The sequence below is a fragment of the Pelmatolapia mariae genome, linkage group LG14, assembly GCF_036321145.2.
Source record: "Pelmatolapia mariae isolate MD_Pm_ZW linkage group LG14, Pm_UMD_F_2, whole genome shotgun sequence".
NCBI lineage: Eukaryota > Metazoa > Chordata > Actinopteri > Cichliformes > Cichlidae > Pelmatolapia > Pelmatolapia mariae.
This window is the reverse complement of record NC_086239.1, coordinates 35,273,528-35,341,354: the sequence shown is the minus strand read 5'-3', so window position 1 is coordinate 35,341,354 and position 67,827 is coordinate 35,273,528. Positions and strand designations below refer to the sequence as shown.

At 41.9% G+C, this 67,827-nt stretch overlaps 3 protein-coding genes across 5 annotated transcripts; 2 read left to right on the top strand and 1 right to left on the bottom strand.

Annotated features, from left to right (window-relative positions):
• The first annotated feature begins 12,392 nt into the window (after positions 1–12,392).
• LOC134641716 (uncharacterized) lies at positions 12,393–24,285 on the top strand. Its single transcript, XM_063494233.1, has 4 exons — positions 12,393–12,732; positions 13,911–14,304; positions 18,535–18,740; positions 21,666–24,285. Exons 1-4 carry the CDS (start codon positions 12,661–12,663, stop codon positions 21,759–21,761), a joined length of 768 nt encoding a protein of 255 aa, XP_063350303.1. The 5' UTR covers positions 12,393–12,660; the 3' UTR covers positions 21,762–24,285.
• Positions 24,286–30,136: 5,851 nt separating this feature from the next.
• On the bottom strand, positions 30,137–52,059 carry sae1 (SUMO1 activating enzyme subunit 1). The gene is made up of 9 exons (XM_063493189.1): positions 51,853–52,059; positions 51,197–51,308; positions 49,986–50,159; positions 41,851–41,996; positions 41,601–41,700; positions 40,842–40,947; positions 34,338–34,482; positions 32,926–32,995; positions 30,137–30,437 (listed from the first exon to the last, which is right to left on the bottom strand). The coding sequence occupies exons 1-9, from the start codon at positions 51,942–51,944 to the stop codon at positions 30,345–30,347; spliced, it is 1,038 nt and encodes a 345-aa protein (XP_063349259.1). The 5' UTR covers positions 51,945–52,059; the 3' UTR covers positions 30,137–30,344.
• A 798-nt stretch (positions 52,060–52,857) lies between these two features.
• On the top strand, positions 52,858–67,523 carry zc3h4 (zinc finger CCCH-type containing 4). 3 transcript variants are annotated; one of them, XM_063492674.1, is made up of 14 exons: positions 52,858–53,177; positions 57,754–58,045; positions 58,141–58,245; positions 58,352–58,556; positions 58,920–59,071; positions 59,355–59,448; positions 59,936–60,069; positions 60,177–60,290; positions 60,891–61,002; positions 61,536–61,645; positions 61,832–62,304; positions 62,666–62,985; positions 63,086–63,334; positions 63,566–67,523. In XM_063492674.1, the coding sequence occupies exons 1-14, from the start codon at positions 53,098–53,100 to the stop codon at positions 65,263–65,265; spliced, it is 4,140 nt and encodes a 1,379-aa protein (XP_063348744.1). In that variant the 5' UTR covers positions 52,858–53,097; the 3' UTR covers positions 65,266–67,523. The 3 variants fall into 3 exon arrangements, with proteins under 3 accessions (XP_063348744.1, XP_063348743.1, XP_063348745.1); XM_063492673.1 differs by having other exon boundaries at positions 62,663–62,985; XM_063492675.1 differs by lacking the exon at positions 52,858–53,177 and adding an exon at positions 54,163–54,376 and having other exon boundaries at positions 62,663–62,985.
• The last annotated feature ends 304 nt before the right edge of the window (positions 67,524–67,827 follow it).

The window sequence follows — 67,827 nt, the reverse complement described above, 5'->3', positions numbered from 1 at the left end:
TGCACGCATACAGTAGAACTTAACCACCGTGTCAGATGTGTGGGGTAACGTCAGCACTTTGGATTATTCTGTTAATGATGCTCTAATGTTGTGAAATTGTGCACAGGCATTGCAGAATTCTCATACGTGCATAATAAATGTCTTTTGAAACGCTTTTTAGGGCAAAGTGCTGCATGTAGTTCATCAACCTGTTTTCACCCCAGTGCATGAGTTAGTACCGCTTTGCCAAAGTCGCTGGTGTGGCTAATTTACAAGCAAGGTGTCCATTGGCATGCGTGCCCTGATGCACCAGGTTAGGCTCTAACTGAGGACCCTAACCTGGGTCCTCAGACAGCTTTTTCAGTTTGTGAAAGAGCTGTGCTTCTTTTGGCCATAGTAGTCTTAGGTGTGTAACTCTAATCAGTGGGTGGAAGTGAAAGTAAAAATAAAAAATAAGTGGGGGAAACTATCACTCTAGAGGCGAAACCACAGAACAGGAAAACACACAACCGAGAGAGAGGACTTGACAAAGGACACTAGCAGACACACCTGGTGAAACAGAATCTAACTAATGAGAGAGGGGAACCAAATGCAAACATATGTACGCGAGACAAGATACTATCAAAATAAGACCAACACAGAGACCAGGAATTAGACACATGAAGTTGACACAGACAAAAAGTTAAACAATGGGACATGACTGACTGGGAAAACAAGACTAACTTGACGCAACCAAATAGGAAAACCAGACAACCATGGGGACAGACTGACAAACCAGACACGGAGACACAACCAGGGAAAACAGAAAGAGAAGTAGGACTATAAAGAAACTGAGGATATACAATATAACCTGAAACCAAGAACAAAGTCTGGTAGTCGAAATAAAGGGAAACAAAAATGAAAAAAAATGAATAAGATTCAAAACTATGTCACAATGGGTTTCTTATCATTACATTTAAGATGTGTCTGCTGTGTGTACATTTGTGTGTCTATTTTCCATTTTTAACCTCGCGGTTTTTCCCTAACAGTTGTGCAGCACATTAAATGACATTTGTTGTTTTGCGCTCTATTAATAAGCTCGACTTGACACGACCTGCCATGAGCCAGACAATCAACACCTGCTTCAGTGGACGGGATACAAATGAAGGAAATCTGACCTTCTGTATAAACACATTAACTCAGCGAGTTAATCAACCTACATTTGATTTCTGACCTGAAAACAATGCAGGAGCATTTCTTTGTCATTCATACTGTCCCTGTTTTGTTTTTTTTAATTCTCAGCTTCTAAATGCTCAAATGTTTTGATTATTTCCAGGTTTACGTGAAAATATGACAGATTTTTGATGCCTTTTTTGGACCTTGCTGAATTTAAGTCTGTCATTATTTAAATTATTTCAAATCTCCCCCATCCTCATATTCTGCCTCGTTGCTTCGGGAGAAATAAATCCATGAGTGAACAGACATGATGTGCTGCAGATGCACATTCCTCCACACTGTGTTGGTTCGACTTATCATAACAGGGATTTGGTTGGCTGACACTCGCAGGCTCACACACACTCACACATTTACGTGCTTATGCACACACACCAGGTCCATCTGTCCGACTCTGTTTGAGGTGAAACGGATGATGTAATGCTGTTGCTCTTCAGAAGCTTGACCCCCCCCTCCTGCTCTCTTGTTTCATAAACCTGTCAGATTTCTCAGATTTCTTCCTGATATGCAGCAGCACTTTTTTTTCTCTCTGTATTGTTTTCTTTGTTTCCTTCTGTAATCTCTGTAAACTTACACCATGTTGGCATCAGACCGTGCAGCTCAGCTGAAAGGGGTTGTATTTCTCTCAATCTACAAGGAATCCTCTCCCTTATCAACACATGCAAAGTAAAAATTTCCATGTTTAAAACACCTGTTATACTCTCCAGCTCAGAGCACATTCAGCATTTCAGACACAGTGACACCTACCTGTTAATACAACCAATGACATTAACAGGTAGGTGTCACTACCTGTTAATGCAGAAACCGCTACTGCTAACGACGCGTGTCTTTGTCAAAATTAAACAGTCGTTTGACATGTCAGTGCAGGGGAGCAGTTTTCTTCTTGCCCAGCTATTCAGACGTCAGAAAAAACATATAGACGTGACAAAAGCTGATCTGAGCAGCCGCCTGTCCTTCTCCTGCATCAATTACCTACTTAAACGCAGAAGACTAATTTTTCAAAGAAAAAAACATAGCCCACCATTTAGATCCAAAAGAAAAAAATGGTTCTCTTTTGGAAAAATTCATCAGTTACAAAGAGATTTTACTTGGAAAGGTCAGTCAAGGGCGTAACGATGGTAATAAAATGTGCAGGAAACTTCCTGTTCAGCCTGTATGAATTCTGTGAATTCCTCTAGATAGTTTGCTTTGACCAAAGAAAGTGGCTGACGATGTCCTCGCTGCTGTTACTGCAGACTCTAACAGCTCTTTCCCTTCTCATTACTCTCTCCAAAACATTGGTAGCAAACAATCTAACTTCCATTAGATGAATGTATGAGCAAAGCCTGGTTTAAGCCTGCAGACCCGTCTAAAGTATCTTTGTGAAACCAGCCCCTGGACAAAAACAACCTAAAGCACAACACTGGGTGTCTGTTGTTTCGACACATAAACAGATATTTCTGATTTACTGTGCATGGATGCAATCTGGAAAAGTTCTTAATGGAACTTTTTGTTAATCTGAACAAACAAAACCAAACTGAAGAAGAAGAAAATAATACGTTAAGAGAGGTTACAAATTTCGTTGTGGCCACAGATTTAGTTTGAGGTATTTGATTGTGCACACTCTGAAAAAATAAGGTGCGTTATTCTACCTTTATGGTACCACAGCTTGTCACTGTGGCAGTTCTAACACAGTGCTGTAGGACCTTTAATAGGGATCCTTATTTTCACAGATGTGGTTTAAATCTGTACCTACAGGTGCACCTCGAGAACAAAGGAAGGTTTGAAGTCAGATGCTAACCTGTGCACCACCACGCTAAAGACAGATACAGACTGAAACTTGTCCAAATGTATCAGATGCTGTTTATTTGGCTTTTATAATCAATAAACCTAAAAATGTAAGATTTAAATTTAACAAAATGCATTTTTCTATTTTACAGATATACTCTGTCCCATTATTAATCCTAAAATTCTAGAAGAATGATGTACAGAAATGACAAAATATGTATGAAATATGAAACGTATATGTGTACGCAGGTACCATCAAGTGCAGTACTCACCCCGAGGGAGATATTTGTCTGATCTCTGGTTTCATATTGTGAAGAACCTCAGGTTTACTCTCTGAAATTGGATTTGCAGAGTTTAGCTTGGAAAAAGAAAAGCTTTTCACTTTTAGCTTTTTTTAAATAACCTTGAGAAGGTGATTCATGCTTTTATCGCCTCCAGATTAGATTACTGCAGTTCTTTATACATCAGACTGGGTGAGGCACTTTTATCACTTTTATGCACTCGCTCCAAAATGCTGCTTGTAAACAGACTCCTGACGAGTGGATGGAAACATTTCACCCATGCTGGCATCGTTACACTGGCTACCTGTACAGTTTATGATTTGTTTATTCACTTAGAAGTTCTTACCTTAGTCAACTCAGTTAAGGTATCCGTTGGACAAACAGGTGATGTTTTGCTCCATCATGAGGTAGAGCCATTAAGCAGTCATCATATGGAGTACAACCGGATGCCTATTGACTGCACTAATGGGTCAATTTATGCAGAATGTAGCTGCAGGGACAGAAAAGGACATTTACTCTATCCCTTTCTAAGGTTTTACAGTCATGTGAAATTGAATTAACTTATAGTCCATATATAGGAATTAGGCTGCTGATAATCAAGATTAACTGATGATCAGTAACTGTGAACATCTCTGTAAAAGCAAATGTTTTGACAGTTTGCATTCTGGAGTATTCAGATGTGTGTTAATGTCACGATCTTCTCAGGAGAGACGTTCCAGTAAATTCACCCCAAGGTCGGACTATGCAATGCTCATGCTTGTTTGGAAGGGTTGCCAGGAGACAGCCTGGCAGCAACAGATGAGACCAAAGTGGAGATGTTTGAAGATAATGCACCGTTTGGAAAAAACAAACACAGCACATCAGCACAAAGATCTCATACCAACTGTCAGCACAGTGGTGGAGGGGTGATGATTTGGGTTGTTTTGCAGCCACAGGATCTGGGCACTTTGCAGTCACTGAGTCAATCATGGACTCCTCTGTAAACCAAAGTATTGTTAGATGTCCCTCAGCTAAAGCTCGCCTGAAGTGGGATCATGCAAAAGGAGTTCTACAACCCACTGGATCATTAGTTGTTCACAGGGCAACATAGATTTTAAATGTGAGGTCCGGCAGAGCTTCTTTTCATTTTATCTACAGTTGCTAACACCCGGCACAAAGCATCATTATCATGCCATCCACACTCTGCTAACATTACAACGCACATCTGATAACAGCGAGCTCTGGTCTGCCACAGTGCGTTCAGATAGCTTTACATTTACCTGTTAACAGGCAGCTTTCTGCAGCTCACCTGATGAGGTCCCTGCTTCTCCCGCTGCTGCTGGCTCTTTAGCAGATAGTCACCACAGCAATGGGGGCTAATTTGTTAAATGAAGAAAAGAGATGAAGGGAGCAGAAGATAAAAAAAGGACAGTATAAGGGGGACTGAGATAAGAACCTGGTTTTGAATAACAGAAAACCAAAACCTGCACCTTTTGTAAGTACTGTGAGCAGGAACACAGCATTTTTATCCTTTATTCCACATTCTGAGATCATTTGACTGGTCAAATTTACAAAAGTCAGCAATGGGAGCCTCAAAATAAACATTTGAAAAGGTGATTGCCAGACAGGAGAACATCGGGAATGAGGGTTAACAGTTTTAACAGTGACTGTGGTATTAAAACGGGAGTAAACAAATGTACAATACAGCATTATTTCAAGCATTATTTAAACATGCTGGCACGAGTTGGAATAAGCCTACTTAAGTAATCACTGTGCAGAATCATATATGCATCATTGATCTGTTCATCACTTTAATGTTGGGGCTGGAAATTAATTAAAAGTTAAAATAATGATGCATAACTAAAACTTTCACCCTGAAATTCCAAGTGTATCATATTTGATATGGGAGTTTTTGTGGGTTTTGGAGCCCTCTGCATCATCAGTGTGATTTTTATTTTTTATTTACAGTATTTTTCAGACCATCGGTAACCCTCACGTTAACTTTTATCGAGTGGAAAAAAGTTAGCGTTCATCCTCCAGCTTCACTGTGTTATGCTTTATGTTATGCTAACATAGCTGTGTCGCTAGCGATCACGTAGCACATCATTATATACCAGCTAGCCCAACTTCAGTAACCCTATAAACGTCCCTGCTGTTTAGTTTTCTGTCTTCATTTATGTTGGAAGTGATAGCAGAGCGGTACGTTTTATTTTTTTTTTCAGAAATCTCTCAGTCAGAATATGGTATTTCATGTTTAGATAACTAGCGAAACTAGCGAGCTAACTTCCTGCTAACTTCTAACTCTGTTAAATTGAATAAATTCTGTTTTCATGGATGCCTGGATGTTAAACTTAATTGTTACACCTGGTAAAGCAGCAACGCTGATCATTTTATTAAAGGTGAAAGAATTTAGACAGTTTTTAACTCTCAGTGTGCCCAGTGTTCGTTTGACTTTGGGACCTGAAGCGGACGGAGTTTTGGACCCAGATTACTCCGCGAGGCTCCTGACTACGACAATCGATCAAGCGGTGCGGCTTCGTAGCTTACCAAAGTCGTACTAAAACATTTTGACAAATTTTTGAGCGCCGTGTACCACATAAAATCGGTTCGAGGTCAGTAAGCACAACCGGAATTCATACATAACGCGCACCGGATTATAAGGCATACTGTCAATTTCTGAGAAAATTAAAGGATTTTAAGTGCGCCTTATAGTGCGGAAAATACAGTATGTATTTATTTATTTTGAAAAACTTAAACAAAACATACGTACGTACGATAAATGTTTAAGCAATAAATTGCAAGAAAAAAGCAAGATGTAGCAAAAATGTTTACATATATCCATATTTATAGTTAATTAAATATTTAATCATTATTAATTTAATATTTCATTTTTAAAGTTGTCAGACGGTTCAATAAACACTTCAGCTTAAAAAAACATTCCGGCTATTATTTCATGGTTCAAGCATTACAGGGTTAAAATACAAAGAGGACAAAGTGCAGTATTTGCATCCAAAATACAGTGGAGTAGAAAAGAAGAATAACATAGAAATGTGCTAGTCCTGACATTTGGTCTCAGGGTTTGGAGTTTATTCTCAATTCTTAGTTAAAGTATTTGAGTCACGCTTTATGTTTGATGTTCATGGCTGTTTTTAGTATTTTAAGTTTGAATTTCACAGGGAGGAGGCCAAGGAGAGACCCAGGACATGCTGGAGATCTTCGGGCTGGCCTGGGAACATCTCGGTGTTCCCATAAATAAACTGGAGGATGTGGAGAGGGAGGTCTGGGCGTATGTACTTAGACTGGATAAAGCCAGAAAGTAGATGGATGTAATGATGTTTTGATATTTTTTTATTTTTATTTTTTTGGCTAACCAGGGATTCTAAATTACCCATAGGTGTGAATGTGAGTGTTAACGGGTGTCTGTCTCAAATTAAAAACTCAATACTTTTTTACTCTCCCTGTCTACTTTTCTCCTACATTTGGGTCTCTCCATTCATGCTGTGTTAATAAACACTTGAAGTTCAAGTACATTAGTTTGTTGCCAACTGGTCACCCAAACTCAGAGGTAATGAAAACATAGGAAGGGTTGAAGGATGACTAAGGAAAAGTAAAGTAAATAAGCTGAAAGAAGTGCAGATCAGGAAAGAAAGGATGACCTCAGAGAGTTTAATCCCTGCTTCGTGTGTTGGTATGGCTGGGTATATATGGATGACTAGCCGTGTTTCTGACTCTTTGGATGAATTTCCATCAAATTTTGTGCATTTTTGTGATGAATGTGAATATGAGTATACCCAGACTGGCTTTCCCTGATACTGGCGGTGATTTCCTGACCTTTTCTGTGGATGATGTCAATGACAGTGTGACATTTTTTTTTAGAAACATGCCATAACAATTATTATTGCCAAAACATTTAAGTCAGACTTCCCGCTGCCTACAGGATGAACTTTATTAACAGTAAGCTGTCAGAATAATAAGTGTCAGTCACATGACTTTCTCTGTTAAATCTAAATAGTCCTTTTGCTCATAATTCACAGACTGTGACTTCTAAGATCGCTATTGAGTCTTTTTACATTTTACAAACACGTCTCCTTTCTTTGAACGTTGTGTCTGAGTGCAAACTCAGCCCTGGATGCAGGAAAGAAGAGGAGGAAGAGGAGGAGGCGTGGGATGAAGGGCGGAGGGGGTGAGGGTTAAAACGATGATGTCATTGTAACAACCCAAACAGTGGCTCAGCTTTCAGCTGTGGGGACAAAAGCTGAGGCCTTCTGCTTTGGTTACTGCAGGACAAACAGCAGCTACACACACGCGCGCGCACACACACACACACACACACACACACACACACACACACACACACACACACACGCACAAACACACAGTGGGGATTCCTCTGACCTGTCTGAAGGCTCTCATCACGTCTCCTAACAAACGTACAACCAATGAAAAAGAAGCAGATTTGTTTGTTCAGCTCACTTCAACGAAGCAAAGCGTTTTACATGAAATTTGAAAAGCATCCAGGTGAAAGGTAAACTTTAAAAAAAAAGTTTTTTTAATTAAAATTTAAAACACAAAGCACATTTAAATTTGGCACTTACATAACAAAATAAACACATTTAAGCTAAACTCTTAACTTTCAGGTCGGATCAATCAGCTGCATAACCCTTAGATGAAACCTTACCAAATTCAGCCACCTTTTGAAACAGCAGCTGAGGTTTTCAGTTGGACTGAAGAACGAGATGAGACTCGAGGTGATAGATCTCATTTACATTCTTATCACAGCTACAGAGGTATCGATTACCTGTCAGAGAGAGCGAAGAGAGTGTGTGTGCGTACACCTGATCTGGTGCCGTCATATCGTCTCTCTGTTGCACCACTGCCCTCAGGTTACAGCGAATAACACCTCCAACACAGAGACATGCTTTGCAGGACAGAAAACAAGGTTGGTGATGCAGTTTGGAACCAAAAACCTGGCAGGTGACTTGATCACAGGTGGCATCAGCAGGTGTTTGGGGAGCCCTGCATTGGGTCTGAAACGTGCAGTTTGCACTTGTTCTCCTGCTGCAGGAATCTCAACATTATAACCAGCCGTGTTTTATGAATCAGAAAGGTTATGTATCAGTCAAGGGTCTGGCAATAAAGACTCAGAAGAGCATTATCCTTCAACTTGCCTCCAACTTCCTTTATTCTAACTGCTCTAACATCCTTATGTTTGGAGAAAGTAGGCAGCTTCAAGCAGAAAGGGGTCTAAAAAGCAGCTGTGCACTTTTAGAAACAGGAATGTCGTAAAAGTCTATTTTCCAGCTGGTATAATCTCCACAAACCTTCTGGGACTAATTATTCAGCCTCAGTGTGACTATGTGACCCTTCCAAGGAACATAAAGGTATGTCTTTGTTTCTGAGCTGTTAAAGGAACATGCTTGCACCATTTCTTCTCTAATTTAAGGTTTGATATCAGGAGAAAAAAAGACAGAAAGGTTTTTAACTGCACAGGTTAGCAATATCACCTCACGACAAGTACGAATTTAAGTTTAAACCTGCTGTTTTTCTTCCTGCACATGTGCAGATGGGTTTCAAATATATATATAAATGAATAAAAATAAAATGCTGCGTTAAGGTACAAAATCTACCAGAGGCTCAAGTCTAGTTTATGTAAGACACAAGCCCCCTGTCAAGGACACAACAGCAGTACCTCAGAGGATACTGTGCAGTGAGAGACTGTTATTCCATTAAAACTACAATGGTGCACTATTTTCTGATAGTTGACCTGCTTATACAGAAAGACCAACAACATTTAACAGCGAGAGCCTGATATCATCCTCAAGAGTTGGTAGAGACCACAAAAGAGGAAACATTGGACTTGCATTCATGAACAAACACAAGTGCAAACTTCTGGATGTTTAAATACATTTATTTCGATTAGATTTACTCAGTCTAATCAGCTTATCACACTGCCTTGAGAAGTAACCACACAGGTGTGTTTCTGCTGTGTTCACAGCTTTCAGATGCACTACAGGTGTACAACAAACATAGTGTTTAAATATAAAAATCCTGATTCTTAGACAGGGAACAGCTCAGAGGAGGTTTAAGTATAAAAACAATGAACGGTATAAATTTCTAACCCCCCCCCCCCCCCCCCCCCCCCCCCCCGTCATAACCCTGTTTGTGATCAAGGTATGAGTGTGACAGTAAAACTCCTACAAAATTAGCATGGGTAAAAGCAGAAGTGCATCCGAGCTGCAGGGTGAATGTGCTGCTCCTGAGAAGAAAGGTCGCAGACAACAGAAGAAGATCAAAGAGGGAGACAAAGCTGAAGGAAATTCTCCTTCAGTAATAATCGAGTTATTTCAGACTCTTCTGACAAATATTAGAAAGTTGATTATATTTAAAATAATTCATCGTATTCATAATCAAACCAGTAACAGACGCAGCCTGATGGTCTTGACTCAGATTAGCATTCATTATCTCGCCCCTACAAGCTAACTGTTGACCACATGTCATGCAAAGTCTGCCCGTGTCAAAGCTGGCAGAGGGTGTTCGCCCGGGCATGTACCTGACAGGAGACCCACCCCCTGCACCAAAACAAAGGCATGTGCAGCAATCTGCTGCTGGAAGAGTTGGAGAGCGTTCCTCACTCAAGCTGCCATTTCCAGCCGATTAACCAACATCCAACCCCACTGCTCAGCTGAGCAGCCCCCCGGTCACATGCCCTGCAGCTGAGGGGTGCATCCAGAAAACAATGATCTGAGGGTCAGGGGTCGAGATGACGGAGTTTCTGGTGTCATTTAGGATGCTAATGTTATGCAGAGCTCTCAGACTTGGGGGGACAAAAGCTTGCACAGCTGAGTTGTTGTTGTGACTTTAAACTTTACTGCAGGTTTATGTCAATATGTTAAATATGAGCATTGCTGTGAGGTGAAGGGTTCAGCTCGGGTAACTACGTGGTAGTAAAAGAATAATAACCTTTAACTGCGAACCTTCAGTCGTGTTAATATTCAGAAGAATGTTTAATTCTCCTTCAGCTTTTCATCATTTTTTATAGGAATTGGCCTATTTGTGCCACCAGGATAGGGGACATTGTAAGTTTCCACTTCTAATCTCTGTACGCTGTCAATGTTCTGCAGCGAGCCATGGCTGACAGAGCAGATTTAGAGATATCCTGAAGTACATGCAGGTTTAACACACAAGTAACCGGAGCACACAGGCAGGCCATGGACAAACTTGCTGTTTCCAGGGATTTTTAGACCATGTTTGGAGCCCGTTTACCAAAATACTCCCCCTCTCTCTCCCTCCTACTGATCTCTCTGTGGATGAACAGTTGGTAGCTTTCAGAAGCAGGTGCAGCTTCAGGCAACACATCCCTTCTAAACCAGCCAAGTATGGCATAAAGATTTCGATGAAAAGTGATGTCAGTTATTTTTTGCTGATTTTGTAGAAAACTATAATTAACAACATTAAAACATTTGAGACATCTGTCAAGATAAAGGAAGCACTGTAGGTATGAGAAACACAAGTATACAGGATTATAATTTCTAGTGTTTAGCTGCAGGAAATTCCTGATGAATGCCATTAAAATGACTTTTAATGAAGCTTTCAACACACTCGCTTTGCATTTCAAAGACATATCCAGATCTGGATAAGGTGGAATTTATTGCTGACGGTGTTGAGCTGAGTCAGAACAAAGCCATGGGTACACCAGTGACGTTCCTGGATCTAAACTCGGATTAGTCTGCCAGATAACCCATGCAACAAACTCCCAGGGTTTGTTGCATGGGTTGTGACCTCAGTGCGGGTTGTGAATTCCCAGGGTTGTGACCTCAAGATATGTTCATTCTTTTTTGCATGAATCACATGCAGCCTGTACTCACCACAGTCAGAAGCACTAATGTCTGTGTCACACACACACTGATTATGCAATGAATGCATTGTTAGCAGCACTACTGTATGCTAAAGGCTGACTCAGCTCCACTCCAAACAGGAAGACAGCTGTTTGTTTACAGCTGCTGAGGATGTGTCTGAAAAAGAGAAGGAAATTAGAGGGAAACCAGCTGGGGGGGTTGTGAGGGAAAGGAGGTGTGTGTAGGTGGGGGGTGTTTTGTTGATCGTTGTGTGGGGCTGTGGCATGAAAAAAGTTAAAGATAAGGGGGGGAGGGAGGAAAAACAGAGCACAAGAAGGGCATTAACTGTTAAATATGAAGGAGCGTTTGATGTGTGAGTTAAAAAAAAATGGAGACGTGCTGCAGAGGATTTAAAAGTTTTTGATAAAATGTCAAATATAAAGAAAATGTGAAAGAGAGAGAGAAGGCAGGCAGAGGGGACAGCGGTGGAGTTAAAGACAGCAGCATCCTGTCAAGGAGCATGTCTGCACTTGTTGTGGAGGAGGAGAGGGAGGGAGGGGCCGGAAGTTAGACAAAGCCATCAAAATAAAAGCTAAAGCAAGAACAATGCAAACGCAAAAGTAAATTAAGCACAAATCACTGGATAGGTGACTCAGTCTGCACATAAAGTGAGCCCACATGTGGTGATTTCTATTATATGCACTAACTTTTGCTTTAATGTGTTTTTTTACACAGATAAATTTTTTGAATCATTAGTGATATTTGTTAAAACAAGTGTTAAAATACATCTTAGTGATTTTATTTTTATGCAAGTCAACTAGAAAGTTTTAGAGTCCAATTTTGCTTAACTCAGATACTGAATGCGAAAGAGCCATGACACTCACAGATCCTTGGATTGAAATGGGAAAATTTTGTCACAGAAAAGATGGGAAATCTTTTTAAAATATCATATTTGACAAACAGATAAGGGGGCTTTCTATTAGATTTGACTGGTGATTGTACACCAGTGTCTAAGAGGGAAGGTATGTGTTTGGAGGCGGTGATTGGGACTATACAGGTGAGAGGGGGAATATTAAATGTAGGGACTATGATTGGGAAAAGGAAAGCAGATATATTGTGTGTCTGAGATGGTTTAGACAATTGCAGAGGAGGGATGGTGGATATATTGGACAAAAGATGTTGAAGATGAAGTGAAGGAGGACATGCAGAGATGGAGGTAAGCCCCCTGACAGGAGAAGCCGAAAGAGAAAGATTTGTTTATTTTATTGATTGTATTGTGTGGAGTTTATTGTGAAAGGCTAGACCGGATGTTTGACCGATCGCGTTTTAAAAGCCGAGACGGACCAGCTCAGACGGAAAACCCTGACAGACAGCAAGCCAGGCAGAACGTAGTCCCGCTACCTGCCCGCTTCACCTCATCGGCATCAATATTATTGTTTTGATGACGTAACCCGAGACAAAAACAGATAAAAAAAATTCACCGACGCCATTCACAGCGGGACACCTGGGATGGAGTGACACGGCTTCCTCCGGGCGGACTTTAAACATCTCCGGAGCCTTCTCACCGGCGCATCCACGGTTTCTTTCGGCAGCTTTTATTCCGTCTTATGGCCACCTGTTACCGTCAGGTTCAGACCTGCAGACAGCCTCGCCGCGGATCTTCAGAAAACCTCCACCAAGTAAGCGCTTTACGCCGGATTTCTCTCTGCAGAAGTTGGCAGCGCAAAGTTGCATCATCTGCCCAGCTGTGGGGATCAGGAGTGCGCTTTAAACTTCACCTGAACGAGCCCGTTTACTTCAAGCTCCTCTCAGATTTTATACTCAAAAAGTGCATTTTTACACGGAGTTTTATTTTCTTGTGCAGTGAGCTGATGTTCGCGTTGCTCTGACAGAGACAAGCCCCGACATGTCAGAGGACGAAAAGCTAACAGCGTGGCGGTAAAAACATAAATATAAGCTAATTTTGTTTCGCGGCAGTGCGGACAAGTTCGTAAAGTCAGCGCTGTTTTTTTTGTTTCTGTGTTTTTTGCCTCTCGTGGATTTTATTTTTAAATTGTCAGTGTTGACTCTGTGCCCGGAAATGAACAACATTGGATGCATTTGTGGCGACAAAATATTAAATAAACGGTTTCGTTGAGTTTTGTTCGTGCGCCGCTTTCTGCACGGTGACAGCGAACATCGAAGTGTTCCGCCGTTAAATCAGCGCGCGCGTCCCTGTTCTTCGCTGTGTGAGTTCGCGAGCGCGCTGCCTCGTGCACGGGCTGCACGGATTTGTTTACAAACACAGGTCTCGTGCTCCGAAAATGGAGCCGCTGGTGCCTCCTAGCGGCCTACAGCAGAATACACAGGAGGAAAAATCAGAGGCGCTAAAAATAGATCTGTGGTTTTTTTTATTTTATTTTTTTAATCTTCAGTTTACTTGGTTTTACACCGTCCAGCTGCCTCTGTGCGCTCAACAAACTAAAATGATTATTGTCTGACGTATTTTTAGTTGTTATAATAAATTAATTTACACAGTCTTGTATATTTGCACCTTTAAAAACAACGTAACCTTTAAAAACCAGTAAAAACCTTTAAAAACAATGAAAACTAAAATCATTTTGTATACTTATAAAAATGGGCAAAATAGTAAAAAATCTATATATAGGAGAGGTCTTAATTTTGAGTCTTTAAGCTTTAGTGCCTATGTTTATGGAGACTGGGATATGTGTTATACTTTCTGATGAATGGCAGCCATAACAAAAACCAAAACCAACACTGAAACCAATAAAAAACAGAACTAAAACTTTAAACTGTAAAAACACAACTGAATTGAAAATTAACACAAAATTTTAAAACTTCTGTCTTCCTTAATTAGGCTACAACTGATATGGCCAGAGCACAGACCATACAGAGCGCTGGAGAAACCCCTGCTGGAGGAAACTCCTCTCTTCCATGTCACAACACCTGCCGAGTGGAGCTGCCTTGCCCCCTCCACACCTGGCCTGGGATGCTCAATAGTACGACCACCACCCCCTCCTCCTCCGGGACCAGCACTGGTGCCATACACATCCACCACTATCACCATCACCACCATCACCTGCAGCCCATGCAGGCTCTCTATGTGTCGTACCCGCTCTCGTACTCCCACCCAGACGACAACGACGACCCACGAGTTCACCAGCAGTTACCCGCAGCATCGCCTCCCAACCGGAGGGATTTGAGGTGCAGAGGTGCACCTGCACCCGGTGACATCTCAGGAGAGCGTTCAGGTAATATTGAATATTTACAGTTTTGCACACAGTGAGTTGTAGCATGGTGTAATATTAAAACTACGTGGGGTAGTTCTACTTGTTTTGACAGGCAGGCAGGAAAGAAGGTTAATGTAACACCAAGCCCAAGTGCGGTGTTAATCATTAACCCTTTCAGCCACAGCCAGAGTGATTCCAACAGAGTAAATGTTGTACATAGTATGTTTGTGTGAGGCCATGTGGGGCACATTCTGTCAGGGATATAGCACAAATACAACAACTCTTGTTGAATTCACTCTACGTGAATACAAGGATAAAGGGAAGCTAAACTTTGTCTTATGCAGTACACTTATGCAGATCAATCCATCCCCTGATAAATCTTTTTGAGCTGCAGGTTTTTCCCAGTTTTCATTATATGCAATTTTGGGACTATTATTTCTACTTTAACAAATGTCTCCTCCTAGTGATTTAGACGGCTCGTCTTCATATGTGGTCTGTCTGCTGTAAAGACTTTAGGGATGTTACAGCAAGTTTTTGTCGAAGGGTGTGTCTGTGGCACCGTGGTGAATTTTGATCACTTTATGTTGTGTGAATTCACATATAAACCATCCAGTCTGCCCCAAACGTCTCATGTGCGATCAGAGTCCCAACCCAAAAACATCTGCATACCACCACTGAGTCGTAGCGCCACCTAGCAGCAACACAAGCACACTTAAAACATCTTATATTATTTCAGCTTGCAGCTTTAATTGAAGCTTTATTTCTTTTAATTTGTGGTAGTTTTTAACATATTCCAGAAAAGAAAAAGTCTCTGCCTTAGAGTTCTTTGAAGTGTAACAAATCAAAATGTCAGAATCTGTCTCAGTTTGTCTCGGCTGGTCAGGTGAGCCTTAGCAAATCTGATTTTAAAAGCCGCTGCAGCAGGAAGCAAGCTGCATGTATACACAACGAGCAGTAGTGGTTGTGATCAGATGTGACTCAGCCACAACCACACGCAAGTGTTTGCCTTCCAGACCCCCACCCTTAAGTAAACACCAGCGTTATCAGTTAGCAGGAGAGTATCGGTTGGTTATGTGTTTACTGGAGCCGTGGCTTTATTTACTTGACAGGAGTTTGTTTGGGCAGCGCTGATGAGTGGGGACAGGTGGAGGGTAGAGATGAGATGTGCTCCAGCTGTCGCAGGGATCAACATGTGGTCCCTCTTTAGCAGAGTGACCTTGAGGCCAGCTGGCCTTTATGCTGATCTTTCAAGAAGCTGCCCAAGGCGCCACAGACGCCTCAAACTGCTCAGAGTTTATGGCGCAAGGCCGGATTCATTCCAGGGGACATTAGAGTCGCTGCCACTTTGTAATATTAGTAAAAAGGGCTCTGAAAGCTCATTGTGCTGCTGTCACTCTGAATAAGGTGTCTGCGATAAGATGTTGATTTGTGCCTGAGGCTGTTTGAGTCTGCCGGAGACATTCAGCCCTCCGCTTCAGAAAGAAAATCACCTCTCCTGGCGATTCAGGAATCAGGTGAAGTAAGCCCAAGAGTCTGTATCCTGGAGGAAAATTTATCAGAAAGGTGAATTCAGGTGAGGCTGCAGAAGTGGCTCAGCAGGTTTGACTTTGGCTCTGGGCCCTGCTGTTGTGACAGGGCTGTAGCAATGTAAACAAATATCTTACCATCCTCCTCCTCCTCCACCACCACCTCCTCTCTCAGCTGTAGTTCAGCTGTGCATGCAGGCATGTTGAGACATGTCCCCGCCTGCAATAAAGAAACAATCTGCAGTTTCCTCCTCATGAGAGGCTCAGCCCGGCAGCACAGAGTCAGGTCAGCCTGTCAGTGTGTCACCAGCAGGAAATGAGGCCAAAGAGTCAAAGCTGCAGGGATTTATTCAGTTAGGTATTTTTTTATTATCATTTAAAAAAACAGCTTTACAAAAGTCGGTTTATCAGATTAAAAGTTTGCTAAGCAGGCTTATGAGTCAATCACTAAGCCAGTTAATGGGCAAGTGGATTTGTTATTCAGTGAGTGGGTAAGTTGATTATTCAGCTATCTGCACAGAAACTGAGTTAATCAATTAGTCGTAAAGCTGTAATAATTATTGAGCCATCATCAGTCAGCCAATTATTTAATAAACCAGCGGGTCAGACTGATTTCACACATGAACATTGGATGATTCCTGGAGGATCAGGTCAGGATGCTTTACAGCAGGAAGTAGTCCGCTTCAAATGGTCTGTCGCTGCAGGAAGTACTTTAGGTGAGAGAGACACCTGAATAGCTGCTATTCACACATCACCGCAATCAAACATTACACAGATTTTTTTTCTTTATCTTTTACCAGGAAGCTGACAGGTTAAAGACCGGATAATGTGCCAAATTTTTATGCTTTCAGGTGATGTCTAGGAAAGTTTGTGGCCGCGAGTCTTAAAATGGTTTACTCATTAGTTAATTGCTCCAAAGCTCGCAGCGAGTCATCAAGGTGAGATAGTTTGCTTTGCAGTACAATGCGCTCCTTTGCGGTCACGTCATTCGCGGGCTCATGTGCAGCGCATTTGCTTAGGTTGTGTATTTGTTAAGGAAACAATGTTTCAGAGCGTCTAGCGCAGTCAGCGGAAATTCAATAAACTAGATAGTTCCCTGTTCCCTGTTTTGCTCTTCTCTGTTTCGGTTCATCTGCAGGTATCTGTTTCTTATACGGGTGTTATAAAAGTAAAGACACTGCATTACAGACGTCCACAGTATCGTGTCACGGGACATCCTCCCATAACGTTTGGCCATGAGAGCTGTACTGTTTAAAGATCATTAGAAATGGTGGTTTTGGAGGCTTGTTGCATCCCAAGTTTATAGATATTCGTGAAATATTAATAACAGAACTAAAGTAGGTACAGTTATCCAGCTCACCATTAAGCCTTCTGCCTCCCCCGTTGGTGTATCTTTAGGTTTAGTCTGAGGTTTTTAATGCCACCCCCTCTTTACCTCACCCACCCCTTCTGTCTCTAGTGGCTCCCACATTTAACTGGTCAAGGGGGTCTCTCTGTCACCTTGTCACCCCGTCAGCCTATCAGACGGACAGGTTCATCTAGAAACCCGCCCCCTTTCCGCTAGGTCATCCTATCACAGCTCGGCCCCCTGTGCTGTCTTCCAATCACACGCAGATGTCTCCAGGAGTGCTGCCTCAGAGTTACCTTGGCAACAAGCCAGGGTTTTCCTGTTTGTGTTTTTTTTTTTTTTCTTTCTCCCCGCCGCTCTCTCTTTTCTCTCTTCCTCTCTCTCTCTCTCTCTCGCCGTCTCACTCCGTCTCTCTCTGTCTAGTCACCTGCATCTTTAAAGGATAAGTTATAATCCTCCTAGCAAAGTGGATGCTGCGGTTGCCGGGGGCGCCACCGGCGCTCAGCGTTGTGCCGGAGACAGGGGTCGTTTCAAAGAAGCTGTGTGATTGGACGAAGTAGAAAACAAGCTGGGGAACCAAAGGTGTGCCGTAGAGAGGTCACAGAGGGCATCTGTTCAGCTTTTAGAGACGAGTTATTCAAATCAAAGAGGCTGAAATCTAAAATTGAAACAAGCCAGCAGATGATTAACTTTTAATTAGTTCATCTGCATCAAAATTAAAAGACTGAGATAGTTAAAGTATTTATCCGGTTACGATGCTTTCCCACACTATGAAAAAGGATTTAAGAAACACTTAAACCAAAATGCACAAAGTAAGTACAGATATGTAAATGAAAAGAATAAGATGATATATATCGAGTTTTCTTAAAGTCATAATATCTCAAACATATTCAGGTCTGATTTTAGTTTGGATTGTCACGACAGAGGAATCAGACTGGAGGCTCAGGTATCTGCTTATCCAAGAAAACAAAACAAAAATCATTCTGTAAACACAACAAACACACAAAGCTCTCTATGCCAGACTTATTAAGCAGATTAAGAGATTACTCTTCCAAGTTCCATGAAGAGGAAGATAAGTCACCCCATCAGCCTCCTCCTTAAGAAATTTGTATGTTTGTCGGTCTGTGTGAGAAAACTAAACATCTATTTTTAGCCTGATTTACTCTGTGTGGGCACACATCCCCTCTGACTTAACCTGTCTGCACAAGGAGGCCATTAATGTATGCTGCTTGTTGACAATCACTTGATGATAATCAGAAACTCTGCAGGAGCTTCTGGCCGTTCACACGTGAACATTTCTTCTCACTTGAGAGGCAGATGGAGTTCATGGGAAAGGTAAAAAGAAATTCTTATATGCAGTTTTCTTTTCTTCTGCAGACTCGAGCAGACGGGAGCTCCAGCAGCCCTCCAGCCGGCTGCGACCTCAGTCTAACATGTTGCCCCGAAATGAGCGGCCATCCTGGGCTTCGCCTCGCCGCAGAGCTCCTGGGGGAGAAGCAGTGCAGGAGCAGGAGATCAGGAGGGTGGCGAACCAGCTGAGGACAATTGGAGATGAGCTGAACGTCACGCTCCTCCGCAGAGCGGTAAGGAGGGTGACGGGAAATAACTGGGCTCAGTTTTAACCTTTAACCCTAAAGTCGCTGAGCTGTTTTGGCGACCGCAATGATTTTTTTTTCAGTGTGGAGTTGATGGTGACGTAAGTGCGAAGTGCTTTCTAGTCCTTGAAAGCAGCGCAGTTAGATCGATTCTTTCCCCCACCCTGCTCTTTCATTGTTATCAGGTTTATAAGTGGATGTGAGTTCAATGAGTAATTGCACGTGTGCATGAGAGCAAAGAGAGATCGATATTTGTGAGTGTGAGCGAGTGGATCAATTACAGCTGTGTGCGCTCCTATCTCCATCTTTTATTCATTGTTTGCTCCTGTTCATTAGTTATCTGTTTTCTATCTGGGCAGCAAGGAAGGACCCACAGTTAGTCGCTGGATGTTAGCAGATCATGTCAGATTTTAAAACTAAAAGCCCTTAGTTGTTTGAATACATTTTTTGCCATGAAGGAGCATCCACACAGGAAGTGACTTAGAGCAACCTGGTGCCCAAAGACTCTGTAGTGACTGAGTTTCAGCAACAACAAGAGAGCAGGTGTAAAATAATGCTGCGAGTCCATAGTTAAACTTTTCTCACCTTTTGAAGCAAGTGAGGTGAGAGAAGCAGTTGTAGCAAAGGATACTGTTGATACATGAGGGTGTGGCAGATACGTTAGATGGTAGTCTAGGCAACAGCTGCACCATAAAAAGTTGCTTTATGTGTGCACTAAATGCCACTGTTAGTTGAAGTTAGGGGGGCAGAGATAGCTCAGTTGGTAGAGTGGGTGCACCATGATCGGAAGGTCAGGGGTTCAACTCCACTGAATGGCTACCCTGAGGTACCCCTGAGCAAGGTACCGTCCCTACACACTGCTCCCCGGGCGCTGCCCACTGCTTCACTGGGTGAATGGGTTAAATGCAGAGGAGTAATTTCCCTACGGGGACTAACACATACACATTACATTACACATTACACTATGCTTTAAAATATGAAATTTTTTCAAAATAAACGCCACTGTTAGTTGAAGAAAGTAATCAGAAAGATCAGGCATTTCATATTTTCAAAATAAAACCCATTATTTTGTTAAACTGTTGTTGTTTTCAAAATAAAAGCCTTCAGTTATGTATGGGAAGTTATTAGGATGCTTTAATTCTGCTGGATTTTTCAAATTACAAGTCCCTTGTAGATATCAAACCCTCGGAATGGTCATAATTATGTCAGATTTTCACAATAAGAGCCCCAAGTTAGTTATAAATGAAGAATAAAAGCACAATAAAGGCCTTGTGTCTAGTATTTGTTTTTTTCAGCTGCAGATAAGAAACTAAGACCTGCAATAGCAGCAATCCTGAGGTTTCTCCAGAATTTGCATCATCTAGCTCTTTCCTCTTTCTCTCCTTTCATTCAGAAATTAGGTCACACGTGGAGCTCTTTAATCCTTTTTTTTCCTTCCTTTTGTCTGAATGACAGCGTTCTCCTCCCTTTACTGTCTGTTTCTTTTGATTGTTATTTCTTTATCTCGCTCCCTCTCCGGCCCCGCCCTGCCTCTCTGCTCTACATCGCGTGAGGAGTCGGCAGTGACCTCCCCCCCTCCCTTCCTCCTCCCTCCCACCTCCTCTCCCCTCTCACTCCCTCACCATCCCGCCTTTTGCACACAAACAAAGATGACGTCACCTCCTCCTGGCTCGCACTCAGACATGAGTTGCTCACTTTATGAGGATGTACGCACGCCCGCTTCCCCGCGTACACCCCCTTGCAGACAAGTGCAGCATGTTTCAGGGTTTGCTTCTCGTGTAACTGTCTGCCGCTCTGTCTTCACACTGAGAGAGATACTTCAGTCTCTGGGGGAAACTGAGGAAACTGTGCGTGTTGTTTATGAGCTAGTCAGTTTTTCTGAACGAGCACTTTGAAACAAAAGCAATGAGGAAAGGGAGGAAGGAGGGATGGAGGTTGCAAAGGAAGCATATAGGGAGGTGTAACCACAACCACAGAGGTTCATCGCCCTCCACACAGAAACACTCTTGTTTTCCTCGTGTTCGGGCTCAGCGCTCCTCATTATTAGTCTTTCTCTCCATTATCTCTTTCTGGCCACTTCTTGTTTCAGAAGCATATATTTATTAATATTTTAAAAACATGAATAACAAATCAAAAAGCAGGAAAAGGCACATTTCATAGCTCAACATGGAAACATCTAAATCCATCTATATTTTTTTGTCCATACAAGAATTAATAAGAGAGATTTTTCCTTTAGTAGATGTTATTCTTTGTCACAGTGGGGTTGACGTATGTGTCTTTTCTGGTCACTTCTCTTCCTAGGAGTAAGACAATGGTACATTTATGTTCTACCATGTGACATTTTTGTCCAATAACACGGTGACTTGTCAGATTAGGCGATTACAGCGTCATGAGTACTTGCCATGTCACGACGGGGCTACCTCTGCAGGATAACCAGTTTCTGAGCAGCATCCACTGAGCCTGAGTTAACCTTTGCACCTAAGAAGTTAAAAATGGGATTAAATAACCGGGCAGATGTTTGCTGGTGATATGATTTGAATAAATCGAGGTTAAACATGTTTCTGGTATATAAACGTTCTCTTCATTCAGGAAGAGGTGTCTGCACAGTTTTCTTCATAATCTTCAACCAATGTAGCATCTCTGAAAGTTTATAAATGATCAGCTGACACCATTTATATAGTTTCAATCACTTTGTTGTTGCTGCTGCTCCTCCATGTGTCAACAAGGGCATCTGGATACAACATTGACTTGCATGAAGCTGCAGCCATGTGATTAAGTCTCTTCTATGAGCTGTTTCGGGGTCTTTTTGTCAATGCATGCGCATTTTTAGCATCTAAAAAGGTCAGTTGTTGAATAATGAAATGTTGTTGAGTTTTATTTGGACTTCATTTGGTCTTTTCTTTCTCCCTCCAGCACGGCGGCCCTCACTGGCACGACTTCAGAGACGTCTGCCGAGGACTCCTCAGCTTCATCACCCAGACTCTCAGCACTCTGTACAGGCTCACATAGACTTGCTGTAGCGAACAAGACAACCCGGACTGGCTGCTGCTCTTCATCGTCACTCACACCTGGAGGTGTGACTGAAAACATCTGTTGAACAAAAGAGGCGTTGGGAAGATGAAAGCGGCAGCTGGATCGGGCTGCTCCCTGTGGAAACTGGACCCTGCCTGTCCATCTGACTGCCTGTCAGTCAGTCCGTCAGCCCGTCTGCTGGTACGGACCGCTGCTGACGGACTGACCTGTATATTTTGTAAAGTTTTTTTTTTTTTTTTTCTCCATGTCGTGTCTCGGGGCTCAGCTCTTTATGTAGCAGGTGTGACTCAGCTCGTGTGAGTCGGAGTGTATGTGTGTGTGCACACATGGAAGATGTGGGTCAAACAGAAGCTGTGAGGTCCTTAGAAAAAGTTTAAAGCCACTAGAAGTGTATGAGGTATGTGAACCTCTGAGCCTTAGCCCTAATTCTAACCCTGTGCTGTCAGAGTTTGGGATTTTTGATGCTCTTCCAGGGTTAAAGTACAGAAATGATATTTAAAATTAGGATGGTAAATCTTTTGATTTTAATATCAGCTGGAGGATGCAAAATCATTTCAGTTTCAATAGACTGCATCTCTCCAGCTCTTCCCTCTGAATATATAAAAAATTGTGTTTTTCTGCTGTGGCGTTCAGCATTAGAGGACTGTTTCTATGGCACGATTTGACCCTCGTCTGATGTGTGCGTGTTGCCGTTGTGTCTTTATCGTGCAACCTGTGTCCCTCTTCTTCTTATAAACTGTGAAAACTGGGCGCTGTGGTTGCATCGCAGGGAAAAACAAAACGAAACAAAGTCGGGTGTTATTCCGCTACGGAGCGAAGCACAGACCGAACCTTTCTCTCAATCTGCTTCATGTCAGTGTACAATGTGCCTTTCTGCTTGGCGCTCTGTTGAGGTCTAATCTCCAACACCAGGACAATCAGCCCCACACACACACACACACACAGACACACACACACACACACACACAGACTGAATAAAACACACTTAATGTTGGAGTGGCTCGTTCGCAGTCACTGGATTCGAGCATTCACATTACATTCAAACGTTCCAGCTTCACTCGCTCGCCCGCCTGTGTTGACAGTGTTCATAGTTACTTGATCAACTGTAAATATTATTTTGGAAGATGAAACTTATCCCAATCCAAAGGTTTGGATGAACCTTAGTGGAGAGTTGGAACATGTTTTGGTTTTTTATGTTGTAACTGTAGAGCAAGTCTGAATTTAAATCCAGTGGATTTGGGAAGATATTGCGTCAGCAAAAGAGAAATATATGATTTGGATCTTTATGATTGTTGGAAAGTATTCGATGATGTTTGTCAGGTGAGCCCTTTGGTTGTGGGATTATTTTCATTGTAGTTTAAAGGGGGGGGGGAGTCGATTGCTCGTATTAAGAGCATAATTTATTTTGAAAAGTAGCCTAGCTGTAGCATGGTTTTTGTTTGGGTTTTTTTATGTTATTGTTATTTTTTTTTCACACATTCCTGATCAAAAACTTTAATTTAAGCGCTACTTGAGTTGTAACAGTTAAAAAACAGACTGATTTAGAAATCACCCACAGTGAAAACACTCTCATTCATGCAGAAACACTCTCAGCGGTACTGTGTTAGAAAGCATTACAAACGGCCTCACTCACATTCTGTTCTCTGCTGTCTTTGGCCATGAAGCAAATGTGAAAAATGAGATGTGAGGAGCATTACTGAACCATGTGAAAGCCACATTTGTGAATATGAAATGAGATGGGGAAGAAATGGTACCAAAAAGTTTCCCTTTAGCCTCTTTTAAAGCACAAAGAAGAAGAAATCAGCCGTCGCAGGCTCATAGCAATACTCAGTGTTTAGCAGCTTGAATCGACTGGGCCGAACCAAACGGACGCCGAATCGTCAGTGCGGTTTTTCTTTATAAATTTATTTCCAAAACCGTGTGATTTCTGTTTTTATTTGACAGCTGTAGTGCTGCTGGTGCTACACATGCTCAAGAATGCAGATTGATGTACTGTAACGTACTTTGGATTAAAGTGCCCACTTATCCTTTTTCATTTTATTTCAGGAAACGTGGGGCCTTTCAGCCTGTCTGAAACGCCGCTCTCACTCGGCCTTAGCCACGCCGTTTTCTACGTTTTTAGCACAGGGCCTTGTTTTTAAGACTTTTGGAAGCCTTTGTGTCATAATGATACCCCAGCCTGTAGAAGTTCAGCTGACACTGAGCTGAGCAGAGATTAAATCGCTCGCTCCGTAGACTCTCATTCACAGCCTGTATATTTATATTTGTCCGGCCTTTTGCTCGCAGTGCTTTTAGCCGTGTTTGCCGTCATCAGAGCTGCCGGTGAACTCTGAGAGCTCACAGCTGATGTTTCTCCTGGTTTAGCGCTCGCCTCTTTCCAACCAGCAAAGCTCAGTGTCGGTCGGCCAGTCACATGCAGTTTGTATTTGCTGTTTTCAACTTTTTTCTATTGTAAAATTTCTACATGAATTTTGTACTTTTTTTGTTTTTATACAATAAAGATAAGAATACATATTTTTCCGTGTTTGGAGTTTGACTTCTAAGTTTTATCAGGAAAGTGGGATGAATTATGTGTCCTTCAGGTCCTATGCTGTTTTCTAGTTTCACATTTTTACTCTTTGACTCTGCTAGAGTAGCTTTGCATGATTCAGTTCAAAATAATCCACATTTGTGTTATACTACACCTTTCCTCAGGCCTTTAGTTCATTACCTGTTTCACACAAGTGATTTTAACTTTAGGAGCTCCAAAGCTAAAAGTAAAAACATAAAATTCTCTTGAGCATCGGAGCAGTCTAAAGCCTGAGCTTCTAGCTCACAGGGTTTACTTCTTTATACAGTACTGTGCAAAAGTCTTTAGCCACTTGTAATTTCTTAATACTTTAGTATGAAAATCGAAATAATGTGCAGGGATTTTTTTTGAAACATCTGCAAACATACACAAAAGCACAGTTTATGAGACAAAAACACAAAAGCACATTTCCAACAAGCTTGAAAGTCGATACTTGGTATGACCCTCTTTATTCTTCAGGCATCTTTCTCTATATTTATTTAATTATTCTGCAGGAATAGGTCTCCAGGATTCTTAAGGGACATTCAAAGCTCTTTGGCTGCCTTTTGTTCTGCTCTTTGTCAGGATGATCTCACACTTTTTATAATAAGGATGAGGTCCGGGCTCTGGGGAGGCCAACTAATGGCTGACCATTCTGTTTTCTTCTATCCACATATGCTTTTACTCCCCTGGCAGTGTGTTTGGGATAGCTGTCATGCTGACAAATGAGTATGTTTCCAATCAGATGCTTTTCCAAGGATTCTGCACCTGATTTTACAGTCAAATCTGATGCTACTTTTCTTTATTCATATTTCCATCAGTTTTGATAGAAGTTTGGCTGAAATGCAGCCCAAAACATGACGGAGCCTCAACCGTGTTTTACAGCTGCATGTAGACAGTCACTGTTGTACCTCTCACCTGACCTCCCAAATTACTTGAATCAAAAATTTGCAATGTGGATTCATAACTCCAGAAGACCTGTTGGCACTGAGCCTCAAGCCTATCCCAGCTGCTGTAGGGTGAGAGGTGGCATACACACCACCAGATAAACCTACCTCACTAACTGTATGTCTTTATACTGTGGGAGGAAACCAGAGTATTTAGAGAAGACACACGCAGACAACATGTAAACTCTCCACAGGAAGGACCTGTTGACCACTGTTTTTAATGATTCATTGGTAAGTGTGCATTGGCTTAACAAACAAAACAACAAAACAACATTCCCCTGGAAATTGTCAGGTACAAGGACTGGACTGAAAATGAGTGAACAAGCAGCCAAATGTCTAAACAACTATTATTCAAGAACAGTTTAAGACTGACGAGAAAGTCTGGTAAAGAAATGAGGGGTGGCTTGAGAACTTTGGACAGTACTGTAAGGTGTTTATAATAACAAAACAATTTCAAACCTGGCTCACTATTTAATATGAACATTCACTCTAGTAACAATATAAAGATAACAGAAAATAAGGAAAAGCTTGATAAAATAACTTTAAATGGAAATAGGTCATCTAAAAGCTTCAGTAATGTTCATATCTGTTCCCAGATTTTAGGATTTGTCTGTTTTCATGTAACTGACAGATTATTGAGCTGCTGTGCTTCGTTCAGCTTTAATTATCAGAGTTTTTAAAGCACTCAACTAAATGAAGTCCCTGCTTTAGAGCTGTTTAAGAAGTCAGAGCAAAGAATGAAAAATGATACGGGAACATTTTCACAAGAAAAAGCAAAACTGAAACATCAGAATAAAAAAAATACAGCTGTGCTGTAGAAAAACATCTGTGTGCTGTAAACCTGTGATCACCTCACAATGATTTCATACTGCCTTTAGGGTCTAAAGATAAAGACTGTCTGCAGGCTTATTAGCTTAAAGCTAATACATAAAGGGTGCCGAGGTGTGTACGTTGGCAGATGCTCACTTAATTCTCTCTCGTGGTGATGTCATGTAAGAAAATACATTTAAAGCTAATAATAAATCCGTTTAAATAACCAGCGTCTTTCTGATATGCGCACTAATATTAGCAGGAAGCCCAGCTGGAAGCTTGTAGTTTCATTTTGATTTGTGGGATGACATCACTCTGGTGATACAGGCGAGGACAGCAGCACCGTTTTAGGATGTTGTTCATCAGATGTTTACAGATGTTGGCGCTCTGTGGCTCTGCGTGACAGCGGGTGGTGTTCATCACATCTGGAGCGTGCCGCAGATTAGCAGACATGAGGTCGAGACCCTCGCTGCTCACAGACACACCACAAGTGTTTACAGCGATTATCAATGCAACAATCTGGCACAAGATCAGGACTGAAATACGTACACAGCCACATGTTTGGGGGCTTCTAAAGAGGCCATGTGTGACTCCTCTGTCGTTTAATGTTTACTCTGAGATATTGATAACAGATTCTCTATCACATTTACTTCATCAGTTATCAGTTTTAGGATTGTTTGCTGTGTGGTTGATTAATTTTTTAAAAATGTAATAAAGTGCAATTTTTCTTTAGACTTTCTCTTAGCAGTGCACTGTTGATGTAACGGGCTAGCTTTAGTTAAAGAACAGTGTGTAAACTCAGTGGATGAGAAAAATAAAAGCCATTTTATTTATAGAAAAATTATTTTATTTAACCATTATTTAAGTCATATTTAAAGACAAAGGAAAAATAAAATAACAGATCCATCTGGTTTTTCCAGCGTCCTGGCTGTCTCTGTATGTTAGTCCTTGTGATTGGCTGGCGGCCTGTCCAGGCTGTATTCACTTTTTGCCCAGCGACACCTGGACTGGGATAGCTCATGTGGTAGGTGCTACAATAGTTAGGGCTGTGGGCCCACAACAGTTGGTTTCAGATCCACTGTTCAGTTTGTTTGTTTGTTCCCTGTGTGCACTCCAGCTTCCTCCCACAGTCCAAAGACATGCAAGTAACTGCTAAAAGAGTGCTGGTGAGCCTTTACACTGTTCTCAGCCACACTAACACTGGAAGCCACGATGACTGAAACAATGTTTATGACATTCCTAATTATTGATTTAAGCATAACTCTTTATATTTCCGTGAATCTTCTGGCAAAGTTTCATATTCAGATATCGAATTCAGAAAATTCTGTGTACACATACACAACAATAATAACTGCATCAGTGATACTGAGTAAGGAGGTTGTTTCAAGTTTCAAGTCTCATGAAAAATATAAAGCTGAAGTGGCAGATGCTTGTATTAAACACGACCAGTTAGAAGTAATGATGTCAGCGTATGACATAGCACATTTTTCTGTTAAATCAAGATATTTTAAGGTTGTTAAGCCGTCCTGTGGAACATTAGGACATGTTTTACGAATTTATGAGACTAAATGGATAAAGAAAAAATATTTGGGCTATTAACTGGAATTAGAAATGACTGTTAGTTGGAGCCTTGATAAATTTTACATAATCCACAAAAGACACAACTTTATCAGAGACAGACCTGCTGCTGAGCCCACACACACACACACACACACACACACACACACACACACACACACACACACACACACACACACACACACACACACACACTCTGTCTGTTACTGAGTCAACAGGCAGCACTGGAACTAGATATCCTCACTAAAACTGCTCAGCACAAAGAGCCAATCACTTAGCTCTGAGAGTAAAACTCGGGCTGTGATTGGCTGCCACAATAGGCACTTGGTTTTTGCTGCTAAGTGGAGGCCGAAACGGAGAGAGTGACCACACAGCAGGAGCACCGGGCTGGGATTTAACTCTGTGTGTGTGTGGGGGGAGAAGAAGAAAAAGAAGGAGGAGGAGGAGGAGAGGACAGAAAGAAGGAAGCTGAGAGAAGAAGGGGATGGAGAGAAAGAGATAAAGTGCAGTGGAGTCAGCATGTAGTCCTGAGAGCACGGAGAGTGAAATGAATGTGTGTGTTGGTAGATAAGAGTTTAGGTTTAATTAAAGGGGCAGAATGAGCTTAAAGGGACCTTCCATAATTAATCTGCTTTCCTAATCCCAGGAAAAGAGCAGCACCCCGTGCTGCCTAATCGCCCCTCTGGTTTCATCACAAGGCTCGGCTTGTTTTGGTGCTCTATAGCCCTCAATCAGCCAAAAACACGACACCACTCAAAAGTACACGGAGTTACTCCATATGTGGGTATTATTCCGCACCCGGACTCAACCTCGTTCTCTTTTCATTCTCCTCGTTCTGCGTTGAACTTGCAGTGAACCCCGTGTGTGAATAGACCCGGTCCCATCTTAATTTAAAAATATGTTCATTTCTGCAGCAGGAGCCAAGAACAAGTGTGAGTCAAGGGATAGAAATATCTCAGTCTTGAGTTCTGACAGAATCAGACTAATGCCAATATGACGGCTTTTATGTGGGGCAAGATAAGTTACAGCTGCCCGAGATTTCTTGTTTACTTTTTCATAAAACCCATTAAATGAGTGTTAGAGCTGTTCTACAAAAGCAGATACAAGTGCCACATTAGTCTTACTGTAAAATACCTTAAAAATACACTTTCCTTTAGAGGATTTGTGTAAATTTTACACAACAAATTACAGTGAACTCAATGGTTTAAACGTTTGGATGTAGAGCCACAACATTAACTCTTTACCTCTTCCATTGAAGCTTTCCTTTAAGACCTTCTTATAGTCAAAATGACTGGGGTCACATCAGACGTTAGTGAGGCTGATCTCTACTATTCTAATAGTCATCAAACCACAACTTCAATGATATATGATAAGGTATCAAAACTCATCTTTAAGGGTACAACAGAGGTTGTCAGATGTCGTCTTTATGTGTGAAAGAGTATTTGGGGTATTTTACAGGAAAGGAGACACAAATGATACTGTAAATAATTTTAAGTAGTGTTTTGCAGAAAAACACCATTTCCCAATCTTACATCATAAGTGTGCTATGCTTTTGGGGGTGCAGGCCATATTGAGTGAATTACCCTTTTATTGTTTTTAAACCTTTATTTATTTATTTTTTACATTGTTATCTAACACCTATTATGTCAATGTGCACAATAGATTTTCTATTATTTAGTTGAGGTTAGACAAGGTTAGACAAACTTTCACTCTTTATGATTTAAACAAGACTTTACATTATATGTGTTTTCAAATAAGAAAGGTCATTTATAGCAGACCATGTCTGACAGCCTCGTTTGTATGCAAAGGTTCACAGTATCATGATGATGTGCACTTATCTGGTGAACGTGCTGCATCAGTTAAAATCTGCACTGCTTTCAGAGATCACCGACATGCAGCCGTCAGCACTCGCCGAGTTGAGCCAAGATCAAAACATAAGTCACTTTTTCCACTGAGCATCAGGTTTCACAGGTATGAGGGCAGCAACATAAACACCACACCCAGGGGCTGATGTAATGATGCTGCCTTTCTGTGCTAATGCTGTTGTTGCTGCCCTGTTTTGGGGCATAAGAGAGGAAATGCTGTGACTTTATGTCACGGCTCATTTGAATGGCAGCCACCGCCCTTTCCTATTTCTTTGCTGTGCTGTGACATACTCACTACACCACCATGTTTGGCTGGATGAGTCACATGTCAGGCGATGGGAGGCTATGACCAAATACAGTCATACACTCTGCGAGACATCATGTGTTGTTGGTGTTGTCGGTTGTCTCTCCCCTTCAGATAAACCACACCGATATCAGCCCTGAATCTAGTCTACGTGTGATTTCTCTCTCATGCCGATGCAACACTGCAGCTCAAGTCCTGGACTTTAAAATGTCCCCAGCAGCAAAGGAAGGAGAATCAACAGTACAGTTTGGTGGAAGATTTAATAAAAAGCAGACACGAGAGGCTGAAACATTTTACTGCACAATGTTTTATTAACAAATGTAAAAAAAACAAAAAACTTCCTGCTGTTCTTGTATCAGATTTTGGGGCGAAATGGATCCAACTGTAAAAAAAAAAAAAAAAGAAAGAAAGAAAGAAAAGAAACTGAACGAGTAGAACAAGCGCTGCCATAAATAATCAGACAGGACAAACTGAAGTTTGCCTGTAAGCCGGCGTAGCCTGACACGTTCAGTTTGGTCCAAAGTAGTCCACCACGCCGTTGCCTTTACGACCGTCGAAGAAGAAGAAGTTGCGGTGAGGAGCGTCTCTCTGAGAGAGAGCCTGAAGACAAAGAGGGAAGAAAAATGTTATGTTATGTTATTTAAAGAGGAACTACAGTGGCTGCTTGTAAAAGTTCAGCCTCTCGTCTACGAATCTGTGAGAAATAAAACCTCCACGTGCTCCGTCGGCAGGATGAAATACTTTACTGCAGCTAACCAAGTTTCAAAGACCCTTTCAATGCCGGGGTTTAACTTGACTAGAGCCTGTCACACTTCTGTCAGTTCATAAATGGAGTTAATGTTTCTGTGTGCAAGAGAAATCTGTCAGATTCACTGTGAGAGACATCAGTCTGGCTGTTGCAGCAGGTTTCATCATCATCATCATCATCATCATCCAGACAGCAGGTTGGCCTTGTGCCAATATAACGCAGCCTGATTCTGAACAGTCTGTCCTCTCTTTTCCCCCCCGGCCTGTCTCACACACTCACCCTGAAATGAACTCGCCCATTTGTGTCAGCCGGAGGTCGCCCTGCGCTCACCCCAGAAAGAAAAACAGGTTTCTAATCTTAACTGCGCCTATCTGAAATGTTTTTAGGTCAAAAAACAGGCAACATGTTGACTGCTGGGTTTAACCACAAGAGTCACTGGTAAGCAAAAATCACACTAATAAAAAAAATTAAAATACAATATCAATTTAAATCCAGCTGATCTTCCCTTGAAGGCTGTCGCTTTGAGCAGCCCTGCAACTCTTATGGCTGTCCATCCCTCGATGCCCCGGATTTGCTTTTTGCCTTGCAGTGTGCCTTTGATCTCCTCCCAGGCGTCAGAATGGTGATTCTCTGAGTCGAATTTTGAGTTGGGGAATAGGACAAAGTCACAGAGAGTCAAATCTGGCAACTAGGGCACCTGACGAGTGGAGACTGACACAGTTCAGGAGCTTTAGCATGAACGGTCTCCCTCGGGATGTGACAGCAGAACTCCCAGATTGTGATCTGGGTGTTCTATTCAATGGGAGAAACATGCAGGCATCAAATCACTATAGCATCATTGACTATAGCATTATTCCCATAATCCCTCCAACTTCTGGAGGAAGTATGGGAGTTTGACCATCCGATCTACACATTTTTTGGGAACTTCAGGAATGCTGAAAACTGGGCGACCCCTGTGACACCTGTGGGCTGTACTGTACGAAGTTTGAGAGCTGATCCAAAGCTGTTACGAGCCGTTGGGTCCCTGTATACTCAAAGTGAGAGCTGAGAACATCTGGTGCACAGTCAAGCACATTTTTAGTGAGTTTTGGACTCATTGAGCTGCCCTTTGTCCTCAGATCTGTTTGTTATATTTATGGACAGGACCTTAAGGCGTAGCTCGAGTGATCAGTGTGTGCATTTTAGGAAACATTGGATAGTACTCCTGCTTGTGTTCTGTTAATTAATTCTGAAGGTCACTGCCTGGATGAGTCTGCATCTCCACATCTGGCGACATGGTTCTCTGTCAAAAAACTCACTGTTCTGTCAGAGAGTGGGTTACAGAGCAAGGTGGACCGGTGTGATGTCAGCAGAGAAACATGAAAGTCAGGTCAGTTTTTTTCCACATATCCAATTCTGGGGCAGGAGGACTAGATCCTATCCCAGCTGCCATAGGGCGAGAAGCGGGGTACACCCTGGACAGGTGGCCAGTCTGACCCAGGGCGAACACAGAGAGACAGACAACCATTCCCAGCTCTGAGTAATTTAGAATCACCTATGAACCTAACCTCACCAACTGCATGTCTTTGGACTGTGGGTGGGAGCCAGAGCACCTCCGTGCTGCAGTTTGAGGTTCACGGTGAAGTCTGAGAGTTCACAGAATAAGACTTCCACAGAGGGATCTAAACACGGAGGCTGTGCTGCCCAAGGAGGAGGGGTTGAAGAGGAGATCAGCTGAATTTATGTCAAGTATTGTTGATTATCAGCAAACTGATTCATGTAGAAACAAAGAAAGAGTGATTGCTCTGTAAGATATTTCGCTGCATAGATTTTGGCACAATTTAAAGGAGCTTTTATTATTTTTAATAAACTGATTATCCTGAGGGAATTAAAACAACAGAACAGGTTTGATTGTTACCCTGAGATTACAGCATGTAGGAAAGGTGTTGGTGTCGCCGTTCAGTCGCTTTTCTTCCCACTAACAGCTTTCATTAGGTTCTTTTATGAATGGGGTTATTACGGCGTTCAGCTTGAGAACAGTACAAATCATCTCTCCATTTAAATGGCTGCTGCCAGAGCATCACACCGAGCTGCACTGTGGTCACAGCGAAAATCGCTTCTGCACTGAGCAGAGCCACCGCCGTTTCTCTGGATCCAACCCAGCGACCAGCCGAGTGGCCACATGTCAGCTGACACACCAGACCTGCCGTCTTCATCACAAAGTCACCGACTGAATACCGTTAGACGCTTCAGAGGGGATGACATCAGCCCTTTCACAACGTTTCCTGAAGCTGCAAGATTCATACAATTCTGTGTGCAATTTGCACACTGCCCCAAAAATCTTCATGTTTACATCCTCACCTTAACAACTTCCTGTCCCAGAACTCCTCCCACGACTGCACACACTGGAGACATCTCAGAGAAGCAGTAGCTGAGGATAAACAGTGCAAGGAAACATTAACCACTAAATAGAAAGTGTAACGCTAAGGAAGTGACTAACTAAGTAACTAAAAAAAAGAGCACAAGAGCCACAAAATGAAGAAAAAAAATGTTCCATAGTCTCATCTGCCAGCTGATTTGTCTTGCTATGGCTGATGTGAACTAAATAAACATCTTTTCACTGACACTAGAAGCATGTGTGTTTGGGTAAATCGGTTTGCTATCGCCCCCTCACCCAGGTGATGTCATTTTGTCTCAAAACACTGGTGTGAAATTGATTAGAGAGACTTTGAGAAAAGCTAACATTAATGTACTTCTTCCTGCCATCAGGGTGGATGTGAGGGTGTAGTAGTGGATTAATGAGCTTGTGTTTTTAAGCCAAAAACTGGCAACCCACCGTGTCAAAAATCAAAAGCAGTGAAGGTGGAATTACAGCCAGGAAACTCATCTGCAGACTGAGAGCAGCTAACAGTCGGCCTTTAATCAGAGCCAGCTGCTGAGTCTTCATCGGCCCTCGTGCCCGTGTGCGCTATGTTTTTCAAAGTTGAATTTTCTTGTTAGAACAGCTGATAACAGCCATGCAAGCCATCAACAAGCCCGACATTAAAATCACATCTATACCGCTGTGTGTGTACATGTATGCTGTCTGGATTGTCTGGGTTGGAGTCTGAAGACTTTGAAAGCTTGGCTAACACTTCAGACTTTTTTCTGGGATCAGTAAAGTGAACTTCTTATTACAATTTCCAGCTCAGTAATTTTATCCTTGAACTACTAGACTAGCTTCTCATGAACACTGGGCCTTGGTGGCTTCTGAAAAGCATTTTTTTATAGCAGACAAAAAGGATTTCACAGGTATTCTACATACAGTGAGCTCAATATTTGAAATTTTGATCACCTTTAATATGAACATCCACCCATGTGGCAGTAAATATGTGACAGGAAATATGGAAAAGCAAACACCTTCAACGTTATTCAGAGATTTTATGTTGTGGTGGATCGCTGTTTGTGCTGACATTAAATTGCAACTGGTGCCTCTGCAGAGATCACACTTTACTAATTTATAGATTTATCAGTAAAGAAATAAAAGCTGCATGCGCAGTTATGGTCCTGTTTAGAGATTTAACTTTCCTTAAGGTCACAGAAGAGATGCATGGAGGGGCATTATGGCCAACAAGAGGGTCAAAGTGAGGAAGGTGGCTTCGACCTTCTAAAAAAGTACATTCATCTTGATTATATAAAATAATGTCTGCCCCCCAGCAGGGGACGTTTGGTGTGTTTGTGTTTGAAAGGGCAGATGATCTATTCTGAATCGACTTGTGTAAATTTAAAGTCACCTGATGAAGTCGTCATTCAGGAGGTCGCTGTTCAATGACAGGGACTCGAGGACGTCGTCACGGATTTGCCTCAAGAGTTGACTGTCTTCTGGAAAGGACTGCGGGTCGGGGTCACGGCCTTTGTCGGTACGAAACTTCAGCAGAACTGTGGAGAGCAGCAGACGGGAGGAAAGAAATGACAGTTGAGACGCTGGAAAGAAGTTTAAACCATTTAACTAAGGCAATATTTTCCACATAATCTATTGCACTATTGCCATTTATAATTACATCACGCTTTTAAGTGACTTCCACAGTGAATTATCATCTTATGGAAAGACAACATCTCCCCTGCTGCTCCCTTTGAACCAGGATAACATCAGTATGTGGTTGCACCATCAACCATTTCATCCGATTAGGCCCACGTTTCCCCCACATCAAATTAAGAGCGCGCAGTCACAGACTCCTGCGTGCAACACACATCCACCTGCACAGGATCACAGAGGAAGTATTAAGTCTGCCTCTCAGAGCGAGAAAGATGAAAAAAAAAAACCAAACTCTTTCCTGTGTCGGCTTTAGGACCGATTGAGAAATTAAAAATCAAAAGCACAAACTATTTGGTCATGTGCAATATTTCAAACAACAACCGACTTCTCCAGCTGCACCACACAGATGCACACATCAACACTTCGCCCCCGTATTTCCTGTTCGTCCATTAACTTAAAACCACATGAGGAAGTCAAGTCCTCCCACGGCCATTTCCACCAGCGCGGCGCACCGCACACACAGTACATGCTCACATGTAGCAGCGATGAATCATTCTCACACCTCGGCTCTGCCCTTTATCAGTGAAACTTTGTTAGTAGAAAGTTACAGGCTGGTACAAATGGCATCACGCTCGGGAAGGAAATCAAACTGAATTTCATAACACAATATAATAATGTGAACATGGATGGAACAAAGATACCATCTCTGAACATACACAGGCAGCGGTGATACCATCACAGATTAGAGTGGAGGGGAAATGCTCGAGATGGTCCTTAATGCCAAATCCTGCACATTCAGATCAAAAACAATGGACAGAGTGAGAATCATATTCATCTTGCAGAGGTAGACAGGTGGATATTTATTAGCACAACTAAATCTTTCCTTTATTACATGTACACCTCAGATTTAAGACTTCTTAGGCTGTTATGAGCACACAAAAAATATGTGTTATCTCCATATTAGCACCTACAACTTAACCTTTTTGTGTCCACGGCACACCAAACACATTAAAACAACATATCGGTCGCATTATCTACGTAAAACAGCCTCGACATCATCTAACAAGCTTTTCTTTTATTCACTGGTTTTTACTTTTGCAGCAAGTGAAAGTGAAAAATAACATTTCCACTCTGAATTTGACTAAAACAAATAAATTAGACTGTTTTAACAAACAAACCACAAACAGAGCACATCAGTTTAGTTTAGTTTACATGAAACTCCAGAAATTCCTCCATCATCAGGACCTCTAACGCAAAAACTGGTGAGGTTTGAATGTAACATCCATGTAGGTATTCTAATGCCCTCAGATAGTTTCTCAGCAGGAAAAGGCTGAAGTGCTCACGTTGAGTTGCTGCCCTGAGTGGAGGACTTCACGAGTGAGGGGAGCGGGATACTGACAGGTGGATTTGGGCGCCGTCAGCAGTGATGAGGATGTTGTGGTGAAAACAGAGCTGAGTGTAAAAGCGAAGCTGCTGATTGGTCGGCAGTCTACGTTACTTTCCTGACCACGAGCTCTGGGTAGTGACCGAAGACAGGGACCATGGGAACGAGCTTTCTGATTGGTTCGAGCCTCTCCCTAACAGATAGGGTGATGAGGAGATCACATTAAAAAGAGCTAGCTGAGGTGGTTCTGGGGATGTCTCCTGGGCACCTAAGGTGTTTGAGGCATATCTTACCACACATGGAGGACACACTGGAGTGATTATCTGTCGAGTGTGGATGGATGGTGGTTTTCTAATGGTACTAAATCAAACAGCACTCTGCAGAAGGATAAATACTCATATTTATTTATTTATCTTCTGCACCCACACCACTAATATATACTTTGCCTCCTGTGAAATCTCTTGAAAACTTCCTCTTATAAAGGACATTTGGTTTCCACGTGCCTCTTTACCTTGATTGGCACATTGTTTTGCATTAGCTAACGATCCAACAGACAACATACTTGGGTGGAGCGCTACTGACATCCTTGCTTCAGCTGAAATCATAAGACATGTAGAATTTATGACACATTTTCTGTTGTCTTTAGTTTGCTCATCACAAGAAAGCAGTGCCTTTTCCCGTTATTAACCTCCCCGCTGTCAGTTGGGGCCTTTGATGTGTCACGCAGTCGACAGTTGTGCAAACCGACGAGTTCTCGATGACAGGAGCTTTTTAAAGGATTGCGTTAGAGTACTTTGTATGAGTCCATATAAAGTACTGATACCATTTGTGCTGTTATGTTGTGCATTCATGATGTACCGCTGTCACAAAATTCCACGGCACACCTGATTTCGAGTCTCTATTTGAGAACCACTGAGCTAACTTAATGAAACAGCTTACACTGGAGCTTGAATTTAAAATCGCATCCTTTGAAGTCTGAAATACTTTCTGCACAAAATACAAAATGCCTCACACACATTTGCAGTACAAGTTTCAGCCATGTTGCAAAAATCTTGGCTGAATGGCCAATTTTATTTGAATTTACGCTTCTCCCAGTTCTCGGATGCATGGGGCTGATATTTAATGATAATTTTAGAAAAGAAAAACAATTCAGAAATCTCTGTGAGGCTGATTTTAAAGGTAATTAAAGCCTTATTTTCAGATAAAAGTTAGGCTTTTTTTTAAAAAAAGGAGGAAATGCTTGTGTTCAAGTGTCATCTTATCTTCTGCTGGTCAATTTTTTTTCCCTCTGACTACATCTTAAATAAAAAGAGGAATTAAAGAGATCATAAAAGCAAAGACAAAGGCATACACCCTACACACGGTTCACATCTCTCGACTGTTCCTAGTGAGACAGGAAGCAGTTATAACAGAGGAAGAGCCACTTCCTCATTGGTGGCACCAAACAACCACCACAACTTCCAATTATAGCAACAGCAGACGAATAATAACACTGCCTCCCATCTCGCCTTCACAAAAGAAAAAAACAACAACTAGGTGGTGTTTCCACTCAGAAATTAGCCTGAAACTCAGCAGACTGAAGACAGGGCGAGGCTGCAGCGGGTAGGTGGGTTTCAGATGGGGTGTTATTAGACTAAAGGCCATGACGGCTTGCAAAAACTAAAATTAACCAGACAAGACTGCCTCAATGCAAAATCCACCGGAACAAGATGAGAAACTGAGGAGCATGTTGACTGTTTAGTAAGCAAATAAAGCAGACAGCCACTGTCACATGACTGCATGTGGCTGCTGTGAGTGGGTGTGAAACAGTCTTAAAGGGAATCTCTAATGCTCTTTTTCAGAACCTTATTTTTATTTTTGGGCTCTAATAGAGTAGCTTTGCATGATTCACTGATCAAAATAGTTATCTTATACCAGTCCTTAGTGCAGGCTTGGCCAACTCCAGGCCTCGAGGGCCGGTGTCCTGCAGGTTGTAGAGCTCACCCTGGGTCTACACACCTGAATCAAATGATTAGTTCATTACCAGGCCTCTGGAGAACTGCAAGACATGTTGAGGAGGTAATTTAGCCATTTAAATCAGCTGTGATGGATCAAGGATACATCTAAAACCTGCAGGACACCGGCCCTCGAGGCCTGGGTTTGGACACCACTGCCTTAGAGGATGCGTTGAGGAGCTGAACTGTCTGAAACGAGCCATTTTAGCCCCTCCCTCTTTAAGTCAACTTTCTTCTGATTGGCTGTCCAACACAAGTGGGTGGAGCTTTTGCACTCATAGTCAGAACTGTGTGCCTGAGATGATCAAATTAGAGATTACGATCTTTGAAACAATAGATCATGAGCTCAAATCCCAGCCAGGCCATGCATCCAGTAAAGATCCCCACGCTGAGATCCAGTGCTAAAGTCTACCTCAGAACATGAGCAAGATATACATAACTGAAGCGGCTCAGATATCATCCAACTTAAAGTCTGCGTCAGGTTTTGAGGTACCAGGATATATCGATGTAAGGCGGGCTACTGGACGAAGGTATCCACGGATGAGGCCTGATGATTCGACAACTACAAAGGCCAGAGCCCCCCAACCCCCGACAGTAACCTCAAACTCCAAAGGAGCTCTTTGCTTGGTTTGAGACCGCCCCTCCCTCTTCACCCACCTCACCACCCCCTCCCTAAAGGAACAAGAGGTCAGGAGGAGACTGAACGCGGTGAACCCCAGGAGAGGTATCTCAGAGGGTGTGGTTAAAGCCTGTGCAGACAAACTGGCAGGGATCCTCACCAGGCTGTTCAACCTCTCCCTGATTCATGCCACCTTTCCCACCTGTCTGTAGGCCTCCACCATCACGCACAAAAAGACTGGTATAGACAATGACTACAGACCTGTAACCCTCACGTCTGTAGTCATGAAGTATTTTGAGTAGATAGTGTCTCAGCACATCAGAGACTGTCTACCCCCCCCTCACCAGTTTGCTTACAGAGCAAATCGGTCAACAGTCGATGCCATCACCATCACCCTTCACAGAACGCTGAGGAAGAACTACGTGAGGATGCTCTTTGTGGACTACAGCTCAGTGTTCAACACCATAATCCCAGACATCCTCACCACCAAACTGGACCACCTTCAGATCGCACCCTGCCGCCTGATCAAAGACTTCCTCACATACCGGCCTCAATCGGTCCGACTCAGCCCCCGTCAATTCCATCAAAATGGAACTGATGTAATGAGAGGGGTTAATAATAGGTTTGTCCTTTGAGTAAAACTGTTCTACAGCTTGAATATGAAAGCATCATTTATGTGTGCATTCCACTTAAAAATGTCTTTGATTAAAACACACTTAGATGTTTAAACTCTGAAATCATTCCAGGTCAGTATTTAAAAGCTTATTAATAAAATACCAGTTTTATTAATTTTATTTAGTCTATGACAGCATTCGTCAACAATGTTAACTGACTTTTGCAAAAAATAAAATGAATACAAATAAAATGCTGATAATAGAGTGTAACTGCAAACTCTATAACTCTCAGCAGCTCCCTTATTCACAAGGGATCTCCACAGCAGGTAGCTCAGCATATTTGATTTGGCAGATTTTTACGCTGCATGCCCTTATCGACGCAGCCCCATGGGGAAATTCTACAAAACGGTTTGAACGTAGCGCATTGTGGTTAATATTTGTGATCGGTTCATCCAGTGAAATTTCCCATAAACTGTGGTTTAGCGTATTTATGCACACAAGTGTTTTCTGAGTTAACACCTTTAATAGTTTTCTTTGTATTTCCTGTTCTGATATGCTTGTTGTCATGCCGTGTAGGTGTCGGGCCACTCTCTGTTCTACGCTCAGTGCACATGACTGGCCATGGACAGCTTGTGATGGAAACTAGCGTGCAGAGTGTGGGAATGGTGCAGGGCCAGGTGACAGGAGGGACAATAACAACTCTGTGGAGAAGGTCATCAGACACACATAAATAACCTAAAAAACAGGAAGGAAAATTTATCTCATGGATCAAAATGTTCATTTGGGCCCACGGTTACGGAGCATTTAACAGAAATGATTCCAATATATCATTTGGAGCAGTATACCATCGCTGTGTTTTAAGAATACTCTTTATTTTCCAACAGTTACCGAATGTATTCGACAAAATCTAAAGCTACTGTTCGTCTGCTGTTTTATCTAGAAGACAATCTTGCTCAAATCCCACTGGCGTTTATATTTAGATGACATTTACCACGCTTTACGGACATGACTTTCCACGCATGTGCGGTGATATTTCATCAGCTAAACTGGAACAGTGATTTTTGCATGTTCATGGTACGTGTTTCAGTCTAGCTGCAGGACCCTACGCTTTTTCAGTTTCCATTTTCTATACTTTTTTAAACCCTTCAGGATTCTTTATGTTATTTGCCCAAATCGATGCATGGGAAATCTTGCCTGCCACAGAAATGCAACAAATATTCAGCTCTTTTATGCAATTCACATGCACGTGCTAATGAAACAACATCACCTAAAGGAGAATTAAAATAAAATAAAATAAAATAAAATAAAATAAACCTTTGCAACTTCTTCACAAAATCTTTAAAGGCTAAAACTTTAGAGAAAAGTATTCATACACATGAGAAATAATTATACAGGATTAAAATGGTCATTTTTAAAGACAAAGTTTAAAAGTAGTACATGCCAGAAACTGTTAAACAGACTTCGAAAAAATCTTTATAATTTTCTGTAGTAACATGTGGATATTCTGATTATAATTTCACTTAATTCACAAACTGAAAAATTATCAGCTCTTACTACAACAGATTTGCTAAAAAATGATGCTGGAAAGTTTATTTTTACATTTAAAAACTCAATCATCCCACATTTGGAAACAAAAAATGGCTTTATGTACCTTGGAGCAGGAAGTAGTCCACTGGTGTTCGCTTGAGACCGGCTTTGGCCTTCTCGCTTGTCCAGTCGACCTCCAGAGCCTCCTTCAGAGTGCAAAAACTGGCCGTCTGATTGGTTGGAGAAGATCAATATGGAGTGAATAGGTTTTGAACTGATTCGTTCGTTCCTTGTTTTTAGGACAAATAAAAAGCGATTTATATCTGGGTAACATTTTGTCCGGAAACGCCATTTATCTGCATTTCTTATTATTAAAGCCAAATAAAGACAAACAGTAGACGCTTTAAAATGGGACTGTGATGACAACCTCCTATTTAATAGAACGCTGATTTTAAACATTTAACATCAATAATGTGCCAGTAATAGAAATATCATCTCATAAATGACTCTTACATAGCGTGTAACAGTTCTTTTTCTATGTTATTTCTCAGTTACAAGTTTAATTCCTCAAAAAACGAGTAATGAATTTGTCTGATACTGTTATTGCTAATGTGACATCATAAAAGCCCTTTTTAAAAACCATAAATTAGAAAGAGAATACAAAAGAAAGATCAATTTTAGTTTGAACTTTTGAGAAAGAAAGAACTAAAAATGAGGGTAAGTGCTGTTATATTTAATATTCCTTCTCTTAACTAAAGGCAAGATTGCTAATAGATCTCTTTGTTTAAGTTAAAAAATATCTTTATTTATGTCAGTTCTTTCAGTCTACACAGTTAGACGAGTAAAGCTGTGATACGGTGAAAGCTGATAATTGTGCACGTACCTTTTTCACCATGGTGGTCTCGTTGGGGTCGACTTTGGCTTTCTTTGCCTCCGGGCCGTCGTTGGATTCACCGCTGGGTTTTACTACTTTGGGTTTCTCCCTTTAAAGAAGAAACAAGAAGAAGAAAGTAAAAATGAAGATAAAGAAAGGTTTCTTAATATGTCTGAGGCTGTGTTACAATACACAAAACACACAACGACCAGCTTTATTCTCAACAACTGGGAATATAACCTGCCCCCATCGCACTTACTCGACATAGTTGTGTGCCTGTCCCAGGTTGCAGAACATGTAACCGTAGTAACCGTAGACATCTCCACAGAACACTTTGATGTTGTGTTTGGAGCAGAGCTGGTCAACGCGTATCATCAGGTCTCTGGAGCAGCCTGTCAGACACACCTGACGGACAAAAAATTCCCAAAACAAACACAAAAACAAAGCGTTAAAGGCTAGTTAGGGATTCAGATATTGAAATAATTTAATTCAGTTCAATTCAGTTGTATTTATACAGCACCAAATCACAACAACAGTCGCCTCAAGGCGCTTTATATTGTAAGTTAATCATATGACCCCTATGAGCAAGCACTTTGGTGACAGTGGGAAGGAAAAACTCCCTTTTAACAGGAAGAAACCTCCGGCAGAACCAGGCTCAGGGAGGGGCGGGGCCATCTGCCGGGACCGGTTGGGGTGAGAGAAGGAAAACAGGATAAAGACATGCTCTGGAAGAGAGCCATAATGAGGTCAACATATGTACAATTAATCCCAGTGAGTAAAAATCTCAGGTTTACCTAAACGCTCTGTTTCAGACAGTTTTTTCTACCCTTGGCTCTGTGTGATGACACTGAGTGTAGATATCCCTAATAAGGTCATCTCGAGCATATTTAAACCATCTGTTTGTGAGGGGCAGCCAATCAGAATAAAGGTTGTTTAAAGGGGAAGGAGTTGGAACAGCTTGTTTCAGACAGAGGATGAACTGGAGGCTGCAGCAGTATGAGATAAGGATTCGGATTATTATGATCTTTGAGTCATGCAAAGATACTTTAGTAAACACACTGCGGTGGAAATGAGCATGATAGGCCCCCTTTCATACAAATCCTACAATTTGCAAACATGAGGTTGAAAGTGTAGATTCCTTTTTATGTGACCTATTATTATTATTTTTTTCTAAATCCCGTTTTACTAATATCCAGTCTTTTCTCCCACTCAAAAAATTCTCGTTTCCCCAGTCTTATCTTGATCTCAATCATCAGAACCTGAAGGCTAACGAGCAAATCTTTCCAGTTACAGATAACAAAGCAGTTTTTCTTCAGGGCTCACCGAGCAGTTTCATAACACTCTCAGACGGAGACACAAAAAACTTTCAAGTCGTATGATCATGGTTACTGTTAGGGGGAAATTTGTCATACATTTTATTGAAAATTTGACATTTACTCTAAAATCTCTACACTTTTTTTGCACTGGTTGAAACATATGACTTTAACTCCCACTCCACAGTCGTTGGGAGTTTTGTCTTTGCACTGTTATTTATTTTTATTCCGTCCTAGAAAAACTCCTCTGTGACGGTATACCTTTAAACAAACGTGAATATTTATCAGAGATTAAAGAAAATATTTTTGTTTTATTAAAATGAGACACACAGGCTAAGCAGAATAATGGAAAATTCTTAAATTTACTGTATATTCAGCATGAACTTGTACCCTCTTTTGCATCCTGTTTGGCTGTTTTTGTGTTTTGTGCACTTCTTTCCTTAATGGGTGCAACTTGCACACCATAAATTCAGACCTGTGCCCCAGTAAGCTGCTCTGGAAAAAACATGACACCACGTCAGCTGCTTATTCTGGGCTGCACCGGGCTTTCAAAAGAAATACGCTGGATTTCCCATTGATATAAACATTCTATGAAAACCATCTATTAATCCCAGAATTAAAAGATTCTTTGTGTACAAGACTGTCACTATATTTAATGAATTTGTGTCAAATTTGACCTTCATACTATAAATACTTTCTGAGGTTCAGGCTCTTGAAGAACACAGGAGTGGGTGGAAATTTTTGTCATAAGTCATCTTATTTTCTTCCTCATTTTTTAGGCTTCATAAGCCCACACAACGTCATCTCTATGTCAGACATTAAATTACTGTAGTTGTAGATAAAATCTTACAGTAATTAGATTGTGACACTTGGAGCAAGTTAAAAAACGTTAATTAAGAATACTAAATTCTGACCCAACCGTATGCACTTCAAGGGCTTACAACTCTCGCAATTTTCATTGTGTGAAGGTAAAATTTAAATGATGAAGCTGTTATACAATAAATAAATAAAATAAAATCAGCTGATTCTGAGTACATTTCTCAGATTTACTGGTTTTACGTGGAAAGACCCAACTGCTTAGAAAAAATTTGGTCCCAAAAGAAGTTATTTTACTTCTAAAAATCACCTCTAATCCCCCTTTAAAAAAACAAAAAAAAGCAAAAAAACCCTGAAACTTTCACTGCATGTTCATTCTTGGAACAACAGAGATGCTGAACAGCAGCTGGTGAGCTGCCAAAAACACTCGAGACACACCTACTGCAGCAGTTTACTACCCGAGTGAAACGAGATTAAAGTCATTAAAGTGACACAGTGTACTATATTAAAACCAGGCTGACTGATGGTGTTTTTGATGTCTTTGTGTTGGTGTTGCTACGGGATCATCGCTGAACTGACCAATCATGTTGATGCGACACCACAGAGGCATCCTTAGAGAAAAAAATACTAAAGCAGGCACTTACCTGCACTTCATAGCAATCTACAATATCCAGCACCACCTTTAATACTTTTACATTTACTGAATGAATATAAAACACTACATGTAACACAAGCCCTGGTTGTTTGTTTGGCGTATTTTTTATTTATTTATTTAGTCATTTATTTTTTCATGGTTAACTGGATTTTATTTTTTTGGCACCTCATTATTTGAGTCTTGTGGCTACTCTTGCGGCAGAGGAAGTGTAGGTTGTGGTGGGTGAAAGGGTTAAACAAATGATTTTCACCCACAACACTTGAGTTGGTGTCCCTTGTGAAACCAGAAGCAAAAGCAGAATTATTATTTTAGACCCAGTGGAATCATCATAAAAAATATTTTCAGTTTTAGGTTTCAGTTTGGGTGGCTCTTGGCACTAAACCTAAAAACAAAAAAACACCACCTTTTTACAGTGTTAATCATGTATTAAAATGTCTTTCTGTGTTTGAAGCACCAAAGCCAAACTTCCTTGAGCGATGATGATATGAAGTTGCTGAAGTTGTAGAAAAAACACGAACATGAGGATAACAGATTGTGTGGCGAGAGACGCAGTGGGCTATGATATAACCAGAGTGGGCTCATGTATGACTGTAAACAACTGACCGGTGGGCTGGGTCTACCTTATCCAACTGACCCAGTCCAGAACACCCAAAACACCCTAAACTCACAGATAAGACGGCTGCCGACACCCCCTCATTGCACCGGGCAGACCGGGGCTCCAGGACAAGTGTTTTTAAAACACTCTCTGGAGATTTGAGGAGTCTCGAGATAACAAATAATTGTTATCATTTACACACCCACAGTATGACAAGCTGTACAGTACAACACATTATCTGCAAGACGGCCGATAGCTGAAAACACAACCCAGCAATTAAAACGAAATGTCCCCATTTCACCTCTAATAGAAAGAGCAACAACAGGCACGAGCAGCTGCACAAACTGCTTTCATAATGGGAATCTTCATATGAGTAACCTGGCATGTTAGTCAAATGTTAATCAAGAAACCTGCCGAGTCTTCTAGACATTCGGTGTTGTGTTGTGTCAAAAAACGGAGGTGAAAATAAACTTTACTCTCTAAACTAACGTAGTCAGAAAATATGCAAAAACTTCAGCTTCAAACTGCAAAAAATGATTCACGGAAAACAATTTCAATAAACCTGAGAAAAAAAGAGACAAAAGCGCCCCCTGGGGGTCGAGCCATAGACAAACAAAATCAAACCCAAACACACGCTCTGGTGAGCCATTGTATGGAAACATGCAGCGTTTTTGAATACTTCCAGCATTAATTACTTTTCAGTGTTTAACTGAGGCATAACTATAGTCCAATGAACACACTGACAGCAGTTATACATTTCACAGTATGCACTGTTGCACAGGTCAGAGTGCTTTTACAAAGTGAAACGCCCCACACTAGCCTGGATATCCTTTTCAGGATAAATGGCAGATAAATTCTGAGGAGCTAAATAAAAGTTAATTAAAACGCAGACGATAGCTGGTGGTTTCCAGGTTTCAACAAATGCATGACCTCTTACTGCTCACAAACAAGCTGCATGCAACCAAACCAGTGTCCAAAGAAGATGTTTATGTTTTTCATATTAGATAACCACGGGTATTTTAATGTGCGCCTGTGTTTTCACTGTAATAGCATCATTTAAGAGGACCTTTGTTCACATCCAAATATAGAAAATGTAGAAAAATGAAGTTACGAGCAGAGACGCATGCAGGACCAAACACATAGCTGTTAAAAGCGTCTTTGTGGAATAATAACAGGGAGGTAAAAATAAGAACTTCTGAGAACACGACTGGGTTTGTTCTGCCTCATAATTGGCCTGTGGGAAATGAAGCATGATTCATCGGCATACAGATTAGGCAGTGAGTCTAAGCCAGTGTTTTACCTTTACATTAATCAAATACCATTTCACGCTTAAGTACATTTAAGTCCACTTAAATAAAAATAAAATAGTTACACATTCTCCTTTGAGGCAAGGCTGAAATCTTTTTTGGGTGAGTGTAGAAATGTTTTATATATAAGAGCAGCATCAGAAATAACCACGAGAGGCTCGCTGTAGCCAGATGTTTCAGTTCGGCTGAACACTGAAGAGTTTGGGCCACTGGGAGAGGAAACACCTCCAAAGAAAACCTCTTGCACACTTGGAAAACCTTGGATTCCTTTTCAAAGGTCGATGTTTGAGGAGGGTTTTTTTTAAACAAGAAACTTTGGTGAATTTTGGTGCCTGCCCCAAACCGAGCCAGAGGGAAATGACCAGCATCTATTTTTTAACCGTTTTGTTAATTGTGAGTTTTATTTACTCGTGCACAACGCTGCATTTTATTGATCAAACTGTCAGATATAACAGGAAAACCCTGTAAAATTAGCAGCACAGATTTATTGTCTTTAAAGGAAAAAAATGCAGATAATTATATTTTTTAGCAATACATAAATAAAAAAAGGGTAAAAGGATACATTTCAGATCTATCAGCGTGTTTGTTAGTTATGACGTGCGATTTTTCCTTTTCTTTCCTACTTGAAACCAAAGAGTCTGAATTGTAAACACTGTCGGCAGCTCTCTGCAGGCACACAGATGGACACTGTGTGCTTTTCTATTGTATTCATCCCTCAGTAATTGGGCTTCTCAGATGAAAACTGCGACCACACTCCAACTGCTCCGCTTTAATCACCCTCCATCTTCCCGCTGAGCCACACACAGATACATCAGTGGAAGCAGATAAAAGCAGCAGAGACCCCCTTCTGTTTTCCACCTTTTTTAATCATTTCTTTCTATTTTTTTGTTTCACCTTCTCTTCTTTAAAAGTTTCGTCCTCCCTCCATCTGTCCTACTAACATCCTTCTCAACCTGTCCTCACTCTTTTTTGTCTTACTGCTCCCACCCTCGTCTTCCTCCTGTACTACTTTCCCTCCTCCTGACACTCATTTAGCACCCCCGGAGGGAGGAAGACTGCCGACGATTCAGGCTCAACGGGAGGGGAAAAAAATCTGTTATTCTTCTGATGGTGTTCAAATGAATTCTCGCCGTCAGCTGACAAAACTTAGATCGCGCCTGTGGAGAATCATGCTAAGCAATGAAACCGAATGTAAAATGCAATCATTCATTTGTTTTTCCTGACAACAACACAAAAATACTGTCACGGTATTTAGCACCAGCTACTCACTACATCATATTTTACACGATGAGCTCAAAAAGGGGAAGCAAATTTCTATTACAAGGAAAACAGAAATTTAATATCTTAATCCTGAGCTCCTACACTATGAAAAGGTAATTATTATTACTCCCTTGTTAAAAGTATCTCCTGATCCTGGTGATGCAGTCAGAAAATTCAACTAGGTCTTGACCTGGAACCAGTTTTCATGATCTCCTGGTAATGGCGTGCGCGCCAGAGCCCACCTAGCGTAGGGTGAAAGGCACCCAGGACAAGTAGCAATCAGGAAGACAACCAGGAAGCTGGACGACCCGGAGAAACTGACACAGGCAAAGGAAGAACATGCAAACTCCACACAGAAGTGCCCCAGCCAGCCAGCTGCTGGATTCAAACCCACAACCTCCATGCTGCACCGCTGCGTCACCGCTCCGAAACTCTAAATGAAAACACTGAACTGAAATAAAACAAAGACTCCAAGAAATCAAAAGCTAATAAAAAAAGAAAACAACTGTAAGAACTCCTCCTTTAACTGAAATAAATATGCGTGACAATATTTAGAGCTCCATTCCAAACGCCATTAAACCATCACAGGTGACTCAGACTAAACAGGAATGAGACGCACCACCTGATCTTATGTTATGTATCATGCAATAACATGTCCTGTGCTGCTTTTTGATTAGAGATTTTTGATTTTCTTCACACCCAAATCAGCAAAGAGACCGACTCGCTGACCCGGACATCCTTCTGCCGGCTCACTGAGTGAACCACGCTGTTAAATAATCCATTCGCTTAGTTTAGTCTTTTTATTCCTTGTTTGCCCTTTTCCCTAAAGCTTCAGGGCTTCCCCTGTTACCCCCATGTTTAATGTTGCAACAGTCTGAAGTGTGGGTAATTCCCTCAGGCAAAGTCTACACAAACAAGGAAAGTCTGCTCACTGTGGTTTGACAGGTGGATACTTTAAGTCAGTGCGGTCTTAGTGAAAGGTGCATTAGGGTTGGGGTGGGTTAATGTGGCCCTTCTTCCTTCCAGCCTCTCGGGTTTTAAGTTGTTCAGTTTCAGGTTTAATCTCCTCACATACACAGCAGCATGGCTGTGTGTATAATCTGCATATAATTATATCAGTGTAACATTTAATTCTAAACGTCACTATTTTCACTGGCTGGACAATGAAGCTCATGTCATTACCACACCTTGCAGACATTATCTCACCGCAGGTGTTTCAGTGCACCACATGGTCTGCTAGCGCCATCTAGTGGTCAACCTGTGAGGTACAGTCAGTCAGTAACACACTGCTGAAAAATGTAACAGGACATTTTTCAATCAGAGTTCTTCTTCTGGGATATTGATCTGGTCGGTTAAGCAGCAGGGCGGGTTTTTAATCAGTTTCAGCTGTTTTGGGGTCACTGAAATTAACAGCAGGTGCACTAGAGGGGCAACAATGAGACGATCCTCAAAACAGTAATGGTTTTACAGGTGGAGGCCACAGAAATTTTCTCCCTCCTCATCTTTTCTGACTGTTTTGCATTTGGTTAGGGTCAGTGTGAAGACTGGTAGCATGAGGCGATACTGGCCGCCTATAGAGGTTGCACAGGTAGGCCACCTCCTCCAGGATTACTTATTGTTACTGCTGTGTGTTATTGCTGTGTCTCCCAGCACAGTCTCAAGAACATGGAGGACATTCCGGGAGACAAACAGTTATTCTAAGAGAGCTGCACAGGACCGTAGAAAGCCCGTAACCAAGAAGCAGGATCGGTATCTGTTCCTTTAGGTGAGGAGGAAGAGGATGAGCACTGTCAGCGCTATAAAGTGACCTCCAATGGGCCACTGGTGTGAATTCTGACCAAACAGACAAAAACAGACTTCAAGAGGCTGGCCTGAGGCCTCTCTTCGGCCCTGTGCTCACTGCCTGGCACCTTGTAGCCATTTTTCCCCGTGTTGAGATCTGATTCTTTTTCAAAGTGTTTAAGTTTTTTAGGAGTGTCTTCCGGCCTGTGGCTCGGAAGTCAGTTAATAAGCTATGAATCAAGAAAGCACCTCCCACAAACCACAGTGGGAGGTGAAACAACTACCAAATGCTCCTTTCATTCATAAGTTGTTTTATTTATTTAAGACGATAAAATATTTGATGAAACTTTCCACCTTTTACATTTAGTGCATTAAAAAGTTAAATCTTTTCACATTGGGCTTTACTATCAATTTAAATAAAACCAGACGTAAATATAAAAGCTCTCATGAACACTGTTGTGCCTGCACTGTGCATGAGATGGTAAAATAACAAAACAATGACAGTGACAACCGGGTGTCATTTTTAACTGGAATTTACTTTAAAACAGAAGCTCTGAGGTAAGCATGTCTCATTGGTTTAAATCTCTGTTGCCTCACCTCCTTATCTTGCACCTCTGGTGACGAGAGGGGAGTCAGCGAGGAAAGGAGTCAGCATGTTAAACTCACCGCATCGAACTGGAGGAAGAAGTCGTCTGGTTTGTCTTCGATTCTGTCTGGGTCGGCGTGCACTTCCACCATTGGGTTGAGGTTCTGCGCTCGCTCCAGAGAGGCCTTGGCACGATTCTGACCCTGAGCCGTGACTGGAACCAAGAACTGAGCTCGGCATGACTCCTCCGACACCTGGAAGACACCCCGACAGGGAGCGCACAGCTGGATGAGGCTCTTACTGCAACTGTTACTGCTGTTGTGCTCACATAACAGATCTCCTTTTAGACTAAATACACACAGACAGGTGTTCATTTATATTTATGATAATATATTATCTGTCATATTTTTACTCCACTTTCCCCTCATGTAGCGTCAGAGAACAAGGAACAAGAAGACAGAAGTGTGTAACTTGTATTATAAAATTATCACAGAACAGCTAAATTACAATGTTCAGTTTTACTTTCCCACAAAATGTGAATTCCCGCTGACAGATTGCACATTAGTGTTTGATGCAATTTGATACAAACACGCTTAATAATACAAGCCTGTCGTCAGATTATCAGAGGAACATTTTTTATGTGAATTTTGATGTTTTTGAAAGAAACAACAACAAAAACTGCTTAAATAAACCCTGATCAGTCTTGTCTTATTGGCCTTGAACTGGAAAAATGCACAGAGTGGGGTTGGAGGGTATCAGACAAATACTGTACTGACAAGAAACAGAAAGACCCTCATTTAAAATTTTGAACAGAAGATATCTTCTATGGCAAGATGTGGAAATGTTCAAAGTGAATATTAGTTATTTACGTCCTTTCTGTCAAAAACTAAACTTTGCTTTCCTCAAAAACTAATTCAGTTTCTCTGGATGCAACATTTCAGTGGGAGAAACAAGTCCCAAAGCAACTGTTCTTTTTCTATCTTGGGATTACCTGTATAAAAAAAGGTTTGCATTTTGACACACTGTATTTCATCTTTTGTTGTACTTAAAACATTTTTCATTTGTTGCTATTTTAATACTTAAATGCACTTTTTATCAATAGCTTTGAAAAGATCTAGCTGCTGGAACCACCTAGTGTGCATTTTAGTACTGCAAATCTAAAGGTCTCACATACTATTCCACTGTTTTATTGGATTTGAGTAAATGTGTTTTATTTGAAAAATGTGTAAAAGAATTCCTGCTGCTCTTTCAATGACATCTCTAATCAGGGATAACGATGAAGAGTGCTTACCTGTTCATGGTCCAGCAAGGTGAGTCCTTTAACGCCAGCTAAGATTAAGTTCTTGGCCACTTCAGCCCCGAGACCACCCAAACCTGCCAGGAGCACTCGAGACCCTCGCAACCTGGAATACAGACAGAATTTAAAAACCAGTTAAAGTACTGCTTACTGTGTGGTTTCAGAAGTAATTGTGTGCTGATTGGAAGAAAATCATAAAAAAAAACCATTTAGACAGAATAAAATGAGCAGCTATTACAAATAACGCATATTGAGCCGTGTAAGAGTGAAACTAAAGTTTGATTTTGTGAGATTCAGCAGCCTTTTTGAAGCTTTAATATCACGTGAGCATTAACTGAAATATATCCTTAAACAGTTAATTCACATGTAATAATTCCAGTTTGAACAAGGAGAAGCTGTTGTTGCCGATATTATTTACATCATCTGTTTGAATGAAGCAATCACAGAAATTACCTACTCAGCTAATTATCAATATTTTCAAGTAAGATCACATAACACATTTATTATTCATTAGTAAATTATATAATTTAATTGTGGCTTTTTGTAAAAGAAAGATTTCTTTAACGATGTACTCTGCTGAAAATCGGTGCAGAGTAAGTACAGCAAGTCAAAGCTCCGGCTGCACCGATTAGCCTCCCGAGCTAACTGACCTCTTCTGGGCATCCAGCCCCCACAGTCGGATCTGGCGGTCGTACTGTGCCGCTTCCTCCTCACTAATAACCGGGTCCTCCTTCTCGATCATACCGATCACTTCAATTCGTTCCAATGAAGGTAAATCCGGGGTAAATTAATATTTTGTGCAGCTACAGATGGAGCTGTTTCAAATGCCGCGACGGTCCCGCTGAACAGGCGCTAGCTGATGACGTCGACAGAACAAAACAATAGATGACTTTTTTTTAACGAACTCTTTTTCGAACGAACTTTTTTTGAGGATATGTATTTTTTCTTATTCGTAGTTTCATATGTTGTAAATAGAATGCTATATTTATATTAATGTCACTTAATAATAATAATAATAATTAATGTCGCTTTAACTTTTAATGAGTTCAGTATTAGAAATATAGATATAGAAACATATACATATACATATATCGCCGTGCTGCGATTTAGTGTATGCATTGGTCACTGAGCCCTTAAATTTTAAACTTGAAAGCGTAAGTAATTAAGTAAGTTTCAGCTTTGTCACGTAACTGTGCAGGAGAATGGGGCTGATTTTTCCCTGGGTATTGCCTTATAATCAGACTGCCCGCAGAGTGTCGAGAATTTAAGAACATATTGAACCCTTGTGTTATAATGACCCTAACAAGTACGAAGCCACGGGAGAAAATGAGATGTAGAATGACCAATCTTTTATTCACTAACACGAAATATTATACGAAAGATAATACAGCGACCTAAGAATAAAATACAGTGAATGAAATTGACTTCAAGCCAACGTAAGTAACAGGGAGAAATACATCGATCTAGTACGAACATTAAAAAAAAATACACGTTTTGAAATCGTTAATAATCGAATAAGATTACTTGGGGGAGACGGTTTACCTGCAAGTCAACACCCAGGCCTCATTTTACCCTGTAAATTTGCCATTCGTTGATTTCCGTGAGGAGCGTACGCTATTCGTCATGATGTCACTCTCGGGGAGGCCAGCCCCTTTTCTCCTTGGAGAAGACGGTCGGCCATTTTAGGTTCATCAGTCGTCATTTCACATCGCTACAGTAGGACGGAGAACGTCAGGACTCAATATTTCTCTTACAACTGTAGTGGAGAATTGCCTACTATGAACTGAAACTCTTCCTAAAATCAAAACAATTAGATCCTAGTGTGAAGTGACGCATAAGCCAGTAGTTTCCAGTGTCGAGTTGTAATTTTTTGCACCTCAATGTAGCTAGAGGAAATGGCTGTGGAAAGCATGACTGTCCATCCAAACTCCCCAACTACCAACCACGAACACAACAGTCTCCTGACTGACGAAAGGTCGAGTAATTCTACAGTCATATTTAAATGAAATTATTTATTTGTCCTGTGCTTTTACACAAAAAGCCCGGGGTTTCTTTTTCCTTTTTTTCTGTCAGAGGGATTAAACTCGCCTTTTCTGGAAAACGAGTACAGAGGTAACGCCATGTTGATACGACAACGCCAACTGGGAGGCCAAAAAAACTTTTGGGATAACGTTGTTCCCTGTGTTTTATTTACGTCTATCACAATCAACGAGCAATCGACTCGAGCCAGCCTGTCTCAGGGAAAAGAGATGAGGTTGAAACGGCTGACAAATCATACTTTAAGCGACCATACTTAACAATTCGACGATTGATCACGGCGCCTTGGTTAACTAATCACCCTCTCTTAAAAAACTTAACTAATTAGTTCAATTAATCGTGTGTGTGTGTGTTTGGTATCAGTAGCGATCACAGCGGTAAAAGGAAAAAACAAACATTAAACTGGTGGGTTTTTTTGCTAACGGTGAGGCCTACTCTCAGGCTAGCAGCGTTAGCATGTTAGCTGGTGTTACCAACGTATGCTGTTGGCAACAACAGAGAAAGGCTAAGCTAAGGGCTAATACTTATGTTGACTGTGATTTTTAAGGTCGTCGATATTTCTAATGGCTGCTGTTTTTTTAAGTAGCCCAACTTTAAGTTATTTGATCACTATCGTCGATTATTATCGGTTCAAATGCATTTGTGCCGTTGGCGGAGCGTAGCACTTAATTGCACCCTTGGCGCTACGCACTTAAAATTGTCGTCGTCTCATTAATTGTAAATAACTCATAAGAAAAACCCTTTAGCTCCCCTTATGGACGCCCTTAAACATTTAAGTTTAATTGTCGTTAAATTTAGATTTTTTTTTCTTTTTACTGTAGTTATGGATGTATTTTAACTAACATGCCATTTTTATTCACAGTCGTGCCCACACTGACTCGTCCCCACCATCCCCCCGAAGTCCCCCCCCACCTCCCCCAAAATGTGTAAAACGTCTGCAAAGCATCCCAAAAGTGTTTCAAGTCAAACACAAAAGTTCCCTTCTCCACTGTCCCCAGTTGGCAAAATTTGCTGTACCCGGTTGGTCCCCCACTTTCCAATCCCCACAAACTCCCACTTAGTGTCCCCGAAAGTTTAGCGAGAAACTTTATTTTTTTTTGTTGTTTTGAGTGCAAAATGTGAAGAAAGCCCGTCACAGTAAGTATTCCCCATTTTAATCGTGGCCCTTTGTGCTTATAGAGTTGTTATGGAGTCGAATATTGAGCTAATAATGTGCCATAATGCATGGTAAACCATTTGATCCGGAATAATCATGTGCTCTGCTAAACTTAAGCTGTCTGGTAGGAGGTTTGTTTGGAGATTTTACACTTTGGATATAAATGGAAACTGTCTGGTGTAACTAACATGGCGAACTGATCATGCACAGGACTGGACTTTATTATGCTCAGCTTACAAATAACAAAGTAAATAACAGTTTTTCCTCTCCACAGCTCTGTACAGCTAAGCTTCTTTTGGTAGTATAGAGTATGCTTGAATGGGGTTTGCTGTTTTATGTTATTCCCTAAATTAGGAAGCAGCAGGTGATATATGTGTGTATGGGGGTATTTCAGAATTGCAGGGAGGCCAACAGCTTGTGCCCATAGCGAATCCCAGCCACCCCCTATTCACAACAACCTGCCTCCACAATACAGCCAAATCCCTGTGCTATGAAAGGGAGCCCTCCTTTGTAACAGGTCTGTGCATTAATGCCAGTCATAAAGTAGGGGACTGAGTTTGTGGTGTTTGATTAAAAGCTGATAGCTTTTTTAGGACAAATCATCTTATAGAGTCTGTTAAAGTGTTTTAGATAATATGTCAAAAATGGACTGGACTGGGTTAGTTGGTATCTGATACTGCGTGTCTTTCTACATATTTCCAGAGAGAATAAGTGTAGTTTAATTCTGGCTCATGGTCCCGAGTACCAAATATGAAGACAGATTTTGTAGTTTATTCTGGATTGTGTCTTGTGAGCAATCAGCAGATAACTGAATTTTGTTCTGGGAGTGAGTCCAGGTTTTATAAGCCCATTTTTAATAAAAGTGAGAGTTTACTAGGTCATCTGTGGATATCTTTGCACTGTAAAACCTAAAAATCAGTCAAATCTGGAACAGCTACTAATGAAAGATGACCTTTGTACTCCTCGAAGCAGTCCCTTGGCAGGCTAAATCTTGGTAGCAGCCAGGATTTGTGGTGGAAGTTGGACTTTGCTGGAGACAGTTTTCATTCTTTAAGCTAACGTGTTTGTGGCATTCTCTTTTTTTTAATAATATATTTGCTGTTTTGAGGGGAGAAATTGGGCTCTGATGATTAAGGCTGATTAATTTGCTTCCCCTGAGAAAGCCGGTGAGCTGAGGATGTGGTGCAGACTACACGTACAGTGGAGTTGACATTTTGCCTCAAAAGCAGATCAACTGTCTTCTACCACCTGCTCCATCTTAGCTCACTGTGGGCTCAGAGGAGGACAAAACCTGCCTTTGAGAGTCTGATACTGAATGGCAGTAGTCTTCTCAGTGAATCAGTTAACTCCTGTTCACATCATCCAGAGCTCAGACCTCTCCCTGACTGCTGGACACAGTGCTTGTCAGCCTACTTTGGGTGTTGGCCTTTGCAGGAGAGACACACGCGTCTTACTCAAATAGGGAGGTACTAATGTTTTTTCTTTTCTTTGTTACTAACATTTTTGTGTCAACATTTTATGACGTGTGTCTTGCACAGTTTTGACGTAACAGAGTGCCACAGGGTTTTTCTTTTCCTTTTGTAGGCCGGCCCAGAAGTTGGCATCAATCTGGCTCCCTCAGCTAAAAGCCAGTAGGATGTTTCCACGGGCTTCTAGATTGTGGCAGGAAATGTGCTCTGTGGGAAATAAAAGTTTATGATAAATACATATTTTGTTCAGCAATTTAATCTGAGATTAAGACTCATTACTGCAGCACTCTGTTGCAAGTTCTTGTTGTTGTTTTGAGAGATGGCCAAACATAAACACGTTTAAGTACTCAAAACCTTCTCTGAGGTAGTCCTCAGTTACAGCAGACATCAAACATCAGGAACTGTCTCTGTTTATTTTTTTTCTACACCAGATGGAATTCCTTCATATTAGAAGTTATAATACATTCAAAAGAAAAAAAAGGCCTTATAGGGCATTTTTTACCTCCGGATCCTTTTACTCTGGCAGTGTTCCAGCTGTGGTGGCTAAAATCTGTCTGCATACAGACAAAAACACAAACACTTGGCATATTGCGCAGACTTCCTTTGTGGTTACTCGTGCTGCTGTAGGAGTTTTGATTGCATTTTATCTGTGTATGATAACACACGCACAGAGGCTCACGAGGTGAAAACACACCAGTATTGCTGTCGTGAGTGTTAATAATAGGAGCACAGTATTACATATACACATGACCTAATTTGAAGTCTGAAATTTTTCGTGCACGTCACGTTATGAGGTTAAATCCAAAGGAAAGGTGTTGATGCTGTTTCCGGAAGCTGTGTAGACGATGTAGAAAGTTCGCCTTGAATACATAGTTTTGTGTATTTTAGTTCACCATTCAGCGTGTTTTTATCTATCCTTCTATTTGGATGACCTAGATAATATGTCAATAAGCAGCTGTGCAGTCTAACCTCACTGCAGGAGCGTTTGAGTTTGTTTTTTTAATCTTTAGTGCGATTATATATCCCTCCCAGTGTATGCATAAAGTGTTGTGTTTGACATTTTAGTGTTGCCTTCACCTGGCTTATACGATTGAAAGGTCATCCTTGTGGCAGTCCCAGGTACTTATTATGTGCAGTCTTTACAGGAATGCATGTGTATACAAATAAAAAATCATTAACTTTAACATCAACCTGCCATAGATTTCAAATTCTGCAGTTATATTTACATTTACCCATCTAACAGTGTGACAGACGGTCCATCAGAATACACCGTATAACCTTGTAAATCTTCAGCATCAGAAATTTTCCTGGCAGAAAGTGGTACCTGCTACAGATTAATAGTCTCTTTTAGAATTATATACAACCATCAGCTCGTGTTTCATATCACAGTCACATGGCAGCAGTGTAAGCAGAGACCCCCAGACCCCCCAGCCAGATCCTCCAGCTCTCCAAGGGGACACTGAGGGGTTCCTGAGCCAGCTGAGAGACATGATCTCTCCAGCATGTCCTGTATCTATCCCAGGGTCTCCTCTTAGCGGCATACCCAGGATACAAAAATACAACACACAGTAAACAAGGATCTAGATTAATTTGACCGATAATTTTGAAAGTCTGAAATCGCGACGGCTCAATCGTGAAAAAATGGCACCATCTATGATATTTGCAGCAGATTATGATCAATGACTCATTCTTGAATTGTGCATGTATTCCTGTATCTTCAATTTTCAAATTCGCTGAGCCTCTGTACTCGTTTTCGCCGATTTACCCCCCAGCTGCGTATATAAAGTCGTTCTTGCTTCCTCCTCTTTGTTTGTATAATTTTATTGGGCATTTATCTTTGTAAAATTTTGTGGCCATAACATTAAAGATGGCTTTCTTTTCATATACAGGGCAGAAGATGGAGAGCTGGAGGAGGGTGAGTTGGAAGATGATGGGGGAGAAATGGAGGAGGAAGAAATGGCAGGAGGTGTGTCAGCAGTCGGTCCAGGTGGAGACGGTGAAGAAGTGGGTGGAGGTGAAGGAGGCCACGAAGGGTCGGCGGAGCGGCCTCGGCGAAGTAAGGAGCGCCACGCTAGCAGCGATTCAGATGACGAGAGAGCCCACCGTCGTAAGAGGAAGCGGAAGAAGGAGCGGGAAAGAGAAAAGAGGAGGTCCAAGAAGAAACGCAAATCACGACATAAAGTAAGAATTGCGGCTAACGCAGAGATGAAAACACCCTTGTTTTCTGGCTTAACCCTAAAAATATCAACTCTAACATTTGTCCCTTTTTCTCTCAGCGTCATGCGTCCTCGGATGATGACCACTCAGACTACAGTGAGGAGTCTGACTACAGTCCCAGTGAGAAAAGGAAATATAGAGAGTACAGCCCCCAGTACGGTTCTGTAAGTCTGAAAAGAAAACTTTCCCAACACACATGTTATGTGTGCATAATATAATGTGAACATTATGAAAGTATTCTCAGTTTATCAATGTCTTATCTCTCTCTAGTCTCGTGGGAGCTACGGTGGCTCAAAGAGGGGTGGTTACATGAAGATGGAGAAACAGGGTTACGGAGGTTACGATGACTACGAAGATGACAACTATGAGGGAGAGGAAGATGAAGACATGGGGGATGACGACTACGATGACTTCACCAAGGAGCTCAACCAGTACCGAAAGGCCAAGGAGGGAGGAGGCGGCCGTGGTGGGCGAGGTAATTTCACGGCAGTTTGAAAAATAGACTTTTTAAACATATTCTGCTGTATGCTAAATATTTGCTCGGCTGACACGGTTTCATAACAAGACTGAACACGGAAAAATCAAATCTAAGATCCAATGTTGTGACAAGGCCAGCCATCTTTTCTGGGGATATTTTCAAACAAGGAAAGAGAAAAATGTATCACTGTGTTATCAAAGTTCACTGTTTTACCTGCACCACAGTTGAATTTGCACTCGAGCATATTTGCATACATACAAGTTCTCTTATCAATCCAAATTTTACAGATAAGTTGCTGACAGGTGGTGTCCCACTTTTGTAGCTTGTTCTTACTTCACTTCTCTCTTTGTCTTTGTGCAGGGGCCAGAGGTCGTATGAAGAACCAGAGAGGCCGTGGATTAATGAGAGGAGGGAGGAGGGGAAGAGGAGGAAGAGGAGGGCGAGGAGGGCGAGGCGGAGGAGGAAAGATGGGAGGAGATGATGATGGAGACGGCTACGGAGATGAAATGGAGGTGAGGATTAGAGCTCAGAATAAAACCCATTGTCTTTTGCTTTGGTCAAAGTTTAGAAGGCAAAAATGTTTCCCTCCTACATTTCCTGTGTTTTGTGTATGTGTGCAGTTGTTTAAATATACTGGAAGTGTGCCAGTAAACAAAGACCACGTGGAGCAATAATTTACTTCAGAAAACTAGCCTGATCTGGCTTAGACAAACATACAACTTCTGTTCTATTTATATTTTGCTCCAAGTTCACGAAGAGTCAGTTAAATGACAATAATAATCCCTGTCCTTACAGTATGGAGATGATGACTACGACATGGGTGATGATGACTATGATGACTACTCGAAAGAGCTCAACCAGTACAAGAAGTCCAAAGACAGAGGCAGAGGTTTGTTTTTTCGTCTCTAATTTCTTGCAGAAATCTAAAGTTTCCTTTTATTTAAATTTGACCTACGTTGTTTGTTTTTTCTTGTTTTCATATATTATTGAGATAATTGTGTGTGCACATATTAAATATGGACAAAGACTCAAATAATGACATCAGTGTATGTGCAAGTGTTTCTTTGAGCCAAAAACTGAGGTACCAGACTGTTCTAAACACTGTTTCAGTATTTCTTTTAAAATCTTTCATCCTGTTGATATCATAGAAGCTAGATGTCCATACTATGGCACACAGCTCTAGCTGAGCACTGAAGCCCCACATGCTGTTCAAACCTGTTTGTGAGGCCAATCAGCAGAAAGTTGCCTGAGCATTAAAGGGAGGGTTAAGGGAACTAAAATGGCTAAAACTATGATTTATGCAAAATTAATGGGGAAATATATCCTTTTGTTTTGCCCGAAAGTTCACTCACACTGTCTCTTGATTTCTCCACCAGGTGGTAAAGGGGGCCGCGGGCGAGGCAGAGGTAAAGGAGGACGGGGTATGATTAGAGGAGCAAAGGGTCGAAACAGAGGGAGAGGAAGAGGAGACATGGGGAATGATGATGACAACGGAGACATGGACAACGGGGTAAAACTTTCATAATTATTATGAGCTCAGCCTAAAGCGCCCTGATCTGGTAACAAACTGGACAGTACAGCTAATTTGTATTTGCTTGTTGTGTGCGGTGGATTCAGGATGGTGTTGGAGGTGATGGACCGGGAATGGGGAGGAGGAATCAGAATGAAAAGCACCAGGACAAGAAAGGAAAGGCCATCTGCAAGTACTACATCGAGGGGAGATGCACTTGGGTAGGATGGCACAAATATCATTAATATGTATTATTAATGCTCTTTTATTATATACATACAGGTCAGTTCACTTTTCAAAGTGCACATATACAAATTTTGTATTACATTAGTTCCAATCGGACATGCGCACATCTCCTTTGAGGTTGCATTAGGAAGGGCATCCGGCGCACATCTCTGCCAAATCAAACATGCAGAGTTGCCCGCTGTGCTGAAAGTAACTTTCTAATAGTTTTTCATGATTTCATACCTCAAACACAAACACATTTTTAAAATAGTATTTTAGAGTTTTATAAAGATTTTTTAGAAACAAATTTAAACTCAACTATACTGTTTAGCACACTAGCTACCCCCTGACTGGATAAAAATACAACTGTTTCCAGTGGAAATTTCAACGTTTGGTGCCAGGAATCTATAGCTAAATACAAATATTATAAAAGGCTTTATACTAACATAAACTCTTACAGCAGCATGTAATAACGACAGCTGCAAGATGCAGAGGAAATGTCTGCTGTGTTGTTTATTTTGGTCTACAAATTATCTGTAGGCTGCTGTCTCTGCCCTGACATCCATAACACACACTTTTTTTTTTCCATACAACAGGGCGATCACTGTAACTTCAGCCATGACATTGAGCTGCCAAAGAAGAAGGAGTTGTGCAAGTTCTACATCACTGGATTCTGTGCCCGAGCTGACCACTGTCCTTACATGCATGATATCCTTTGCTGTTGACCACATGGAGAGCCTCTTTATCAGTATAGATAAGGCAGTCTGGAGTTGTGGATCAGAACCAGTTTTTCCAATCAAATTAAACTTAAATCTCTGACTAGTAAGTCAAGTTAAGAGTCAAGCTGGCAATATTTACCAGTATGAAGTTGCATAAGTGAAATCAAACCAGGGTTTACACCAGTTTATTCTGATCCTAGCGGGCCACCAGGCCAAAGTTGACCCCTTGCTCGATATATGCACCAGTGTTTTGTTTGAGGGTTTGTTTGTTTTTTAAAAGCTCCAATCGTTAAAATCACCATTTAGTTTTCATATTAGTTTTAACAACCATTGAAACTATGAAGCAAAGATGAACTAGCAAATTGTTATATCCAATAATCAGGGTAAGTGATTTACTGCTGTATGTGAGTGAGGTTAAATATGATGCAGTGCTGTATCAGTTGTCTTACCCACTTTGTCTGATAACTATGTTGACACAACTGATAATGTGACACGAGTGTTCCTCCTTGACTCCCGTGCTACGTGAATTCCCCTGTAAGCTGTTCCACACCACAGGGAAGTGTGTCAATGGTGACGAGTGTATGTTCTCCCATGAGGAACTCAATGATGATACTCGGGAGCTGCTTAACAAGGTAGGAACCTCCGACCTCGAAGACAGTCACCTCGTTTATTTTCTGCAAACTCTCACAATATTTAAAAGTTAGATTTTTGTCACTCGCTCAGTCTGCCAATTTAAGTTGACAGACTGTTGTTTTTGTTTGCCTTCTGTTGTGTTTTTTTAAGATTCACCCAGCAGAGTATTTTTCTTGGTTTTGTAGATGCTGGCAGAGGATGCAGAAGCTGGAGCTGAGGACGAAAAAGAGGTGGAGGAGCTGAAGAAGCAAGGAATTAACCCGCTTCCTAAGCCCCCTCCTGGAGTCGGCCTCCTTCCAACCCCTCCCCGGCCCGTTCCTGTTGAAACCAACACAGGTGGTGTGGATTTTGCTGGGCCTCCACCTGGTGACTTTGGGGGTCTTCCTGGACCTAATCAGGTGCCCATAGCTGTCAAAGGTCCCCCAGGACCAGGGCCTGTTCCTGTCCCTGGTCCCTGTGCCGGTCCACCTGTCCACGGTCCTGATGGAAGTCCCTTCCAAGGTGGCCCCCCGAATCCCGCTGGCCTTCCTCCTCCTCCCCACATGGGTCCCCCACCTCCTGCTGGTGGAGGAGGAGGAGGCATGGGGAAGAAGATCCCCTCGTTGTTTGAGATTAAAGTTCAGCCCACAGGACAGCTGGCCCAGAAACTTGCTGTTAGGTAAGAGATCAGAAATGCAAAGAATTAAAGAGAGTATTTGTATATTCCGCATCCTGACTTTGTCTGTAGGAAGATCCAAGTTCTCAGTTTTTGCTTAGATTCACAACAGCTCAAAGGTTCCTCTCAAGACCTGCGGGCCCTGAGTGTTGAGTAGACAAAGGATTTTCAGTGCAATAATTATTTTAGTGTTTGGTTATTGATTTTGTCAGACTTCTAGGAAATGCACAACTAGCAGAGAGAATAATGTGTAACAGGAACTAGTATCTACATTTTTTAATTAACTCTAAATAATTTTAAAAAAAGTTTGCTTTGAGAGTCACTATCCGAATTCTAAATCACACTCCCGCTTTTGTATTAGAAGCCAGGCCCCCAGTACCAACCAGGGTCAGACCCCAACACCTGGACCTCAAGGGCCCCCTGGTGCCCCTCCTCCCAGATTCCCTGCCCCTCCAGGTATGATGCCCCCTGACATGCAGAACATGGGCCCTAACCTTGGAATGAACCAGGGCCCTCCCAACATGGGACCCGGTGGACCACCAATGATGGGAGGATTTCCACCAGGAGAGGGCCCTCCACATGGGGGTGCTATGCCTCCAGGTCCTCCTCAGGGAGGAGGAAACTTCTACAATAACTTCTACAATCAGCAAGAGGGTATGAAGATGGAGGGAGTGGTTCAAGAAGGTGAGATCATTTTATACTAAATAAAAAATAGAGTTGGAGCAGCTTACTTTAAACAATAGTGGCTCTTAAACTTATGAGAATATTGTCTGTTCCTTATCAGGTGACAGTTACCAGGGTTTTTCCGGTATAGACGAGAGAGGAGGCACAGGAAAATTTGGAAATCAGTCAGGCAACCAGGAAGGCCCTGCTAATGGAGCTACAGCCAATCAGGGTGGGATTTCTGTGCCTGACTTTCTGCCACCTGCTCAGCGCGTCCTCTTCATGAGGATCCAACAGAAGCAGCAAGAGGAAGAGGAAAGAGCTCGCAGGATGGCTGAGGGAGGAGCAGAAAAAAGCAGAGACACTGAAGGTAGAGGAACAGCACCTGCATCTGTGTATAAAATGATTCCTGTGGCATAGTGAGTTGTAGCATCTTTTGCAACTATTCCTCTTTCCGTATGACTGTCTAAAAACAGGAGAAACCTGTAAAACCAAAGACTTAAGACTTAAAACCATTTTGTGTGTAACAGAAATGAGACAGAGGCGACCCTTTCAGTGATTGCTTAGAGTTGACCAAAATGTCAAATCCCTCTTTTCCTAGGTGACTCAGGGAACTGGTATTCTAGTGAGGATGAGGATGGCGGTGGTAGCGTGACTTCCATCCTGAAGACCCTCCGTCAGCAGACCCAGGCTCCTCAAAAATCTGACGGGCATACGAGCGACCCACGCCTTGTGAAAGCCTCTCCTTCCCACCCTCCGGCTCGCCCAGCAGACCCCCGCTTAGCTCGGGATCCACGCTTGGCACGTGCTGCTGAGTCCTCTCAAATCTCTGACCCCACCCACTCCACGCTCGCTCCATCGTCATCTGGACCACCTGCAGACCCCAGGCTAGCTAGGCTAGCTGCTGCTGCCTCAGCAGGATCCGCCTCCCATTCGCCTCCAGCTGCTAAGCCTGAACCTCCCCTGGTCTATAAGCCCCCTCCGCTCACGACCCCGGCAGTGGATGAGGAGGAGACTGAGCGGGTTCTACGGGACAAGCCCGTGCCGATTCCTCTGGATCCGCTCATGGGTATGGCTCTGAAAGACCCACGTTCCCAGTTGCAGCAGTTCAGCCACATCAAGAAGGATATTGTTCTTCACATGCCAGCCTTCGCTAAAACCATCACCTGGTCTCCTGAAGATCTGCTTCCGCTCCCTATTCCCAAGCAGGACCTGCTTCCTCTACCCCCAGGCATCCCTCCCGTGTCCACCCTTGACTCACGTCTGTCCCGCGGTCAGCAGCAGCAGTTACACACGCCACTCTCTCACTCGCAACCTCCTTCCGTACAGCCTCCTCCTTCCTTAGACGCCCCTGCTCCCTCCTCCTCAGCTTCCACCCTCCCAGAATTTGAATTTCTGTCTCGCATCCTGAAGAATGTTAACTCCAGCACGTCCCAGACTTCTTCTCCTCCTCATTTACCCACACCCCCTACCACTATGCCAGTTATGGGTCAACCTCAGTCCATGCCTGCAGCTTCTATAGAAAAGCCTGTTGACCCCCGTGTTGCCCGCAAAGTCCCCTCTGATCCCCGTCTCCAGCCACCGAAGTCGGCACTGAAGCAGCCATCAGAACCTGTGCCCCCTCCGTCCACATCTCCTGCACCAACATCTAGTTCTTCTCCACCTGCCATCGCTCCCTACGACCCACGGCTGCTCTCCTCAGTTGGGGCAGGGCGCAGTGTAGGGGCCGGGACACCAGGGGGTGCCAGTGTGCTGAGCAGCATTAGTCTGTATGACCCTCGGACTAACAAACCAGGCAGCCCTGGTACCAGCAGTGGCTCTAACAACTCGCCTAACTCAGCCAGCCAAACTGAGTCCAAACTCAGTGACCCCACAACGAGCAAACCTAAATCCAAGGAGCCCCTCTTTGTTCGGAAGTCTGCACTGGACCAACCTGAGCCAGAGAAAAGTACAGAGCAAGGTACGGATAGATACAACAGCTATAACCGGCCCCGGCCCAAACCTGCACCCTCACCTAACTCCACAGCTCAGGGCGGGGCTGCTGCAGCTGGGGTGGCTGCAGCTGGAGTTCAGGGTGCTCCTGGATCTGCTGCAGACCAGGGGCCCGCAGGGGTCCATAACCTACCAGTATCCTCTTTATTTGGTGTTGTGAAGCAGGCTAGTAAGCCTGGCGGGACAAGCAGCCCCTTTGGGGGAAACAGCCCTGCACAGTCTGATCAGGCGGCCACAGAGCAGGACAACGGCTCCCTGAAGGAAGTTTTCAAAGGCTTTGACCCCACAGCCTCTCCCTTCTGCCAGTGACACTGATCCTGGGACCCTGACGCCCCAGATGTGGCAGCTGGGTGTGGGTTGTTTCAAGTTTTTGGACACTGAAAATGTCAGTGAAAAGAGAAACGTGCACTGCGGCAACTGCCTGTAAGACGAGTTTTGATAAGATTGGCAGCAGACATATTACACACAGACACACACACACACCCAACCACAGTGTTTCAGATTCTATAAAAGACTCTCGGGTAGCGTTTAAAGTTTAAAGTGAAATCTCTATTTTAAACAGACTTATTGATGTATAAATAGATGTATTCTCTCATCTCAGTGCTTAATGAAAATGATTATCCTGACAACAGAACACATTTATATGGAATGAAACTTTAAGCATCACATGTGTTTAAATCTCCTTTTATTTAAGTTTCTCACATCCTTCTGTTTCGTATTTCTTCTCAAAGCTGATGTGCTCGTGTATATATGCATATTTTCTGGTTAGTTACAGATGGCTGTGCTCTTTGTAACAAATTAAAAGCTTTTTTTATATCTGATTTTCCCAACAATATATTGTTTATGTTTGGTGTTTCTTTAAACAGAATCAAGAGCACTGAAGCAACTTACTTTACACCTGTCAAAAACTAAATGCCCTCCATATCACTGCCTTTGCTTTCATCCACTGTCCTCTGTCTTTGGCGTTATATCAAACTAAAGCATATTTTTTTTCTTTCCATGTTACTTTTTTTTCTGCAGAAATGACTGAAATGGTCTAACCATAAATCTTTATTCTACTTAAATGCTTTTTTAAGTATTTTTCTACTCCTTTGCACTGTCAGCTTGTGTCTCTGAGGCTTGTATTTATATTTTGAGTGGCTGTAACCCTTCAGGCTGTTCATGTACAGCTCCATTTCAGGTGTTTAGCTCTTACAGGTGACAGGCTCTTTAACCACTACACAACCGTTGAAGCCCCTAATTCTCACAGATTTTGCCTTTACTCCAGTCTTGTTGCCGTGAGGAGAAACAGACTTTCACTTGAACATTTATTTTTATCGGTTTGTGAATATGGAGAGCACTTAAGCTCTAGTTTCCGTAAAGCTTAAGGGGGCGTTAGGAAAAAGCAGGAAACAGGTTTAGCTGCTCAGACTGATGACTGACTCTGTCACTTCGCTCTCCACTGGCACATTTAGGTAGCGGTTAGTTATCCATTAAATCATGTCCTTTTATCTCTGCTGCCAAAACTGGTTTTGTCAAAGTTATTTCCATGTATTTCCTCCTGATTACATTCGAATTTGGACCACTGAATTAAAAGTCATCTACATCTCAGCGTTTAGTTTCTTTGTTTTGTTTTGTTAGCTGTTCTGAATAGAGAAGTTTTCCGCCTTGCATTCTCAATTGAAACGCTTGGCTGGTGGCACCATGACAATCATAAACTACATTTGGACCTAAAATTCAGATAACTTGTACGTCTCGCGTTGATCTGTGCTCCCTCTGCTTTTCATCTGAACCATGCCAACCAAAATAAATGAAACTAAAAAAATGTTTGAAAAAGTGGACGTGTAATTGTGGAAATGTTCACGGTTTGGACTCGCAGCTTAGATGAGAGTGCAAGTCTTCTCTCCAGAACGTCTGCCATAAACACCATGAACTGTTTGAATTAGAAGTGAGTCCAGCGTCTGAATCAGGGTGAGGGAAAGCGGTTGTTCCTGTTTGTTGTAAGGAGGGAGCGGTTTCATTGGTGAATCTGTACGTGTGCGGTCAGTTGTGGCGGGTTCAGATGTTTTTGACCTCCAGAAAGTGAAGATTGTACAACAGCTCTCAGGATCGTTGTCGTCCGTCTTGTGTATAAACGTTTTAATTTATTTTTTTTATACTTGAGTAAATATACTTCCTCACTTGTAAATTTTGAGCTGAATCATTTTGTATGTCAGAGATTACCACTCACCTCAGTGGGGCGTTGGCGCTCTGCAGCAGTGTGAGGAGAGGAAAGACGTTCACGTCTGGTTTTGTGTATGAAGATTCACATAAGAAAAATTCACTATTATGTCCTCCTCCCTGCCAGTCCATTTAAAAGCCTGTCAGGAGGCTGAGTGTCAGCTATAGCAAGTGTGAAAGGTGTTTGTTTTTTCCTTTATGGATTTCTTTTTTTCTTTTAAATATTTTATTGTTTTGTTCGTTTTTTTCCTTCACTATGTAAATTTGACCAGTATCCAGTTCCCGTCTTTGGAGGAGTGGAGTTTTCTAACTGTACACTGTAGGTGAGGCTGTAAGTATTTAAATAAAATTAATACATGATCAACCAGTTTCAAGTGTTTCCTGTGTTGTCATTACCTCGGATGATTCATTTGACGCATTTTTGTTTTCTTTCAAAGCCTCTAAGTAATTCATTGAAGTCACGATTGTTCAGCCGGATGAAGGTTGTGACCGCTGAGGTGTCTGTCTGCGTCTCCAGTCAAATCACAGATTATCTAAAAATGCCCTTTGGCCTGCTTTTCAGATGTATTTTTCACAAGCAGGCTGTCATTTTTTTTATCTTGTTCTTTTATATATTTAGACCTGAACCGTGCAGTTCTTGGCTTGGCCCCTGTGGATTTGGATCAGTACCTC

Bases quoted from the DNA above. Each gene is read 5' to 3' on its own strand.
- LOC134641716 (XM_063494233.1), top strand. From the start codon at position 12,661: ATGGCCACCTGTTACCGTCAGGTTCAGACCTGCAGACAGCCTCGCCGC. The intron at 14,305-18,534 runs GTAATATTGAAT...TTTCTTCTGCAG, and splicing joins CATCTCAGGAGAGCGTTCAG to ACTCGAGCAGACGGGAGCTC. The intron at 18,741-21,665 runs GTAAGGAGGGTG...TTCTCCCTCCAG, and splicing joins TCACGCTCCTCCGCAGAGCG to CACGGCGGCCCTCACTGGCA.
- sae1 (XM_063493189.1), bottom strand. From the start codon at position 51,944: ATGATCGAGAAGGAGGACCCGGTTATTAGTGAGGAGGAAGCGGCACAG. The intron at 41,701-41,850 runs GTAAGTGCGATG...TCTTCTTTAAAG, and splicing joins CAGGCACACAACTATGTCGA to GGAGAAACCCAAAGTAGTAA. The intron at 30,438-32,925 runs GTGAGGATGTAA...CTTTGTCTTCAG, and splicing joins TGGGACAGGAAGTTGTTAAG to GCTCTCTCTCAGAGAGACGC.
- zc3h4 (XM_063492673.1), top strand. From the start codon at position 53,098: ATGGCTGTGGAAAGCATGACTGTCCATCCAAACTCCCCAACTACCAAC. The intron at 60,291-60,890 runs GTAGGATGGCAC...TCCATACAACAG, and splicing joins TCGAGGGGAGATGCACTTGG to GGCGATCACTGTAACTTCAG. The intron at 61,003-61,535 runs ATATCCTTTGCT...CTCCCGTGCTAC, and splicing joins CCACTGTCCTTACATGCATG to GTGAATTCCCCTGTAAGCTG.